The following is a 57,657-nucleotide window of genomic DNA, read 5'->3' as shown; positions in this document are numbered from 1 at the left end:
AAATACTTAAACCTTGAAACCCTTTTGTTTAACACTAGCACTGCCGGGCATTTTAAGAATATTTTCTTTGGACATTTTGTGAGTTTATTTTGTTAACTATCGATCAAAAGCAATCCATCCTGGTACATGTAGAGACAGCTGCCACTGCACTGCAAGCAGCATAACTCGCTTTCTCAGTCAATATAGCACCCACTGGGGAATTTTGTTCTTCAATGGACTACGTCTACCATCAGTACTGATTGGTATTGGAATTTAATGTCTGGAGAAAAACCGAAACAATGCTGGGTGTAACGAGTCAATTTCCTAAAACTTCCCCATTATGGAACAAGTCAGGTGGGAAGCCATTTTTATTTCCATATTGGGCTCGTAAAGGAGTCACTGTCTTCGTCGATTTTTTTGACAATGCAGCACTGCGCTAATTTTTAGACATAAAAAACAACTTTGATCTGCCAGGTACGTCATATTTACTTACGGAGTGCCCTGGGATCAGCAGATTCTGGAGAACCCCATGGAGAATAGGGTCAGACCCATGCAAAACTCCAGAGGGACTGTAACAGTAATTTACAATGTGATACTCCTTCACCATTCGGGACATCTAGCTGTGGAAAGGGTGTGGGAAAGGGAATTGAAAACACTGGGCCCAGTTCCATTATGGGAAAATATATGGGAAAACCTGAGTAGTGCTTCAAAAAATCTTGCGCATCAACTCATACACTTCAAGCTGATAAATCGGGCGTATGCTACCCCATTCAACCCCCATTCAAAATGCTTCAAAATGAAATTAGTCCCAAACCCTATTTGCACTCACTGCCCAGATCAGGCATTTGGCACAACAATGCAATGTTCTGGGAGTGCACCCCAATCAGATGCTTCTGGACTGAGGTATTTTCTATAGTGTCCTCACTACTGGATGTTGTCATACAACCTAGTCCCTCCCTCTGCCAACAATCAGAATCAGAATCAGAAATACTTTAATAATCCCAGGGGGAAATTATTTGTGTTACCACTCCAGGTATACAAACAACATATACAAACAACATATATTATCCAGATATAGGCCAAACGAACAACCATCCAGGCATGGTCGCAGATTACACTGTCCATCCAAGACCACCTTGTGAAACAGAAAATTCTGACCTGAATGTAGATCTGTGGGTGTTTTTTTGTATTTATTTTTTTATTATTGTTATTTATTTATTATCTGGGGAATGCTTTATACTTAATAGCTAATATTGACATTGTAACTGCTATCTTTCATCTCCTTCACCATCTCGCTTTTATCTCTCATGAGCTATGTATTGAGTGTCGTACTGTAGTTTGTGCTGTGTATGTTCAAAGTAAATGTGACTGTAAATGTAACATTTCAATCTTTTCTAATAAAAAATTGTTGACCACAAAAAAAAAGGTGGCGAATTTCATAAAGACGCTGAAGGCCATTACACACATTGCTTTTTTCGTCTGCTATCTCACCACTAAATTCATTTCTGAGACTGTTTTATGCGAGAAATTAACTGTGTACAGTTTGAATATGAGCAGTTTTACAAAAATGTATGGCCAATTGCACATTTGCTCCGATATGTTGTTGGACTTGTAAGCTCCAGTCTTAGTATACTATTACTATTATTAGAATACTATTTTTAATTTGATCTTGCTTCTTTTTCTCTTTGGACTTTCAATTTGAATTATGAATAAATATATCCTCCATAGACTTTTTACATTAAAACTAAAATGACTTTTCTTTTCAAGCAATGTGTTCTTTGATTTCAATATATGATAACCATAAATAAAATCCCCTGTGTGCATCACAAAGATAAGATATGCACTTGCACTCTCCCTTTTAATAGTTGGACATATTTACAGTACAAACCTTGTCAGTGAACTATTAAGGCTAAAAAAAAAAATCTTTCATTCATTCTAGTCAAGGTAAAATGTTCAATTAATCGTGATTTCGATTTTAGGTCATATGTCCAGCCCTGCTGTCTTGTCTTTGCTGATTATTTTGTTTCAAAATAAAATGTTTAACAACCAGCGCAAACAATGAGGACATTACCATTTCCCCAGCAGATTCAGTCTTTACAGGAAGACTGAATACACACACACATCCACAGTACCACTGATCATGGCATCCACAAAAGCTTTACTGCTTTATATAAATAGGGCTACACTCCAATGCTGTAGTCTATGTGACACGCAGGTATACACAGTATACCCACTAAGAAAGCTCCAGGATTTCCACATACCCACTTGCCATAATACCAGCCTCTACCAAAATGCCCAATGACACGCACCAACATGCTTTCCATTATATGGTTGATAGATTTTGAATTGTCATCTGTGTTTTTCTTCTTCATATAGGATAAATAAAGGTATTTTCAACGTAATTTGGTGCATACAAGTGTATCCGATCCGAATACAGGAAATTAAGTTCCCACCCAGAGCCCCCACTATGATATATACCCCCCACCCCTTAAAAAAGGCAGATTCTGGCCAATATACAGTACAGTATACCCACTACAATACATTAGACTACACCACTGCTACACTCTACTATTCCTATAAAGTTACAGCCGTAAAGGTAGTAATAATATCGTTCTGTTATTTAAGTGTGAGATATAGCCATAGCTACATAACTATATGTTTTGCACTCATTTGAACTCCACCATTTAAAAAACAGGGATAAATGAATAAACAAATACAGCCTACGTGAAAATACACAGCAGAATGCATGCTTGCTTAGGCTCGACTAGTTTCATTATTTTCGCTCTTCTTTTTTTTTTGGTTAGGGTTCAACAGGTTTCAAAGCCCTGCTGGAACGCTCCTGTTGAAAAAGTTCAAGCTAACTCAGTCGTTATTTTAGTATCATGAAGCTATCGTTTCCTTACTGGAAAAGCATGGGTCTCGGTGTAATATAGCCCAGTTTAGTCACCATAATGTGGGTAAGAAAAGAAAAACCAAGCGGCTCCTGTAGCATGTGCGTTTTCTTACGACGCAGGTAAATGTAAGATGACTTACCTCTGTGGTTTCCGATGCTCTTGGACTAAAAAAACACTCAATAAATCAGCAAATGTAAGATGTTCCGCCTCGTCCGCGGCTTTCTGATTAGTCTAACGTTACCACTTTACAGGTTTAACAGTAACAGCAATAATATAGTTAAACGTCATAATGTATAGGTAGATTTCATCCAGAAAACACAGAGCCGCACAGACGGTCCACTGCCACAGAGACGAGCTCCACTCGGACTGGCTGCGCGCGAGGAGGGAGACCGGCCACACCATGTTGTCAGTAAGTCTAGGGTTAGTCATTGTAATTGTAGTCTAGTAATTGGATCATTTAGCCTTTGAATTCCTTACAATACAATTCATAATTAAAAAAAACATATGTAACAGATGTTTTTACATATTAATTATAAATAATTCAAGAATTCAGTTTTATTTTATTTGTCAATTTCTTTATTTGTCAAGTTCTACCTTTTCAAGAACTGGGAGGGACTTACAACTTTAGTGGGTTGTATTTAATAGAAAAATAAAAAAAAATAAACTTCAATTAATTCTTTTTTTTCATTTTTTTTTTTCTATTCTGCTTTTCGCTCCCTGCCCTCTATCTGAATCAGCATCATTGGCCTGTGCTTAGCTGTGCAGGATATTGTATGAAGGCATCTTCCTCTAGAGATCTCTCTCACACCTGGAAAAGGCTAGAAGCACTGTGAGAATTATGTTCTATAATTTCTCCAGTGCTTTCAACATCATACAGCCACCGCTTCTGAGGGACAAGTTGGAGCGGACTGGGGTGGACCTCCAGCTCAAAGGATGGACTACCAGCCCAACCAACCTCAGTTTGTAAGGACACAGGGCTGTGTGTCCGACACAGTTGTCTGCAGCACAGGGGCCCCACAGGGAACAGTTCGGGCACCGTTCCTGTTTACCCTCTACACTGCAGACTTCAGTTCAGGGGACAGGAAACTGCCACCTGCAAATGTTCTCGAATGACTCCGCAGTTGTTGGCCTCATCTCAGATGGGGAAGACAGGGAGTACAGAGAACTTAACCAAGACTTTACAGACTGGTGACAATGCAACCACCCCCAGATCAATGCTGGGAAAACCAAGGAGCTGGTAGTGGATTTCCGCAGGGGCAAACACTCTCCTCCTCTACCGGTGAACATCCTGGGTACGGACGTTGATGTGGTAAAATCATATAAGTACCTGGGTGTTCACCTGACAATCAACTGGACTGGACTGCCAACACCACAGCACTGTACAAAAAAGGCCAGAGCAGAGTGTATCTGCTGAGGAGACTCAGGTCCTTTGGGGTGCAGGGGGCACTCCTGAGGACATTTTATGATTCTGTGGTGGCTAGGATTGGGCATCGAGAACCGGTTCGAACTTAGAATCTTTTTTGTTGTTGTTTTTATTGGAAACGTTGGTCTCGAATCTGATCATCAGTTCCAAATTGAACATGCACAATTTTTGGTTTCGGTAGCGGCCACCCTACTTGCAGGCGCTTGTTATGTTGCAGCCATGGAGCACAGTAAGCAGCGCTCTAGTGTGGCTTTACTTTACGTTGGAAAAAGCCCGATAAAACTGTAAATCACCAATCAAAATAAAATGTTCCTCTTTCTCCATCTGAGAAAAAAAGCATGTGGCCTGTTTCAACTCCACCCTCAAAGAATCGGAATCAATAAGAACCGGAATCGAATGGGAGAATAGGAATTTGAATCAAACCGATACCCAACCCTAGTTGTTGCATCAGCCTTTTTTCTATGGAGTGGTCTGCTGGTAGCCTGACATGGTCATACTCAGATTCTAGTCAGAATGTGAGTATGACTTCCCGACCTCGAATGTTGTGGGTGGGGCTAAGTTCGGCTGGCATCCAGGCTAGTCTGCTGGGCCAGTGGAATTGCAATGGCAGACAGGAAAAGCCTGGACCGGCTGATTAAGAAGGCCAGCTTTTTTCTCGTTTCTCCCCTTGACGCTGTGGAGGCAGTGGAATTCAGGAGGGTAGTGGCTAAATTATCCTCCATGATAGACAACTCATCCCACCCCATGGAGGACACTCTGTCAGCACTGAACAGCTCCCTGAGTGACAGGCTGCTGCACCGGGTGCTGTGTCAAGGAGAGATACCGCAGGTCTTTCTTTCCTGCTGCTGTCAGACTATACAATCAGCATTGCTCTCAGTAGACCACAGGGACAAAACACACACACACACACACACACACACACACACACACACCAGGACTGATAAACTGTGCAGTAATAATGCTGTAAATACATTAGGGCTGCACGATATGAGGAAAATGTGCAATATGCGTTAATGTTGTTGAATATCACGATAACGATATTACTTCTTACTTATTCTGCTGCTTTCAGTATTCTGCTAAAATACAACAAATTGCTTGTTGAATGTAATGATAGAAAATCATGTCCAACAGTGATGTGATGAAATGGCCAACAGTCACAACCAACCCATGAGCTGAACCTATGATAAGTACGAGTCTCACAGGGATGCCAACTTAGCCACTTGAATTGCTTTTTTTCAAAGACTGTCACTATTTCTGTAATTACAGTTTGTTGAGAACTGCTTAAGATTTTGATTCCATCCTTTTGTAGTTTTATATCTGGTATTCTTTATAACCATTTCGACCTCATTGCTACATATTGTAGTACTTGTGTCCTGCTCATGCTGACGTACAGTTTATTTATAATACCATGTTTCCATTGAATTGCTGTGGGCTGCATAGGGGCAAGGTCTCTGCTTTAATCCTTTGTGAATTGTTGAATAGGGCATACAATATGTTAACGTTTATGTATGTGCACTTGCAATTCTCCATACAATTGTGTGAGTGGATAACATTAAGATGTGAAAAATCTGAGTTTTTACTTTTCATATTTGCAGGCCATGGAAAATGTTCTTCTTGTTGATCAGTTTCAAAAGTTATCTGTAGGAAAATGTGTATTTGAGTCATGCTCTACATTGGGGTGTTAAATAACACAACAGGACATCACACAAATGAGCAATTTAAGTGATACTCCCACCACAGCACAACCCTGCAGTGAATTCGCCGGATCACTTATGTTGGTCTGACTGGCCCTGATCATTCCTCCCCAACCCCCCCAACCCCACCAAAGCTGCCACCACCCAAGCTTCGAATATTCGCTGTTGATTAGTACCAAAGCTTTGAAGCACAAAAAATGATATTCGGGAGAGCCCTTATGGCCACATACCCCGAAAGGAGTCAGCAGTCAATGATATATATATCATATACACATGTATAAAACAGAGCTGTCATAAGATAGGTTTTTCAGCAACTGTGAAAAACTCACATTGACATTGTAGGATTTACAATCACTCATGAACGTATCATCTGGCGTTTGTCATGTTTTGACAGAAGCAACTAGAGGGGTCAAAGGCTACACGACGCCATTGGCACACTCCATGTCACTGATTAATATGACAGATTTCTCTGGTTTTGAACATTGTTGGAAACATTTGGGATAATGTAAGTACACAACTAAATATATTTCATCTGTAGGAAATAGCAAATTGTAAAAAGGTCTAGGTCAAAAGGCCTTTTTTGGGCAATCTGATCAAGCTGTACCCTGTACAAGTTCTCCCCCCATACTGTATATGACAAGCTGTCAACCTAGCTCTTAACTCAGCTGTAAACTCTGTAAACATCATTCGCTGATAAAGGCCACAAGACATGGCTGAAGGTCCAGAATTTTGTAAAACACAAAATGTATCAGTCATTCAACTCATATACCAAAGTATACAGGAAAAACACAGCAATGTTTTTGGACGGAGCCCCTTAAGGGACATGAGGATTTTTTTTAAATCTTGTGCACACAAGATACTTTCTGGTGTGCACGAGAAACTTTCTCGTGAGCACGCTAAAGTATCTTGTGCCAACAAGAAACCAATTTAATGCTAGAAAAATGATGCTAGCGAAGTACTGCTAAGGTTATGTGGCTAAGGTTAATATTTCACATTCACAGCATGAAATCGGTTAATCTTATCATCTTTAAGTTTATTGATGACACATTCAGGTACATTTCACTGTGTTTTCAGGAAGATGAAAACCTCCTCCATTCTAACTGGTATTCAGATTGGTTTCTCGGGCACACAAGAAAGTTTCTCGTGGGCACCAGAAAGTATCTTGTCCGCACCAAAAAAAAAAATCCCTGTGTCCCTTTAGGGGCTCCTTATTTTGGTGTTTAAGTTCCACACACTTGCACAGAAAGAAAGCAGATAGCACATATCTTTCCCAAGGACTTAAGTACACCCTGCAACTAAAGAAAACCCACACAAATAGACAAAACACAAGCAAATTAAGAAAACACCTTCATTAATTTGACAACACATGCGCAGCATTCAGCAAACGCGCTGAAAATACACACAACACAACCAAATACATAAACGCACTGCAAATATGAAACGATGCAAAAAGAAAAGCACACAAACCCTGAAAACAAATGCAACAAAAAAACGCAGCATCCAGATTACACAACGGAAGTTCTCCAGACCTCTAGAGGGAGCAGCTGGTGGAACAGCTGGATTTTCAACCCCACGGGGAGAGAGGGCTCTGCCTCTTTATTAGAGCCGGGTATGGCTGCAGCCTGGAGAACTCCACAGACTGTATATTAAATTCATATTATTATTATTATTATTATTAATAACATAATATATTAATAATATACAGTCTATGCTCCCGTCTCATGCCCTCCTGGCTGGTGCCGTCCCGAGCTTTGGCTTTTCAAAATAAAAGCTGGCGTCTGGTCCGCTATGTCTTTGTACTTTGGTGTGTTGGATGTTTGTGAACTAAACAGTACGGCAATCATGCTAATGAATACAATAACTTTTTCAGCAGATGTCTTACTTACAACACGATGGAGTTAGCAAAGCAGTTTTGTGTTTATATTAACGGGACTTATTCAGATTGATAAATCCCACGGTAAATGTGAGAATTATGTTCTATAATTTCTCCAGTGCTTTCAACATCATACAGCCACCGCTTCTGAGGGACAAGTTGGAGCGGACTGGGGTGGACCTCCAGCTCAAAGGATGGACTACCAGCCCAACCGACCTCAGTTTGTAAGGACACAGGGCTGTGTGTCCGACACAGTTGTCTGCAGCACAGGGGCCCCACAGGGAACAGTTCGGGCACCGTTCCTGTTTACCCTCTACACTGCAGACTTCAGTTCAGGGGACAGGAAACTGCCACCTGCAAATGTTCTCGAATGACTCCGCAGTTGTTGGCCTCATCTCAGATGGGGAAGACAGGGAGTACAGAGAACTTAACCAAGACTTTACAGACTGGTGACAATGCAACCACCCCCAGATCAATGCTGGGAAAACCAAGGAGCTGGTAGTGGATTTCCGCAGGGGCAAACACTCTCCTCCTCTACCGGTGAACATCCTGGGTACGGATGTTGATGTGGTAAAATCATATAAGTACCTGGGTGTTCACCTGACAATCAACTGGACTGGACTGCCAACACCACAGCACTGTACAAAAAAGGCCAGAGCAGAGTGTATCTGCTGAGGAGACTCAGGTCCTTTGGGGTGCAGGGGGCACTCCTGAGGACATTTTATGATTCTGTGGTGGCTAGGATTGGGCATCGAGAACCGGTTCGAACTTAGAATCTTTTTTGTTGTTGTTTTTATTGGAAACGTTGGTCTCGAATCTGACCATCAGTTCCAAATTGAACATGCACAATTTTTGGTTTCGGTAGCGGCCACCCTACTTGCAGGCGCTTGTTATGTTGCAGCCATGGAGCACAGTAAGCAGCGCTCTAGTGTGGCTTTACTTTACGTTGGAAAAAGCCCGATAAAACTGTAAATCACCAATCAAAATAAAATGTTCCTCTTTCTCCATCTGAGAAAAAAAGCATGTGGCCTGTTTCAACTCCACCCTCAAAGAATCGGAATCAATAAGAACCGGAATCGAATGGGAGAATAGGAATTTGAATCAAACCGATACCCAACCCTAGTTGTTGCATCAGCCTTTTTCTATGGAGTGGTCTGCTGGTAGCCTGACATGGTCATACTCAGATTCTAGTCAGAATGTGAGTATGACTTCCCGACCTCGAATGTTGTGGGTGGGGCTAAGTTCGGCTGGCATCCAGGCTAGTCTGCTGGGCCAGTGGAATTGCAATGGCAGACAGGAAAAGCCTGGACCGGCTGATTAAGAAGGCCAGCTTTTTTCTCGTTTCTCCCCTTGACGCTGTGGAGGCAGTGGAATTCAGGAGGGTAGTGGCTAAATTATCCTCCATGATAGACAACTCATCCCACCCCATGGAGGACACTCTGTCAGCACTGAACAGCTCCCTGAGTGACAGGCTGCTGCACCGGTGCTGCGTCAAGGAGAGATACCGCAGGTCTTTCTTTCCTGCTGCTGTCAGACTATACAATCAGCATTGCTCTCAGTAGACCACAGGGACAAAACACACACACACACACACACACACCAGGACTGATAAACTGTGCAGTAATAATGCTGTAAATACATTAGGGCTGCACGATATGAGGAAAATGTGCAATATGCGTTAATGTTGTTGAATATCACGATAACGATATTACTTCTTACTTATTCTGCTGCTTTCAGTATTCTGCTAAAATACAACAAATTGCTTGTTGAATGTAATGATAGAAAATCATGTCCAACAGTGATGTGATGAAATGGCCAACAGTCACAACCAACCCATGAGCTGAACCTATGATAAGTACGAGTCTCACAGGGATGCCAACTTAGCCACTTGAATTGCTTTTTTTCAAAGACTGTCACTATTTCTGTAATTACAGTTTGTTGAGAACTGCTTAAGATTTTGATTCCATTCTTATGTAGTTTTATATCTGGTATTCTTTATAACCATATCGACCTCATTGCTACATATTGTAGTACTTGTGTCCTGCTCATGCTGACGTACAGTTTATTTATAATACCATGTTTCCATTGAATTGCTGTGGGCTGCATAGGGGCAAGGTCTCTGCTTTAATCCTTTGTGAATTGTTGAATAGGGCATACAATATGTTAACGTTTATGTATGTGCACTTGCAATTCTCCATACAATTGTGTGAGTGGATAACATTAAGATGTGAAAAATCTGAGTTTTTACTTTTCATATTTGCAGGCCATGGAAAATGTTCTTCTTGTTGATCAGTTTCAAAAGTTATCTGTAGGAAAATGTGTATTTGAGTCATGCTCTACATTGGGGTGTTAAATAACACAACAGGACATCACACAAATGAGCAATTTAAGTGATACTCCCACCACAGCACAACCCTGCAGTGAATTCGCCGGATCACTTATGTTGGTCTGACTGGCTCTGATCATTCCTCCCCAACCCCCCCAACCCCCCCACCCAAGCTTCGAATATTCGCTGTTGATTAGTACCAAAGCTTTGAAGCACAAAAAATGATATTCGGGAGAGCCCTTATGGCCACATACCCCGAAAGGAGTCAGCAGTCAATGATATATATATCATATACACATGTATAAAACAGAGCTGTCATAAGATAGGTTTTTCAGCAACTGTGAAAAACTCACATTGACATTGTAGGATTTACAATCACTCATGAACGTATCATCTGGCGTTTGTCATGTTTTGACAGAAGCAACTAGAGGGGTCAAAGGCTACACGACGCCATTGGCACACTCCATGTCACTGATTAATATGACAGATTTCTCTGGTTTTGAACATTGTTGGAAACATTTGGGATAATGTAAGTACACAACTAAATATATTTCATCTGTAGGAAATAGCAAATTGTAAAAAGGTCTAGGTCAAAAGGCCTTTTTTTGGGCAATCTGATCAAGCTGTACCCTGTACAAGTTCTCCCCCCCATACTGTATATGACAAGCTGTCAACCTAGCTCTTAACTCAGCTGTAAACTCTGTAAACATCATTCGCTGATAAAGGCCACAAGACATGGCTGAAGGTCCAGAATTTTGTAAAACACAAAATGTATCAGTCATTCAACTCATATACCAAAGTATACAGGAAAAACACAGCAATGTTTTTGGACGGAGCCCCTTAAGGGACATGAGGATTTTTTTTAAATCTTGTGCACACAAGATACTTTCTGGTGTGCACGAGAAACTTTCTCGTGAGCACGCTAAAGTATCTTGTGCCAACAAGAAACCAATTTAATGCTAGAAAAATGATGCTAGCGAAGTACTGCTAAGGTTATGTGGCTAAGGTTAATATTTCACATTCACAGCATGAAATCGGTTAATCTTATCATCTTTAAGTTTATTGATGACACATTCAGGTACATTTCACTGTGTTTTCAGGAAGATGAAAACCTCCTCCATTCTAACTGGTATTCAGATTGGTTTCTCGGGCACACAAGAAAGTTTCTCGTGGGCACCAGAAAGTATCTTGTCCGCACCAAAAAAAAAAAAAAAAATCCCTGTGTCCCTTAGGGGCTCCTTATTTTGGTGTTTAAGTTCCACACACTTGCACAGAAAGAAAGCAGATAGCACATATCTTTCCCAAGGACTTAAGTACACCCTGCAACTTAAGAAAACACACACAAATAGACAAAACACAAGCAAATTAAGAAAACACCTTCATTAATTTGACAACACATGCGCAGCATTCAGCAAACGCGCTGAAAATACACACAACACAACCAAATACATAAACGCACTGCAAATATGAAACGATGCAAAAAGAAAAGCACACAAACCCTGAAAACAAATGCAACAAAAAAACGCAGCATCCAGATTACACAACGGAAGTTCTCCAGACCTCTAGAGGGAGCAGCTGGTGGAACAGCTGGATTTTCACCCCCACGGGGAGAGAGGGCTCTGCCTCTTTATTAGAGCCGGGTATGGCTGCAGCCTGGAGAACTCCACAGACTGTATATTAAATTCATATTATTATTATTATTATTATTAATAACATAATATATTAATAATATACAGTCTATGCTCCCGTCTCATGCCCTCCTGGCTGGTGCCGTCCCGAGCTTTGGCTTTTCAAAATAAAAGCTGGCGTCTGGTCCGCTATGTCTTTGTACTTTGGTGTGTTGGATGTTTGTGAACTAAACAGTACGGCAATCATGCTAATGAATACAATAACTTTTTCAGCAGATGTCTTACTTACAACACGATGGAGTTAGCAAAGCAGTTTTGTGTTTATATTAACGGGACTTATTCAGATTGATAAATCCCACGGTAAATTGGCTGGTTTACTAAACAGGGACTAGAAATCCAGTCTGTTTTTTGTATTTCAAGAGCAAATTGCTCCACAATATGAATACAGATTGATCACTTGTTTTGTTGGTAACCGTTGTTGTATAATCACAATATTACACTTGAGGAGGCCTACACTTCAGTGATGCCTTTCGGACCTCGAAATGAAACCCTCTCATGTAATATGGCTTAAACAAACGTCAACGTTAAACGCTGATGCAGTTTTAAATGTTTTATCACCACAAGTTTACAGACGTCTCTGCTGATTGAGTATCACCTGTGACCTGAGAGACACACCCACCAAACGAGAGAAAACATATCTCAAACACAGACTTAATATTTACAGTCTATGCAGTCTCTCAAATTAATGAAGTTGTTTTTCTTTTTGCATCGCTTCTTTTTTCGGGGTTTGTGTGCTTTTCTTTTTGCATCATTTTTTATTTGCAGCGCGTTTATGTATTTGGTTGTGTTGTGTGTATTTGCAGTGCGTTTGCTGAATGCTGCACATGTGTTGTCAAATTAATGAAGTTGTTTTCTTAATTTGCTTGTGTTTTGTCTATTTGCGTGTGTTTTCTTAAGTTGCAGGGCGTTTGCTCCTGTCGGCCACCGTACTTAAGTCAGAGCCTACAGCTCCTGGGGTTGTTGTGGGGATGAATCACCCTCAGTATTCTGTTTAACAGTATAATTAGGTAAACTCTAGCCTGGTTGACACCAGACCCTTCTCAGTTGTAACTGAGCTTCATACGAAGCATTTGAGCGGCGTCCGTTGGTGACGCCGCTCAAATGCCTCTGGGCGCAATTGGATAGTCCTTCAACCAATCAGACCAAGGATCCGGGTGACGTAGCAGCGACAGCGGCATCAACGGGTTGCTGCGCTTTCGGTGGCCGTTATGTTGAATGTAAACAAAAAGCTGCTTTCCGTCGCTGCGCTGTCGTCATCGTGTAAAGCCCGCCTCAACGGTTGTGATTGGTGCCTCGATTTGAAAAAATTGGAAATGGGCTTGAATGGGCTCTTGGCCAGACTGACTTGCAGAGCAAATCTCAAATTTGCCGGAAGTTCGTCAGGGTTTTCCCAGGCTAGGCAAACTCAAAACTACTGTTAAAATAAACCAAAAAGTATAGTTGAAACAGGGTTTTCCGCACATCTTCCAGCAGTATGCATCTGAATCAGGTGTTTCTCAGTTAGAGGACAATGAGCTTTCAAGGGACAAAAGGGATTGGAGCACAACGATTCAGTCCAGTAAATATGAAGCCAGTTATCCACTGACAGTTGTACACCTGTTCTAGGTTGACTTCATTAATTTGCTTGTGTCTTCGTCTGTTACAGTCACAGTAGTGTTTAAACATTTGTTTGCACAATTCAAGTCAAACCTAAAAGTCCCTTTTTCCACCTTTAATGAAAAATGTATAATAGAACTCATAAAATAAACATTACATTAAATGTCAAAGTGTTCACTCATATGAACAAATGTCAGCTGTCTTTTTTTAGTCTTTTATCACCGAGCAATGAGAAACGGAAATTACATTAGTTATGAACCATTGTTCATTGTCAAGCTGAGCTTAATGAACTCAGCGCCCGGTCAATGTCAAACATACTACTCGGATGAGAGGATGGTCAGATTTATTGGAATATAGCCTACATTTTTTTGGGTGGAAACTACCCAAATGGTATATAAAGTAGCCCAAATTATCACAACCTGCCTCACAACAAATTTGACCTACCCAATCAAATAAAAAGTCGCCCAAACCGCACAATCTGGTAATAGTGTAAGGAGCCGCAGCAGTGGAAGATGGAGAGCTGATCATTTCTCACAGATTTAAAAAGACAGAGGAAATGTCCCGTGTTAATGTAGCAGTGCAGCTCAACTTGACTGTCTGAACTGGCCCACAGGCTTTCCAACATTTGGCATTTTAGCATGCTACATAATGTGCTATTCAGTTAGTAAATAGCTAAAGGCGTTTTCAATAAAGCTGCAAAATTAGAAAAGCTTTTTTTCATGTCAAGGATGCAGTATGTAAAAAAAAATAATAATATCAATGTAAAGGTAAAGGTAACAACATGTGATTTGTTGTGCTAGTTTGTACTGTCCTATTCGTGATTTTATTCTGTGTTCAGTCACAATTTTTCGTACAAATGTTTGTCTGGGTGCATCTGGTTTGAGTTATTTGTCTACCTTGTCAGCTGCTGTAATTTAGTCTGTAAGGTATGTGAGGAGAGATGAGTAAACAATGCCATTGGGTTTCTGTCTCTTTGTCAGCCTTTGTGCCTCTTTCCTGAAAGATGGAACTCCCACGGTGTAAATGTAAAGGTCAGCTGAAAGAAATGTAATGACATTTCTAACTAGAAAGGCACCGCAGACCGCCAACAAAGTATGTCCTATCTCCCAATGTTGGAGATAGGACATGGAAGTGAAAACATAATTTGTGTATCCGCCCTGTGATTCAGATCCAAGGGTTCTTCCTTGCCCATGCTACACCCTTCCCCCAAGTTTCATGAAAATCATAACCTCCTTGGCAGAGGTAATTATCTGCCTCAGGTTTGTTTTACATGCAATCGAGTATGATCAAATATTTCTTCACAAATATACAAACCAACCTACCCCGAGACCAGCAGTCATATGTTATCTTCAAGGTTGTTTCCATTGTTGGATAGAATCCAAATTGATAAATGAATACTGTATTATTTGGTTCATGTGGCGGAAATTGAAGTTAGAATATGTTTCAATTCAGCCCATTAAGAACATTAGCTCTTTTGTAATCTGCTTGCCTCAGTTATCTATCAGTCAGCACTGTTCAATTCTTTAGTATTAAGCTTTTTATCTAACTATAAAGAAAGAAATCTCTGTGTGTGTGTGAGTGTACTCACTTTATGTCTCACTAACCACATAAAATCAATGGGCCTCCTAGGAAAACACGGTTTCAGGAAAGGGGAGAGCAACAACAGACAACCTTCTCCAACTATCAGAAGAGATCTACAGAAACTTTAAAAAGAATTTCCTTCGACATTGAAAAAGCATTCGACAAAGTATGGCACAATGGACTCAACTATAGACTACTGGACACCAACCTCAAACTCCCAAAACTCACCCATCATTTCAAGCTTTCTGGATAACAAATCAAAGTCAAAGTTGCTTCCAACATCGCAACACCTTTTCCCCCCCAAACAGGAGTTCCACAGGGTGCAGTTCTGAGCCCACTTCTCTTCCTTATATACATCTCTGACATCTACTACACCCCAGCCACCATAGCCAAAGTTTCACAGTTCGCAGACAACCTCTGCTACTGGTCCAGCTCCAAACATCCAAACCTAGCAGCAAAGAAACTTCATACATGCATTCAAGGAAATAGAAACCTGGACAAATATGTGGAGAATTAAACTGAACCTGCCAAGACACAATGGGTCCTCTTCAACAAGAACAAACACCTGCAGCCCAACAACATCAACCTATCACTAAACAATCAGAAAATTAATATTAGCAAAGAAGCAACATGTCTCGGTGTAACATTTCAAAACAACATCACCTGGACAAAAGACAATAATAACCTGGAACAAATAGCAAACAACAGATTGAACCACCTCAAAGCCCTCTGTGGAAAACATGGCGCATCACCCTCTACAGTCATTATACCTGGCATACATCAGACCACTCTTTGAACACTCAATCCCCGCCTGGATTACCATCTCTGACAACCAGCTACAACGTCTACAAATAATTCACAACAATGCACTAAAACTGGCTCACAGACTCCCATCCTACATCAGCAACCATTACATACACACCATAACCGGCATCCAGACTGTCAGACAGAGACACTAAGCCATAGCTCTGAAATACAGTACATGAGTATAGCAATAAACAATCCTGCCCTCCAGGAAACTATACAGGAAGCACACGCCACAGTTGATACCCCCCTGTCATTCATGCTGCATCTGGCCAAAGCCCCCCACTCACATAACTCCCCAAAGCTCCCATAACTTAATAAACATAAACGTGTGGAGCACTTTTCCACGACTGCTGCTTAACATCACATGCACACACACACACACACACACACACACACACACACACACACACACACACACACACACACACACACACACACACACCTAAACTTCTCTTCTGTCTTCAGTCTAAATTTTTCATTGGGAAAATAATTCACGTCATCTGTGGTTATTTGTGAGAATGCAACAACATATTGCTGCTTTTCCACTGCATGGTATGGCTCCACTTAACTCTACTCGCTTTATTTTGGTTTTACATCGACAAAGGTTGTTGATAGTACCTGGTACCTGGTACTTTTTTTCCAGGTTAGCTGAGCCGAAACTGGAGGGTACCATCAATAGTGATGGCAATTTTTTTATTCACTCATTCCAGATTTGACTAAAAATGGCAGCCTGCAAAACTAAGCTGTACACTATGCCGTACAATTGACGAAGTCCAGATGTTCCTCTGTTTGGTTGCCAATGAAAGGACTTTAGCGAATGACGCATTAAAGATGTCACGGCAGTTTCATCCGGCGTGGCTATGGCGTCCAGCTGAGAATCCCGCCTACATTGAGGGGGCGACTATCCGCAGTGGAAAACGAAAAGTGAAAAGCACTGGTACCAAAGAAGTGAGTGGAGTTGAGCAGAGGCATACCATGTAGTGGAAACACAGCATATATGTACCGTGGCCAGAGAGTCCATGGGCTGGGAAGGCTGCCTGATACAGCAGATGCCCTGACAATGCTGAAGGAAGTCCTTTCTGCCGTGGTGCAGCTGCTTCAGGTCATGGCTGAGAGGGATCAACCAAACTTTGCAGAAGATAATGCTCTTACGTAGCATAGATATTGAATGAATTCTCTCCACTCTTCACTGATTAGAATAATGTCGTCGATGACATTTTTTAAATTGTATCAGATTGTGTCTCACACAGAAAGATGGTGTATGGATTAGTGAAATGGTGGACTCCCATAGTTCATCTGGGATTTTCTTACTTATTTCTACAACCCTGGTGTTGCTTATGTTCTGTTATGATATCAGTATAGGTTTTTGAGGTAGTGGGCAGGGTGAGACTGACGTGACATGAGGGGGTGAGTGGTTGTGTTCTGATATAACATCTCTAGTCACAGGTGTGTGCGAGGATTGGGATTTTGGAGACTTGCTTCCAGCTGGAGAGCAGAGGTCGCGAGCTGAAGAACACTACAGAAGACAAAGAACCGAAAGACCTTCTTGTTTCCCACACTACAAACTTTTATATATATTCACCTTTTTAAAAATCTGAACTGCGACAACAAAGGACTGGCCCGGGTAAGGACGCCGACAGAATGGAGCCAATTAAAGGTGAAGTAAGAATGTTGATATTTGAACTCAACTGCTAAACAAATATAACCCACCCTTCAGAAGCTGCGCCCTCCAGATTCACGGACAGACAACTGCCGCTGGCTGTAGTCATCTCACGTCTAGACTACTGTAGACTATATCCTTGATGTTCCACTTCCGGGATGGCTCCGTTGCCGCCAGAAAATCTGCAGGATTTCACTTATTTAGGCCGGATATACAGTCCTTCCAGAAAAATGTGGAGTTTTTTTGTGATTGTTGCGGGCAAAAATTCTTGATTATGCGTCACATTTTCTTAAAAATTACGTCACTTCATAACGTTCCCATGGCAACAGGGGAAAATGGCTGCTCTTGTGTGAAGTAAACGCAACATTTTCCAACTTTCTGCTATGATATACGTGTGACTTTTTTGCAACGAAAATGCGGGGATTATGAAATCATGCAAGCCCCGCGTATTTTGCGCGGAAATCGGCAATTATGCAGCGAAAGTGCGCATAAATATGCGGACTTTGGCTGATTATGCATTGAATTATGCAATCGCATCATCGCGTTTTTATGGAGGGACTGGATATACTGTACGTTGCCTTGGGCTTTCCTTGTGTTGGCATTTTAAGATTTTAAGTCCTATTTGTGAGGACTGTGGTTAACTGCTCCTCAGATCTCTGCAGGCTAAATCCAGACAGCTAGCTAGACTATCTGTCCAATCTGAGTTTTCTGGTTCCACCAAAACAAGTTCCTTCCGAGCCTATTTTGCAGCGGCACCGCGGCTTTTCTCCGGTGCTTAGCACCGCCAAAGACGATTCTGAATGCTATGTGGAGTAGCCAGACTCTCCTCCAGCGCGCTCTGGAGGAGAGTCTGGCAGTCCTGCAGCTTGCTGTCCTGGCTCCTAAATGGTGGAATGAGCTCCCTGTTGACATCAGAAGCCTACACATCTTCAAAAAAAACACTTCTCTTCCGACTGCACCTTGGTTAAAAAAAACAAAAAAAAAACACAAAAAAACATTTAAATATATTTTTACAGCTGCAATTTCATTTGGCTCTTTGTAGTTTTGCTTATTTAAAGCTAATGTACTTGCACTTACTACTTGTTGTCTAGAGTTTGTACCTTCAGGGTAGGGCTTTGACTCCGAACTTAGTTATTCAAATATAATTTGAATATTTAAAAATATAATGATATTTGAACGAATATTAGGCAGCCCTTAATATTCGAACCTGTTATGGGCATTATTTTTTGTAAATGTGTTTGCTTGTAAACGTTGTTTTCAATTCAGACTCCGAGGCTTTTTCACGCCTGGTGAAGTCGCGAGCTCATTAGCAAGGCTATTATTGGTCATCTGGGCCAGGTGACATTAGTGTCCTGGTTAGCGCCTATTTTGTATACCAAAACAATGGCCGCGCCAACGCCTACAACAACCACATCTGACGAGGAGTTTGAAACCTACACTCCTGACAATTTGAAAAGCAACGCGTGGCGCTACTTTGGGTTCCCAAAGAAAAACAGGGAAAAATCACGAGTAAGGACAAAGCAATATGTAAAATATGTAGGACCAAACTCACATACCACGCGACGACCAGCAACTTGAGAGCCCCCCCCTGTCAACACTACATCCCGGCAAGCTGGAAGAGGGGGAGGAGGGGGAGGGGGAGGGATCGGGGGCGAGGCAGGCCAGAATCGACTCCATGCTATCTCCTTCACGAGGCCTCCCCTATGCCCGTCAAAATAGAGCGACAGATTTGCTGACACGGTTGGTTTGCGAAGATGAATTTGAATCCAGGGTCTGACTTTTAATAATTAAACAGTCGTTTCTTCTGAAAACATCATTGCCTGCCTATTGACATTGACTGATACACTGGCCTCTGGTGGCAGAAACAAACCATGGCAACAACTAGCGTGTCCCAGCGGTGTGGATCACTTTTTAGTGTCCCCTGGAAACTGTTTCCGTTGTGTTGGGAGCTTCTCTAACGCTTTTTCTAAATGCTGCGTATGTGTTGTCAAATTGATGTTTTCGTGTGTCGTGAAGTTGGTTAAAATGTTTTCTAAAGGCTGCATGTGTCGTCACGTTGGTGAAGATGTTTCTTCATTTTTTTTGTCTATCTGCATGTTTTCTTCATTTGCAGTGATTTGAGCTCTCAGGGCCACCATATTGGTGCCCTTCCAGTAAAGAAATGGAGATGCTGTGCCACATAGGCCAGTGTTTCTCAAACATTTTCAGACCAAGGACCCAATAAAAGAAAAAAGCGGACCACCTAAGTGAAAAAATATCCCCCAAAACAATAGGGCTCCTACTTTAACAGTATATTACAAATGACAGCCAAATGAAATGATAGCTTCCTCACTCATTGTCTGTGTTGCCGTCTTAATGAGGAAGAATGGTGCTGCTTATGCTGAGACATCAGGGAAGCAATGTCTGTCTGAAGCCATCGATCCATCTTGTCAGTTGACAGTAACCGTAAACTTCATTCCTCCGTATATCCTTCACGTCACGCTGATCATTTGAGACGTAAATTGAAGGCATTGTCACAAAATGGTCGGCTTCATTGCTGAAGTCCGACAACACAGAAAAACAGCCAATTCAAATAATAATGTTTAAATGTACACACAAGTTTATTTAATATTGAAAACAACAAATCTATGTTCCTCACTGTCTTATAGAGTCGCTTGCAGACAGTTTGGGAAACACTTTTTTTTTATTTTTTTTTATTTTACATTAAAAACATATTTTACCAAATGACCACTCTTTGAGAAAAACTGACAGGCTACCATACATGCATGGCGCACTTTTTATTTTTTTACTAGCAGGTGAGTGGTGTAACAAAAGAACAGAGGACGCCAAATAAGATAGAGCCCTAGCTGAAGCTTTCTATTTAAGATTATTTTTTGGGGCATTTTTAGGCCTTTAATTCTACAGGACAGATGAAGACGTGAAAGGGAGAGAGAGAGGGAATGGCATGCAGCAAAGGGACGGAGGTCGGAGTCAAACCCACGGCCACTGCGTCGAGGAGTAAACCTCTATACATGTGCGCCTGCTCTACTAACTGAGCTAGCCAGGCCACCCTAGCCCACGCTTTCTATTCCTTGTTGTGAGACCACTCGGAGGTTACTCATCAAATTGGAGGCACAAATCAGTGAAATTATGCCAATGACTTTCCTAGGTTGACCATCACTGCACCACAACAATAATGACCATAATTGGTTACATCTTGAGCAGAAAATAAAGTCACTTGACCAAACACTTTGTTTTCACTTCAATGTTTTTATTTATCGCGCAACATAAAACAATATTGTGGGGTTTTTACCACATACACTATGTATTCACATGATACACCATACAGCTACAAAGAGAGAGAGACTGAACAAAAACACTTTTTTTTTTTTTACATACTGCATCCTTGACATGAAAATAAAGAACCAAGAGCAATCCTAAAACTCAAATGTAGCTGCCAGTTGTGTAGGTTCATTTTTCTTTTTTTGTATGGGCCAGGGTCCAAGTCTCTATCTCAAATTTGGAGAGTGTTCATTAAAGTAGGTGTTCAATGGACTTCTAAAAGTCGGCCACACACAGTGAGATGCATATCTATATCTGTATGTGTGTGTATATGTATAGAATATACAAGGTGTTAAGAATAAGAGAGGGGTGGAGTAAAAGAAGTGCATGACCAGGGAGAGGAAGGGAGGCAGTACACAATTACTCTTCTTGTATTGTTCAAATATCTTAGCATTCAGTTAACATGAACATGTACAACATACTCCAAAAACCATTTCAATAGCCTTTGGTACTTGCTGTACCAAATGTGAAACCCAAAAAACTGTCCTCATATATGATTCTATATCTCATCCTAGTTTTAATGAGTTCAAGTACAATATGGAATGAATATTAATAGAGAATGTGATCAACTGTTTGAGTGCCACCCCTGCCCTCAAAAAGAGATGTAAATTTGTAGCATCGTAACAAAAGACTTTTCATAAAGTCAGCACCTGGGCAGCTTCCCATCCCGTGAAACTGCTTGAATCAAAAGTATACTTCTCTTGACATTCGAAGAGCTCAGAAAAATATTTGTGGTAATCATTTATCCCTCACACTTTTTTACACAGTGAATTTTAAGGTGCAGCATCATAGCACCAGCTGACTGACCCCCTCATCTCGGTTCGTGTTTGGGAGGAGGCGTCTCATGACAACCATCCACCAAACTTGCGAGACATTTAGAAATGTACAGTCATTAAGATATCATGTACACTGTATCCTCAGCACCCATTGTTAGGCAAATGTGTGTGTGTGTGTGTGTGTGTGTGTGTGTGTGTGTGTGTAATGTTATGGTTAAAGAGTAAAATGGGCTGTCATTCCAGTCCCAGCCCCTGCACCAGTCAAACTACTGTCGGCCATGATGTGTGTATCATATGATGAATTATTACAAACTAGCATGGTATCTAATCTTCCACAGGGGCATCATGATTTTTATGCCAATTTCATACTTAATATAATGAGAACTAGAATAGATAATGATAAATACATCTAAACAAGCAGGGAGGCGGTCTCTTACCTGATAGTCTAACACAACTGACAAAGATTGCTGGGCTATTACTCACTAAAACATCTCTCTCTGATTCCCCCCCCCCCCCACCTTTGGATGCGTCCCTGCACATGATGGGTGGTACATTTATAGGGCAACTCTACTGATATTAAGGGAAGAAGTTCAACATTGTGGGGAATATTAGACTTTGATGAGAAGATCAATACCACTCTCATTTATGTATGCTAAATATAAAGGCTACAGCCAGCAGCCATCAGTTAGCTTAGCATAAAGACTGGAAACAGGGGAAAACACCTAGCTGAGGTAACTAAATCTGCCTAGCAGCACTTCTAAAGCTCATCCATACAAAAACTGTCAATCTTACAGGTGTTTATGTGCCAGACAATGTCTTGGCTGGGAGCAGTGACTTCCTGAAGTCTCTGCTGGTTGCCTAGTTACCTGGAAAAAAGTCTGGCACGTAACCACCATAAACCACAACTTGAACTTGTTTAGACTTGGTTTTTTTTAACGGATTAAACAAACAAGATATCATGTGTGCTGGTAGGTGGATTTTGTTACCTGTTCACCGAACCAGGCTAGCTGTTTCCCCTGTTTTCCATCTTGGTGCTAAGCTAACCAGCTGCTGGCTCCAAATACTTGTAGTATCAATCGTCTTCACCGAACTCTCGGCAAAGGAAGTGAATAAGCATATTTCCCAAAAATGTCAAACTATTTCTTTAAACAACAAACAACACATATCAGGTTTACGGCTACCTTTCTAGATTTGTCCTTAGCTTACTGCCAGTAGATCACTGTCGTTGAGTTTTTTAAGCTTAAATTGAAATTTGATTGGGGATCCTCCAGTTATATTGACTGTCGTCAGTGAGTAAGTAAGTCAAGTGGGGTTTCATGTTACATAATTGGGCTGATGAATTTGTGACAAGTCTCTGTCAGTTACATGCTGACAAGGGGTACAGTACTTACGAAAGCAAAACCACAGTGTTACTAAGCACACATTTACACACAACACATTGGGACCAAGTGTTGTTTACTGTTGTGGAGGGCTGTCAGAGACCTCAAAATACCCCCTTGTCATTCATGGTTCAGGTACTATCCTCACCAGTTAAATAATCTTACCTAAATATTTTAATATTTACATTTTTATCTCTCTCTTGAGAAAAACAAAAAAACAAAACTAAGCTTCAAGTTGTCAATAATCGGCTCTTTCTTTTTGTCATTAAAATCAAGATTAAAAGTGCTTTTATAAATCTTTTCTTCTCTATGTACAATTTGTATTAGCTATATAAAAAAAGATGAAAAAAAAAACAATAGCATCAAAGACAATCATTATCATCATCATCATCACCATGTAGTAATAAATAAGAGTAAAAAAGGAGGTTAAAATGAGTGTGGAGATCTAGAACACACAAAGGGACATATGCATGATTCTCTGCCCTCAGTAGCAAGTTGTGATTGTGACCAGTGTCTCTACAGCGTGAGGTAGAGAGCTGGAGACCCTCGGGAGAGGTAACAGGGTCTTTCACAGATGACCAGGGCCTTGACTCAAACAACCCCCCAACAGCCAGGAGTCAGCCTGTATCCAATTCTATTAGACGCTCATCTTCATTTTCGACACGTTGCAAGTAAACCATGTCACTGCTTGAATTCAATTAATCAAATAGTAACATGGTTGATGCCTGAAAACAAAAAAGGCTATCCAGGCTCTCAAATAGTCTCTCTCTTTGGCTTTTCCCATGCGTTTGAGTCATTTTAAGACACAACGCATGCAAAGTGAGAGATTCATTGATTCAATGCACTTGAATTTGGCGCCAACTCCCAGAAGCTACAGTCATTTTCCAAGGTCTCCCTTTAGCTCTTAGTACTATTGTTTGCTCTGTGAATGGGTTACGAACAATGCACTGAATGACTGTGCTTTCTCTGCCCTGTACAGTGTACTTAGTTTGAGACCAAACCACTTTGCACCAATAAACTGCAAAAAGCACCTCAAAATGAACCAGTTGTCGAGCCCAATGACAGAGCTGAAACTACAGGGTGGTGACAAGGTGCCTGCAGAAGGAAGCGCCTCCCTCTGCTCGAAGATGACAGCACCATGCAGAGGAAGGAGTGGGCCTTTCACAGTAAATCAAGTGTAATAATAGGAGAGCACCAGAGTGTGTGTGTGTGTAGGAGCACCAAAAGCACTGCTGTCCCAACACTGTTTCCTTCTGCTTAAACCCAGGATTGGGCTTCCCAAAAGCTTCTCTAGACTTCATTCACATTTGTGCCACAAGGGGACAAAGATCAACTTTCCCTTGAGCTGCTTTGGTGAGTCCCATCCATGGTCAGCAAACAGACTGTGAGATCCTCCTCTACTGGCCATGGATGGTTAAAGTAGCAAGGCAAGGCTCTACTGGCTTCTGAATGGATCTCAAGTGCTTGCAGGTTTGTTTGTACAAACCAATTTGAAACGGCAGTCACTGCTGCCCTCTAGAGTTTATACTCAGAGGTGCTCACCCCTACTTGAATGTTATAGTAAGATAAAGTATGCCACCTGTGGCAGATCTGGGTCAAATGGCATTTGCAAATAGTATCACTTATTTTAGCCGCTGTGAAGTACCAGATATGGACAGTTACAGGAACACATGACAAGCAAAGGAAAGCGTTCGTAAGCATTTCCTCCACCGATGTCTTGAAGCAATAAATCATCATTCTGCTACTCCATCTCGGGCAAAACAAATTCACTTGCGAATACTAGTTGAGCCAGATTAGAGTTAGAGCACCTAAGTACAGCATCAAGTGCCATGAAGATTAGTGGAATGAAAATCTATCAGAGCTGGAAATTGAGCACCAGTCGAAAGCTGGAGGGATGCAGAAGAGGAGGAGCACGCCATCTAACGACAAGAGAAGCAGCAATGTTTTCTCCAAATGTGATTTAAATGGCAATTGCAACTATTTTTAATCTGGGCATTATTTTCCTACGTTTTGCATCATAATGCTCGGTTTTGTCTATAACTTTAAAATTCAGTGTTAGCCTTATAGGGGCTCTTATAAAACAAACTGTTAAACCAAGCACTGCTCTTCAGCTGTTTTCATGTAATATCAAAGAAACAGCCTCCAATTGAAAGAGTCCTTTTATGTGTTCTGCTTCTTACAGTGGTCACATCAAAAAGGTACAGTATAATTGTTTGTATCAGTGCAAATACAACTGATGAGATTCTGATATACGCTGCTCAGTGCTTTGACAGCTGACTTTAGTGGAGCCCTGTCTTTCCTTCCTTCTTTCTTCTGTTCTCACCAGTTGTGTAGATAATAATAGAATATATTGTATTTGTACATAATGCTGGGAGACTGAATTGCACAGATTTTCCCAACTAAAACCGAAATGATGAAAATACTAAGATCCAGGCAACAGAAAATTAAAAAAAAGGATTTTGGCAGGTTCCAGTACAGTGTTACTGTCCTTTGTGTTTTGTGCCACATTTCCACTGCATGGTACGGCACGGCTCTACTCTTTTATGGGTTCTCCATTAACAAAAGTTGTGGATAGTATCTGGTACCACCTTGGCTAAGGTTCAAAGCGAGTTTAAACACTGCAGACCACTGATTGGTCAGAGAGAATCGTCACTAGTGTGACAGGGGACATCCTGCACAAACCTGCCATTTTAAAATAGCCAAGTTACCGTGACTGCAATTTTGTTATTCACTCGCCCCAGATTTTAAAAGATGGCAGCCCGCGAAAACTACGACGTACACTACGCTGTACACTACGCCGTACAGTTGACAAAGTGCAGGAATGTTGCAGATGAAAAGATCCAGCGAGTATCGCATGAATGATGTCACAGCAGTTTCACGCAATGTCAGCATCCAGCTGAGAATCCGGCCTACACTAACGGGGTACTATCTGCAGTAAAAAGCGAAATAGCAACTGGTACCAAAAAAAAATGTAGTTGACTCAAGTCGAGCCGAACCATGCAGTGGAAATGAGGCATTAAACAGCAGTGCTGCTGCCTAAGCAAAGTACATTTGAACACAAAACTAGGAAATAGAGCCCAGGTTAATAATAGTTGTAATTATCTTTTATGGAGGGCTAAACTGCCTTAAAATCAAAGATACATATCTGTATATGTCAAAATAGAGATAGATATCTAAGGCAAGCCTAACGGAAAGGCTTTTTGTTTTATATATATACGTACATATGAGTACTGTAACATTGATTTGCTGTCTTGCCAGGCAGATAATGGCTCCTCCTCCAAGTACAGCTGGAAGATTGACAAGAACAAAGAAAATCAAAAACAGAAAGAGGGGTACACATTTTCCAAACATGGAAAAAGCAATTGTCTGAGTCTGACTGACTGAGACTGATTGATTTAAAAAAAAATATATAACCAAAAACAATCACATCATTAATAATAACATTAATGAAAACAGCAATAATAAAAAACAAACAAGTCTTCATTATCATAATACCTGTAATAACAACATTGACAGTAACAATAGCAATCATAATAATATTGATAATAATAGCAATAATTAGAATCATTAAAATTCTATGAACAAGAAAAAGCAATGGAGTTCCTCTCCAGGGAAGAGAGAGGAAGAGCACCACAGGCAGTGTGTCTGAAGCCCAAACCACTGCCTGACATGAGGTAAAAAACAATAAAAATGTCCCCTCCTCCTCCAAGTGGACTGCGGAGGGGGCAGGATGGAGAGATGCCAGACTGCGGGACGGCTGAGAGACATTCATCCTGCTCATCGCTCTCTCCAGCCCTCCACTGCACCACTCTGTAGCTATCAGTCTGTTTGTGTCTGTCTGACCTCAGACAAAGTGGCTGTAGGGCCCAGTGAGGCGGGTGAAGGCATAGGGAGACACAGTAACCATAGAGGAAGTGTGGAACGTGGGGGCTAACCGTGTCACTGGCCCCTCCCTCTTGTCTATACATTGTCCAGGTCCAGGACTGGCACCTGCCACCGTAGCCCCCCACTTGCGTTTCTTCCCAAGGGCCTTGATGTCATCCTGGGAGAGGCCAAGGAGAGCTGCTTCCTGCTGCCTCTGCAGCGCTCGCTCTGCCAGCAGCTTCATTTTGGCCTCCCATATAGCCAGGCCGTGCATGGGCTGGTTGAGGTTCTTGTGCTGGTAGAAGACCAGGGAGATGCGGGTAGGGTGAGAGCGATCAGGCTTTTTGAGAGGAGTGGTAGCATGTAGTTCCCGACGGGCACATTCAATCAGGATCGAGCCATGAGCGGGTGCTACCGCTACGCCACCAATGTTGGGATCCAAGAAGTTGTGCTCACTGTCAGACCACACCTCATCGTCATCCTCCTCACGACCCTGGGTGCTCTCAACATCACTCTCAGCCCGGCCAGGATTCCAGCAGGCCTGATCTGACTGCTGCAGGGAATCAGGGAAGAGGCGACCCTCAGGGGCAAGGGACGGGGTACTGCCTGCCAATGAACCTCCACAAGACTTCCAGGCCTTCTCTTGGAGCCCAAGGGGAGTGGAACACCGACTTTCCCCAGTCTTGGACCAGATCTTGTCAGGGTAGGCTCCTGCAGGATTGCTGTGCTTCAAACCAGGGCTATGTGCCATAGGCCCCATGGCCCAAGCATTCGGCTGAGGACTAGGACCAGGGCTGGCCCAGTGCCTGGGGGTTCCTGGGCCTGGGGTGCCTGGCTGTGGTGTAACTAAGCCTGAGTGAGAGCTGCCAGGCTGTGGTGTACCTGGGCCAGGGGTGCTTGGGTGTGGGGTGGCAGGGCGTGTGGACACTTGGTGTATGTTACCTGGGAACGCTGTGACTAGGTGAGGGGACGGAGATGGAGAGGGAGGTACCTTGAGTGACGGCGATGGGGCAGGGGAAACCATCAGGGCATTTGAGCCAGGGTATGTCCACTGCTGGGGGTAAGGAGAGGGCTGTCGCTGCTGGGGATGCTGGTGAAACTGCTGCTTGTCCGGGTTCAACAATGAGGCTTCAGGACTTAGTTTAGTTACGATACTTCCATTAAGCTTGTGCCCAGGCCAGGCTGCAGGCTTGGGGGTGGTGCTAGGTGTGTTGACACCAGCCTGGCTCTGCATTGTGCCTTCATAGACTGGCACATCCATAGGCTCCTGTTTGATGACTGGAGTGCCTCTGTTGGAGGATTCAGAGCAGACAGAGGAAGGACGGGACTGGTTGTAGTCTGCAGGCTGGGTGTAAGTGCTGTGGTGGGCTTGGTTGGCTTGCTCTGGGTGGCTGGGGTAGGACTGGGCCAGTCTGGCCTGAAGGCTCTGAATATCAGGCTTGGTGTCAACCTGGACAGCCTTGCTGCCTGCTTTGGGCAAAGAGCCATTTCGACCCTCGTAGGTCCTCAGCTTAGGGGGGAAAAGTGCATTGGGTGGATAGTTGTAGTAGCCATAGTGCATTGCGGGCAGATTGTGGTGGTAACCGTTTACTGCGTCTGGTGCAGAGGGCTGGCCAGTTGGGGGGAGGCCTCCCCTTGCATAGTAGGCAGGGTGTGGATAGATGTTGTTGAACGGGTCTGTTGCCTGCACAGGGTATCTATCTATTGATCCGTTGAAGGGCTCCTTCTTGATGTTAGGCTTCACTTCCTGTTTTATAATTGCTGAATGTTTAAAACAAAGGAAAGGTAAATTACATACTGAAATTTAAATGCATTTTAGTTTTTAATTGTTTATGTCTTCTGTTTTATTTGAGTTCTGTTACACTCTGCTTGCAGATTAGGGTTAGAGTAAATGTAAATTTACGTTACCTAACAAGGCCCCAAGTCAAGTAATTTAAAATAATGATACAGTCTGGACCTCTGTTGACCTCAATCAAAGTACATTATGAGTGACACAACAACAAACAACTAACCTTTATTGCCTTGGAGTTGAGGAGAACCGGTGATGCAGACCTCAGCCTTGACCACTGTTTTCTCTGGTGTCTCCCCTGCCTGCTGCATGAGTTTGTTTTTCTTCTTCTCCGAGTTGGCCTTTTTGGCCTCCAGTCGGCGCTGTCGGCAGGACTTGGCAGGTTCGGGCAACTTGCGTACCTCACGGCGGAAAGCCTGAAGCACATGGATGGCTCCCGTCTGCATCTTGAGACGCTGGCCCTCTTCACTGCCAAACTCATCAGTCTGGGAGATCCTGTAAAGAGGCAACACATGGAGCTGCTCATCCTCAGGGATCTCCTTCAACGAACGGTTGTCCTCCTTAGTTAAAGTACACACCTAACAGAGAAAGAGTGGGAAAGCAAGATTAAATGTAAACTGTGTTAAGCTACAAAACATCAACACGTTTTATTTTACTTATTCACAAAAAGAACAGTATATAATTTATTCACCCCTACAAAACACCCAAAACACAAATGTAAGAGTATGGTGAGTGATCTTACCACTGTGCAACCATTGTAGAGGTTGTGCTGGTCCTTGTGAGCGTGGGCACAGAAGTCCATGCAAGCAGTGACTCCAGAGAACGGGCGGCCTTCCTTCAAGCCCAGCCTGCAGTCTGGAGCCTTCGACTCTGTCTGGCACTGAGGAAGAGGACATTCAACATTCAAGATAGACACACATACGTCTGTACGTAGGCAGCACTTCACAGGTGTTATTTGTCATTTTGAAAAAAAATTACTTTTATAAGTTAAGTCAATCCCTATCAGGAGATTTTTTTCTGTTTCTCAGTCTTTGTGCAAAGAAGCAAGGAGTGTTATTATTTGACAGCCAATGTCTGAATGGTCTGGTGTACAGTACTACTCATTGTGTGTGAGGAAGATGACAAATATAGTTGCTGGCAGCATGAGGTTGTTATTGTGTAAAGACTGTGATGGGTATTTGCCTTTACAACAAACCTGGTTACTGAAGGCCTGCGGGGCCAGCTGCTTGTACAAAGGAGCCACCTCAGTTGCCAGATGCTGGAAGTTATCCCTGAGTTTGTCCTCCTGATGAGCACACACATAGATCACAGGTCAAAACAAAACAACACACAAAGCCACAGAGCTATAAAACAGTAGCTTAAAATTACAAGATTTTTTTATTTTATTTTTAAAACCTCACTAATTCAATATTAGCATATTTTTATATTCTTATTATTCTCTTCGTATAGTTCTAAACAACAAGTGGTTTTTAGGTGATGAGTACCTCTTCAGGGCGATCTCCTTGTAGCCTGAACTTGCGCGGTATTTTGCTTCGGGCGTACTTACAGCCATTAAAGTACATACTCCAGGAGCAGCCAAATGAGAAGGAAGCACCACAAGTTTCACTGTCCTTGCCTTGACATGCACAGGTACGACTGCAGGGGGAGACATTGAGCACATTCTCAGCTTCATGTGTAAATGATGTGTAAATGATGTGCATCGTGTTGTACACTATATTTTAACTGGGTTGAGTGGGATATAACAATGTGAAACAGAGAAATCTCATTTGCGCAATATTTCATTTGAAGCTTGGTCTTCTTAGAAGTGTCATAAACAAATATCTTTTTACTTTATCTTACATTTATATATGTGTAGCACAGACAGATAAAATTTGACCTACTCACATGCAATTAGTTAATAGGCTAATATAGGTTAAAGTATCTAACTAGTGTAATAACTCAGAGGCTGCTAGGAGGGGAAGACTTGTTTTCTAAACCTAGATAGTGAATGCTGGCTATGTCTAAACCAGGTTAAACAAGGGTGTGTCAACATCCATTCATAGCTAATTGTGGGAGTGGGATGTATGACATGGACAATGTGTACACAATGTTTGTTTTTCTGCATACAACAATATTTGCCTTTGCTCTATGTCTCTGGAGTACTTTTCCATGTCACAGATGCCCACATGAGCATAGATTATTGGTGTCATGGGTCTGCCTGAAAATTCTGATAAAGATTACTTGAGATACTGTAAAACAGTTTAGCACGTGCCTAAAAAGATAACTCATACAGGTGCAGTGAAGGCATAGGAATGCAATATAATGCTGAAATCATACAAACTGTCTGCTCTCTGCACATCCACAAACTTGTATGTTAGAAAACCAGTGTGAAAGATCCCATCAGCTACTCACTCATCATTGAGGCCACAGCGTCGGCTGGTGGGGTTGCCATATTTGGTGAGGGTGACACTGAGATCGCTGTACAGCTTGTCAGCCAGGGCCCTTGGGACACCTTCCCAGGCCATAATGAGGATGATGATGACAGCGTTGGCACAGTGGTGGCCTGCACGCTGACGCACCAGACACAGCAGCTTCTCTGTCTCGCCGCTACGACGGATCACCTGACAGGAAACAGAGCTGATCATTATTTTATCCAGTGGAGGTGAACACCCTGGCTCTTTACCAGCAACGCCTTAATTTATGCTCACTAGTTCCACTACTCTAATTTTTATTCACAATACTTACAACTAAAATGACATGCTGCCAAATCTTCTATTGTCTAATTCTGGAGTTACTGAATTTGTTAGAAATAAACATTTGTGCCTTCAAGCAGGCCCCTTTAGATGTCCAATGCTTTTTACTGAACAAGACACAATGAGAAACAGTTGATGATTCTGCATTTTGGAAGGATATTTGATACCTGTACTGAAATCTGACCTGCTGTGGTGACTGGATACCAATCCTAAATCTGCTTATGATGCTAAAGGTTAAATACCTATAGCTGGAGAGTCTCATACTATAAAATATACTAGTGGACAAAGATTTTAAATATTCAACATTTTGCTTCTCGTAACCTTAATAATTCGTTCCTTGCAACAGTTTTTTCTGTCAGTAAAGATAAATGGCTATTGATATGAACAAGCCTGCTCGCTTTCACTTTTATTATCTCTAAACTCCCCCTCTCTCTGTCTCCAACACACCCACACTCACCCTCCCTCAGTAGAATGGCTGTTTTGAATCCATAAAGTCATTAGCAGGATGTGTCAGGGGTGACACTGGAAGGGAGGCTGGGCAGTTGTCACAGAGTGAGACCTAATATTTATTTACTCACTGTGGGTGACAAACTTGGCTAGGTGTCTCTCCAGGACCTCTCATTATACACACACACACACAGGCATACATCTGTTGTTGATTGGCTGTCGTTGTCAGGTGGGACGCAAGTCTAAAAACATGTTTTTTTTCTGCCTCTCACTTAAACACAATCAGGCTTTGACTGAGTTATTAAAAGCCTGTCAAAATGTTATTGTTTAAGAGTCATGGGCTGTTATTTTAAAATGTAAACTCAATCAAAGAGTTGTGACTGTGACAATACCAAGTCTCAAAAGACAAATGCTTCTTATCCCACAGCAGTCACCTACGCTAAAAGTTGTGTAATGTAAGGCTCTTTCAAAACTTCAAACACATGGCAGACGTGATGCGATGCTACTTACCCACTTAGCAATAGGACATCCTTGTGAGCTTTTTCCCTCTCTGCCTGTGTACACCACCTTCTCAACCCGGATGGCATCTCCCTTCTCTCCATACCTACACAGGAGGAAAAACAATTTAGTTCTTTTAAAGTTCTTCCACTTGAACACTTGGTGTTTGGAGCCAGAATGGCTTCTCTTCAGATCAGATAGCACTGATGCCTATCTGTAGGGCCCTGACACACCAAGCTGACACTCGAGTGGCCTAAACCTAAAAACACACTGTAATCTTTCCTGCGTAGGGCCCCAAGGGCCACCAAGCCGACCTCCAAGGATTTGCTGACTGACTGATCAAACGCTCTGCATCCTCCCTTGTGTTGAAAGTTGCACTCTAACACACAACAAACACTACACCTGACAGCCTGTTGACCAGCAATATGGATGTGTGCTTTGTGCCTGTATTCACAATCCAAAAAACATTCAAATACAGCCTACATGTCTGTGTAACAAATCTGTCTAATGCTTAACATGAAAAAACACTGTAAGGTGTGGAACTGAGTTGAACAATCTGACAGCTCAGATAAGATTTGCTCAGTTTGCCAAATGGTTGCTGATAAAGGTCAACAATGCCACTCAACAACAAGTAATAGGAGACATTATGCAGTTTTTTTAGAGGTTAATCAATAAGTTAAACATTGATCTCATCGAGTGTGTTTGTTACGTTTTATGCCACTTATTGCTTTTGCAAATGTAGCTCTAAATCTGTTATTTTGTAGACTGTGGGAGTAGTAGTTTATGTCAAAACTGACATAGACGGGCCAACCTCAGCAGCACTAGCTGGTGAGGAGTGCTCACAAGGCTCTGCTGAGATTCACACAAGCATGGCAGAGCAAACCAGAACCCACTAGCCTCCACACAATGCCAGTCAGAGGGTCTTCTCTTGGAGATTTTCTGTGCAGGTGTTTGTGACCACATGCGCATGAATGAGCTTATTTTGTGTACTCAAAAAAATCACAAATTTCTATTTGTTTTGTTTTGTGTGTTTGTTTGTGAACACCTGCTTGGGCAAATAATAGAGATTACTTAATAGTAGTCCTAATCGTGCATTTGTGTGTTGTGTGTGTGTTGGGGGGGGGGGAGAGAATAGGAGAGATGTCAGAGGTTGGGTTGGGGTGGGAATGGGTCATCTGAACTTGTCAGAGGTCTGCTCACAGCTCAGATCAGGTCTCCTGCCTGCTTGATACCTGCCATTGTGAAAACTTCAGGCCAGAGCAGATTTGGTGTGGCAGTGAATGAAGGGGCTCCTCCTGAATAGGAACCAGCCCGAGGTGGCTCAGAGAGTGGGAGGGGAGTGGGCTCTGTCACCACAGGGGTGGCCTGCTGGAGTCAGGGGTGGGTCAAAGGTCAGCTATAGGGACATCGGGGCCTTAACTACTTATGTCATCTCTCAAAAAAAAGAAGAAGTGGTCTCTGGTCAAACAACCCCCCCACCATCACCATGTGCTCTCCAGGGACTAATGACTCATAGGTCCTATTAAAATCCAGCCTCTGTGAATAACAACCAAATGTGTGCCCCAGTACAATGTTCTGAACTGTTACCTTAAAGCATAACACAATGTGTCATCCGGTTATAGAAGGTTACACCGAGTACACGTTTTTTTCTGCATTCTGAGGTTACAAATAAGAGACACCACAAGACATTGTCAGAATGTGTTAACCAAGCTATGAAAAAAATAGCAACTCTTCATTCCTTGAAAACAGTTGATTGATTAGGATGATTTAAAGAGGCTGTAGCTGCACTTTGGTTATTAAAATTACCATCTGAGGAGCTGTTCCTTGCTAAATTGAATAAATATTAATCCTATGAAGATCAAAAGACCAAACTCAATCTGTATTTTTATTATCAAGTTTGCTGAAGCATAACAGACAAAGAAACAACAGCTTATTGGAATGGTTTGGTGAGGCTGTCTAGATAGTACTATGTATGTGACATGGGTTACATTAGAGTGCCGATGGTTAATGCTAAATGGCATCTGTTGCCTCATTTATAAAAACATAGCACATAGATTTTTAACTTCAATTTGACTGTGAGATTATTTGTTTACTGTAATTTCACTTTAATTAATACGGAGGACTGTTACTAGTAACAATATCTGACCTTGATATTAGTGTACAAAAAGGGCACTATTTCTATCATACTTTCCACTAAACCTAATATCTCTCCTCTTTCCCCCCTTCCGTCTGTCTTCCTCTCTCTTACAGTAATTTTTATCTGTCTCTCTCTCTGTGATTTGATTTATATCCTCCCTTATTCCTCTCATTCTAAGTTATCATCTGCTGCTACCCTTGTGCTTTTGCCTCTGATATGCTGATGGTGCTGATATGTCCTGTTTCTCCTACTGGATTCTGGGTCACGGATTCCCTAAGGACAAAATGTGAGGAGGAGGGAAGGGGGAGAGAGAGAGGAGGAGGAGGGAGAGGCAGATAGGGCAAGAGAGGAGAGGAGAGGAGAGGAGAGGAGAGGAGAGGAGAAAAAGACTCACCTCGTCTCCATCAGGGTTCGTATAGAGGCTACAGTAGGTCCAGATCCCAGGTGATTGTAGTAGGGCCCTTCATCTTTCTCCACGATTTGCTCTAGAAAAGGAGACAGCAGGTGAGGAAACAACACATAACTGGACCTGAAAAAGCACTATGGCAAGTTTCACACTCCACAAATGTTCACAATTATTCACAATATACAATGGATCGCAATTGGTGATGAAAATGCATCATTCTCTTACTTGAGTTGTATTGTGTATTAGCACCCCCTGTTATGCACAATATGCTAAATATAGAAATTAGTCTGGTTGTTCTATAATGAGATCATATAAGCATTAGTACTACATTTATACTACTTTATGATTAATTTTCAATTTCCTTATCGTACACTCAGAGAGAAAGTAAAGCAAAATCTGACAAACTTTCAGTACAAATACTTTGTTACTGCACTTAAGTAGAATTTTCCGGTATCTGTACTTTACTTTGTTATTTATATTTCTAGAAACTTTACATTTTACTCCACTGCATTTCCTAAAAAAAAAGTATACTCCCCCTAAGCATCTTCCTTACTCGTTACTACAAAATAAAATCAGAAGAAATTTGTTAGACTTCAAAGAGCAGGTTTGGCAAATCATTGCTCCTAGACTGCAAGGTCCCATGGCATGAAAAGTTCACTTTATGAGTTTTTTTAACATTAATATGAGTTCCCCCAGCCTGCCTATGGTCCCCCAGTGGCTAGAAATGGTGATAGGTGTAAACCGAGCCCTGGGTATCCTGCTCTGCCTTTGAGAAAATGAAAGCTCAGATGGGCCGATCTGGAATCTTCTCTTTATGATGTCATAAGGGGAAAGGTTACCTCCCCTTTCTCTGCTTTGGCCGCCCAGAGAATTTGGCCCCCCCATGAGAAAGAGAGAGAGACATCATGGCTTTACTCAAGCAAAGTGTCAGTTGGTCAAGGACACACCCCCACCCTCCACCTTGCCCCCCCCTCTCTCCTCCTCAATAGCATTTAAAGCTACAGACACAGAAATGGCACATCCTAAGGAAAGCTCATTGTGGGTCTGGCTCTAGTGGCTGTAATTCTGCACCAAGGCTGAATTTCGGGAAAGAGACTTCAGATACAGTATTAGGGGACCACTAAGGTCTATATAAAAGAGACTTCAGATACAGTATTAGGGGACCACTAAGGTCTATATAAAAGAGACTTCAGATACAGTATTAGGGGACCACTAAGGTCTATATAAAAGAGACTTCAGATACAGTATTAGGGGACCACTAAGGCCTATATAAAAGAGACTTCATATACAGTATTAGGGGACCACTATGGCCTATATAAAAGAGACTTCAGATACAGTATTAGGGGACCACTAAGGCCTATATAAAAGAGACTTCAGATACAGTATTAGGGGACCACTAAGGCCTATATAAAAGCATCCAAAAAGCAGCATGTCATAGGACCTTACCGGACAAAGCACTTTACAATTCGCCTCTCGTTCATCCATTCACACACACATTCATACACCGATAGTTTTGGTGCACGCTCCATTCCAATTGGTGACATAATGTCTGTTTGTTGCCAAGCGCCAAGCACCAAAATCATTGACCAAAACAAAAGAAGAGGAGGAAGCATAATAACTGATGGCGTCATGGAAGCACCTGCTGCAGGCTCTGCCGCCAACGTAACAGTAGATGACCACCCGGCGACAGTGGTGAATGGGGTGGTGATAAAGATAACGTTACACAACTGTGGCCGTATTGGCAATCATTTTTTTCATACGTTGGAGTGGATTCACAAAAGAAATGAAAATTCTGTTGCTGTTTTTCTCTTTGTTGTCAGACTTTGAATTTGATGTTTAAGAAGGTGTGGAAGCCCTGAATATTATGCTTTACTATAAGATTAGTATATACTCAACCTTCCACTTACGGGATTGCCCCGTTCACGCCTGAAATTCCACTGTATGTCCTTATTTTTGGCTGGATTTCCGTTACCTAAAGCTTCCTTGGTGTTGGAATTCTAAACTCCGGAGGATTTCTGAAGACTATGGTTAACTGCTCCTCAGATCTCTGCAGGGTAAATCCAGACAGCTAGCTAGACTATCTGTCCAATCTGAGTTTTCTGTTGCACGACTAAAACAACTTTTGAACGTACACGTTCCACCAAAACAAGTGCCTTCCAGAGGCTTTTTTGCAGCCGCACTGGGACTCCGTGCAGCACTTATGACGATTGTGATTGGTCTAAAAAATGCCAATAAACCAGAGCACGTTTTTCTCTCATCCTGGAATTCTGTGTGGATTAGCCAGACCCTCCTCCGCAGCGCTGTGGAGGAAGGTCTGGCAATGCGAGACTACTATAAGATAGCCACAATAAAGCATTTACAATATCTTTTACTTCTAATAATTAAGTATATTTAATATCAGAAAATGACTTATCAGATACTTTAAGACTTTTACTCAAGTAATATTCTTAAAGGTGACTTTAACTTCTACCAAATTGTTTTTCTGGTAATATACTGTACTTGTACTTTTACTCAAGTATTGCATTCAATTACTTTATACAGGACTGCTCACTACTAGCATGTGTTTTGTTGCTTGATTTAAACAAAATATGAGGGCAGCAGGGGCTATGGTCACAGCCATTATCATGTACTGTTTTCGTGGATATTTCTCCTAAAATCTCGTATTAATTTGTAGTATGACACCAAAGAGATGATTTGAAACTAGGCTTCTGCATTACATATTGTACTATATACTAACATGGACATCCTTCTTACACCAATATTATCAGTAGCTTAACCTGATTCTTCTGCGGTGATACTACTCAGGCTTTTTGAATGTTTTTGCACATCACATTGATCAAAAAATAACACCTCTGCCTCAAATCCTAATTTACTATTTTCGCCTCATCAACCAAATAAATGTTTATGTTTAAAAATATTTCACAGTAAAAGTCCTTTAACTACAGTAAAGAAAATAGTACATAAACACATCTCAGTTGTTAAAAATTAAAATTATAAAACATAAATTGTGATGTATTTTTGGACAAACTCAAAGACATCCTCTTTTTAGCTGAGGTTAAATCATCTATGAGAAGCGTGAGAATGGGCAACTGATTGCAACATCCACTTCACACAAACACACATGAACACACAGACAGTGGACTGTGACTCCAGGGTGTGGTGTGTGTGTGGAGACACTTTGGAAAGCAGAAGCTTTTTGAGGTAGTGATGAATGACTCAGTTTGTGTGAGTGTTATGAGGGAGTAAGGGTATGTCTATGTGAGCACTGTGCACATCTGTGTTTATGTTGCGTATGAGTGAGGGTGTGTGTGTGTGTGTGTGTGTGTGTGTGTGTGTGTGTGTGTGTGTGTGTGTGTGTGTGTTTGTGTGTGTGTGTGTGTGTGTGTGTGTGTGTGTGTATGTGTGTGTGTGTGTGTGTGTGACTGCATTTGACTATTGTCCTGTAGTTATAAAGCACATCCTATGACTTCCATGCTAATCTGTGTGATACTGTGCAGCTGAATGTATCCTACGTTAAATGCATCTAATGGACTTTGCATTACAGAGCTCTGTAACAGCTCACTTGTATGGCAACTAATACAGTGTTGCTCTTGCTTCTGTACACAACACTTCTTTATCATAGTGTAGCACACACTCTGCATAACAACATTAGCTAAATGCTCTAAATGCAAATGCTTTACAATATCAGCTGAATATGGAAAGTGTGGACATACAGTCAGTGTTGTGTGTGTCTCTGGTTCAGAGGCATATGAGGTCACATTCCCTGTTGGTGCAGGGAGGCACCAGGGCGTGGCTCAGGGCAGGAAGTGGAGGAGTCGCACTAAATTCTTGCATGGAAATTGGTTGTGTGTTTACTGTGCACATCATGGCTGTATACTGTATCTGTGTGCACTGGAGGCAGTCTCATTCCAGTGCAGTGTTATGCTACAGGGAGTTGACAGGGCAGTGTGTAACCAGGCTTTACTATAAAGACTTATTGTCTGCTTAGTAACAACACAGCTAGCAAGTGTTTCACTGCAGCTGCTCTCCCCATGCTGTGCACCCTCTTCAATGTTTAGGGACAGCAATGGTCTATTTACCAGGCCTTAACCCTTCATAGCCCTACAGTTACAACTCAGTAACTGAAAGAAAATGGTGGTGATTTGATTGGAAGATTTCTAATGTAGGACCACCTACTCTGTTGTAACCAAATAACCTGAGCAGGGTAATACCCAAACTATGGGACTAAACCTCTTTCTGTCTAACAAAGGCTCTGTTCTGCTTGCCTACCAGACCCAAACCCACACAGAAGGCTCCTTCTGCCACCACTGCTATTGTTCCTGCCCGCTGCCTTTAGTGCCCCACAATGTCGCAGTCTGGATGGTTGCAGCCGCACACCCTGGCAACACACACATTCTTAGATACACTCAACAAGCATCCAGACAGAGTAGCTGAAGCAGAGGGGGACTGAAAAGCATAGTAGTGAGCCTGGGCAGTTAAATAAGTAGAGTAAAGCATTAACAAAATTATAGGTTAATTAATGTTTAGCTCAATTGGTAAAACAAAACTTGATAATTTTTAGATTTAGAAAATTTCCCAAAAGAGTACTCCTTGCAGAATACACATACTCCCTTGTTGCTTTAAGGCACTTCAGAGAAAAGCCTTTACTATCTAACATTGGTCAGATTGACTTTACTTACAGACTTCCTTTAATTTATCTCCACTAAGAGATGAATGTAAAATGTTTGGAGTGGTGTGATATTTGTTTGATTATTAATACTATTATTTATACTTGTGTAAAGTGCTATACAGTATGCAAATAGAGTATGTTGATGGGCAGCAACCTCACCCCCTGGATACACACAACCATAGACAGACACCAACACACTGACTTACCCACACAGGTGCAGGTGGGGAACTCTGACTGTAGATCCTTGGAAGGAGTACTCAGTATGGTCTTGGTAGGGGTGTCCAGGTAGCGCAGAGGAGACTCTAGGAAGCCTCTGAGAGATGGCGAAGAAGGCAGACTGTCCTTAGTGGGCGTGTCCTCTTCAGAATAGCATGTAGTGGAAAGTACTGCTATATCACCCGAGGCTTCGATCTTCATGCGTTTGGGCAGCGGAGAACACGGCACGCTGAAAGTATCCTCTAACACACTGGGCTGCTGCTGCTTGTCCAGAATGGCCTGATGATGCAGAGCGACATCCTCCATAGGGATTTCTGTGGATGCCAGGTTCAAGGATGCTTCACTTTGGGGCCCTAACTTATCCTTGCTGACTACCATCTCCTGATCATCTGGATGAGGTATGGAGCTGGCTTGAGTGGAAACAATTAAGGGAGCCGACTGGGAGGTGGAAGATGATGTAGGACTGAGGTCCTGAGGACCGGTCTGGGACTGATTCCTCGGCTGAGGGGCTGTAGCAGTCTCCTCCATGGGCTGACTGGCAGGTGCATCTGGGGCTGAGTCCCCAAATTCAGCCTCAAACTGACGGATAAGTTCTTCGTACTTCGGGTCTATGTTGATGACACTCTGTAATTGTGAGGTGCTGGATGAAGATGTGGAGGTCATAGGTGTGGTGGTGCTGGTGTTACTGGAGGCAAGGCTGCCAACTCCCTCTGACTTAGCATTGGCTACAGGGGCCACTGGTGGGGGCAGAGGGCCCATGAGGGCTGGAGTGTTTTCTGACAAAGCAGAAACAGTGGAAGAGGGAGTAATTGAGTAGTTGGAAATGGATACCTGAGATTGGACTGGGGCAGGGAGGCCTGCAGCAGCAGCCTGAGTGGAGTTACTGTGGAGGGGCAGAGAGGGGAGAGAACCTGGTTGCAGGCTGGTCAGGGCCAGGGCTCTGTCCATCATGAGGACTGATGGTTTTTGTACGGTGATCTGATTCTGAGGCAGGAAGGTTGGCATGGAGGCTTTCTGCTTGGTCTTCTTGATGATTATCTGTTTGGGTTTGGGCAGGGGAGGGACTCCAAGCATCCCACTCATAGCTTTTATGACAGGAGATCCTTGGCTGCTTTTTTCTCTTTTTGGGTTCCTTGGATTCCTGTTTGATGGCCAGATGTGGAAAACCTTCTGCCTCCATCTGTGGCCACCATTTTTTTAGAGGTGCATGAGGGCCTGGTGCTCCAAAGCCAGGGGAGTGGTTAGAGAAAAGGTTCCTCTTGTAGTGAAGGTGCTGTTGCAGAGCTGCCTGAGTGGAGTGGCTAATAGCGGCTTGGCCAGGAGACAGGGGAGTGCCCGGGTAGTGCTGACCATGCTGCTGACCATTAGCCATGCCGTAATGTCCCATGGAGGCAGTGTGATGGAGGTGCTCACTAGCGTCTGGTTCTTGCTTTATTCTGACCAATGCAGGGTTGTCCTGGCCCTGGATACCTCCGTTCTGGTTCAAGCTTATCTGCTGTGTGACCGGAAGCTTGAAATGGGCATTGCTGAACTTACCACTGGTGTCACCAAGCAGCTGTTTGAGCTCTGACATGGGGTCTGAGCTACTGTGAGGTGCAGCAGCGTAGTGAGACTGGGGCTCAGACTTTATACACATCCATGGATTCCTCTGTTCGGAGCCTCTGCCTGAGCCCTGCTGCCACTGCTGGGGATTAGGGCTGAAGCCTGGATGTTTTCCCTGACCTGGGAAGGGAGAGGTAGAGGATTGGAGAGGGGAAGCATGGGGTGGCTGGCCCTGGGATTGGGGCCTATGGTGCTCACAGGACACTTGGGCCTGCTGAATGGTGTGCAGTCCCGGAGGGACGGATTGAGAGCGTGAGGAAGATGAGTGATTGCTGGGAGAGGAAGGGATCAAGCTAGTGCCATTGGGGGGCTGAGATGGGAAATTCTGGGTATGTTGGTGGTAATGGAGGTTACTGTTGTAGGGGGTTTGACCTGGAGCACCGGCAGCTAGTGGACCAGTACCAGATAACTGTGTAAGGGCTTCTATGGCAATGGCTGTCTGAAGACTGACGTTCTTTTCCTTGGCTATGAAGAGCACCTGGGGAGAGCAGGGAATTGGGGGTTTGGAGCAGGGCACTTGGTCTAGGCGAGGGCCCTGAGTTCCCTGTTGCTGCTGAGGGTATGAAGCAGACAGATGTTGGCCACCATTCATCTGGGGGTAGGGCTGAGGGTGATGCTGCAAATGGGGTTGCTGTAGGTGAGGCTGTAAGTGTGGGGGAACATCAGTCATCTTGCAGGCACCTTGATCCTCATTGGTTGCCAACTTAATCTTCTTCTCCAGCCATTCAAGATAGTCTGGACAGTCAGGCCCATCACAGTTGCAGTTAGGGGGCTTGTGTCCATGTTTGGCTTGGCTCAGTGCTGTCTGTAGAGTGTTCAGGTCTTCTGGAGTTTGGCAGCTTCCCTCAGGAGGTCCTGCAGAGAGTTTGGCCTGAGCCCCCTCAGCGCCCATCTCCTTGGTGAACTTCTCATACAGCTGGGCTGTGTTAGGCTGCACGAGGCAGGAAGAGGAGGAAGAACGAGGCAAGGAGCCAGCAATAGCAGAAAAAGCCACCAGATTGTGGGCATCCTCCATATCTGCGTGGTGGACAGGTTCACCAGGGGTACCGCTGCTGCTGTTCCAACATGGTTGCTGTTGTTGGGTGTCACTGATCTTGCCATGTCCTGACACCCAGCACTGCCTTGGCGGCACGCTTCCTGCCCTCTGCTGCTCTTTTTCCATAGATGTTGTATCATCATTAGGGTAGCGATTCACCCCATTGGCCAGTTCCAGGCTCAGCGCGCCTTCCTGGAGGCGGTCATGTGACCCAATTTCCATCTGGCCTCCACTTCTGGGGCCATCCACTAAAGTGACTTCGTGGACAGTCTGAAAGACATAGAGATGGACATGGAGCGAGGTCAATAACATTATAAGAATACAATAAATCCAGGACCAATATGTAAAAAAACATTATACACTGTACATTAGGCATGATTTTGAATAATCACCTTATGTATGTTGAATAATCGCTTAAATTAATAAAATAAATTGATATTTTCCATCTGTATTCCAAGAATAACTTGACGGAATGATGAATAACAATCATCAAAGTAATATCAGTCTCCACTCCCTTCTCCCCAGCTCTTATCAAGGGTTTACCTCCCACCTTTCACACATACACGACATACAGTGCTGCAGGGTCAGGTCAGTAGGGATATGGAAAACTGCATTACCTATTGCTTCAGTGGAGTGTTTCATAACAGGCAAGAGTTTTGTCAGGGAAGTCACAGGTCATGTGTGACATAGTTTTCACTGTTGTTTATAAATGGACACTGTGCTCCAGATCAGTTGGGCTATGCAAAGCAGGCAGTTAGAGTTTAAACATATCACCCTTTTGTGGATGGTAGAGGTGGGGCATAAAATTCAAACTGTGGAGTGACGAAAACTAAATACAACACACTACTGTGAGGTAATCAAAAATACAATTCCAAAAACTGTTTATTTTCATAATTTATTAAAAACAACAAAGTAGAGAAGAAGAATCAAGAGAGTAAAATGCACAATTGTACAGTTAATATTTTCTTTCAAGAACACGATTAGTAAGTGAAACAAATCAAGAACTGTTAATCTGTTAATCTGATACAATTAGGTTATTTTGGTCTTTGTGGAGAATTGTTTCAATTGCTACTATTTTAACTTTGAAAGACAACTTCTATGTAGCAGTGTATCCAGACAGAATGGGCTGTCTAGTGTTAGACAAGTCATGGACCTATATGTTCGAATGGTTAAAGCAGGAGTGAGGAACTTCTGTCTCCCCCTCTGACAGTGAGAGTAATTACACAAACACTGCCAACGTGCTTATGAAAAGCAGTGGGATTCCTAAAAATAGAATTGAATTTCCCCTTGCGATATTAATAAAGTATACCTACTTTAATAACGCTGTATCGCTGTGGTCTTTACCCCTTTCCTGCCTGTCAAGGTATTGGGTAATACAGGTAGACTGACATACCATGTAACCAATCAGAGAGCCAGAATAAGAATAAGAACTATAAGTGAGTGTGCAAGGTTGGTTGACAGCACTTTCTGTACTGCTCATGAAACAACGTTGTTATGGAGTTAAACTGCTTGTTCTGAGTACAAATAAGATGTATTGGCATCCATCCGATACTCCAGCGCAGGGAATGTCACCACAGACACCAAACACCACAACGCTATACTGAGAAATACAGAGAGTCACCCCTGGTGGTGATAGGACGATAGTAACGGACGTTTATTTATATGTAAAAGTTTCACACTCTAGCTTTAGTGGAACATGTGACTATAAACTTCCTCCCCTGGCTTAACTACTGTAACGTTTCTGTTGAGAGATCGCCACATGAAAAATTGATGCAGTGAGGAAAGTGGAGAAAATATTCAGTGACTTGACTTGCACGACTTTCCTCACTAGTCAAAAGACCCAAATATTTTTGGGAATATTTGAGAAAGGAAACTCCCAAGACATCCTTTGGAATGTTCCTGGGAATAATGTAGACTCAACTTCTGCACTATTTTGTACAACTGATTCCAGAAACCGTGCAAGCTAGGCAGAAGTACAGATAAACTACTAACAAGAATTTTAGCCCCACTAATGACAGCACAGGGCGCCATTAATGGCAATGTGTCAGTCTATTTATGTCTATTAGGTAATCATTTGGTTCAAACCACCTTGCACAGGTGGGATGTAAAGAGTGTAAGGAGCTGCTTTGTAGGCTTGACTATTCCTTATTTTAATTTACTATAAAAAAGAAAGAAAGATGTGTAATCTGAATTGTATGTACATACATGTATTTTTGATAGTCAAACAGGAGTTCTTTGGAGTTTAGCTGATGTAATTTACTGCAGTGGTTTCACGTCAAGACCCCTAAACTGACAAACATTAGACCACGGTTTTGGATGGAATTATAGTGAAAACAAACTATTCCCCTTTTGCTGGGGACCCCCTGGAAACCCCTCAAGACCCCCTGTGGGTCCCCGGTCCCCACTTTGTGCTTTACTGCACTGTATAAAGGCTTCTTTCAATACAAGTGTTTTGGCCTGACAAACACTTACAAATCTGTTTTTCCTATAAGTGATTTACTGTATAAAGCATAACATAAGCAACAACTGACTGCTCCTGATATTACCACCTGTCCTATAACTGAATCAACCTTTAGCTGGAAAAGCAACAAGGTATCTGTATTTTAGATGGCACAAATGCTAATATTCTTTTGAACTGCTATTATTGCTACTCCTTGCAGTCACTGCATCCCAGTATACAGCGTAAGAAACTGTGAAATGTAGAAGTATTTAATAAACATGCTGGCTAAGAGTTACAAATAGGAAGTTTAAAGACCTTCTCAGACAGTTGGTAACACTTATCAGGAGCTGATCAGTGCAGCCACATATCTCACTTCCTGTCAGAGTCAGAATTGGGACAGTTACCACTACACTGAAAACTGTAAACCCATCGCCTGGACTTGTGTCAAATTACATTTTTAAAACATTCAGTTCATTTTAGTCAGCTTGAAGCACCAGGGGGTGAGTTTCACTACAGTAGTGGAAAAAAAAGAAAAGGTGTAGACAATTAAAAAGTAATTGCCACAGTCTAATATAATTCTAGTCTAAATGACTACTAATCTGAATTAGTTATTTTATTACAGTATATGTTGAAGCCAACTTTGGTGCTCAAATTCACTTGAATCCTAAAATAGTACGTGCAAACAGTATTCAGCCCAGGTTAGCCCCTCATAGATTAGTATCAAATGAGTCTAGAGAGGAACAGCAAACAAAGATAATCCAAGGGCAGGCTCAGAAATCATTGACAGAGTTCATGTTGTGGCTGAACAGTGTATTCCAACATATCTAATAGCACAAAAAAGAAGATAAAAATGGCTTCTGTTTGTAGATCCATCATTGTATGACAGGAGAAGTGAGCCTGACGTCCAGCTTCCCCATCATTTGAATATTATTAAAATGAGCCTTTGAAGTGGCTAATTACTGGACAGGCAGTATGCTCTGGTCTTTTGAATCCACCTTCTGCGCCGCGTGTCTGTTGGGGGTCCCAGAGGGTGGCGGTGGTATTGGTGAGAGATGATGTGGGGTTGAAGGGGGAGGTGGGGGTAGCAGTGAACAGCCGGCATTTAATACGTGAGAGGCCCCATGTCTGCACTATCAGTGAATCAGACGGGAAAGAGGAAGGGGGGGGAGGCTGTGCACGGCAGTTATGAGAACTGCAGTGTGTTGAAACACAACAGTGACTGCAACACTGCACAACATAACATATTACAATCACGCACATCACTCACATTGGCACTCTCTTTTCCTCTTTTTCTCACAGTTACATACACAAAACACTGCCACATGCACGTCACTTGGGCACCTCAAGTTGCACACTTAGAACACACGGACTTTACTCTTTGCTTTGCCAGTTCTGATAACAAATACTGCACTGCACACAAATAACAGCTCTTCGAATCCTTGTACGAACGGAGGTTTGATTAACCTTGATTGACTTTTTTTGGGAGTCCACATGCCGGTCCAGGATGGAAATGCTACGCTGACACCTACAGCGCTTTACACCTATGCGGGTGCCTTGGACTGTACAGACCACGTGCTTTGACAAATATTTACACCGTGACAGAACCTACTTGCTTGCCAGGAGTTTATCTCTGTCTTATAACTGTGTCACTCTATTTCACACACGAACACACACACACACACACACACACACACACACACACACACATTTGTACACACCAAGAAGTGCATACGAAAACACACCTAACCGGCTCAGATCTTGCAAAACCTGGTAGACCGGACCACTTGGGTCTAAGAGCCCTTTAAACAAGATAAGCGTTTACATCTCCGTGCAAGAGCAAAGCAACGGCTGTTTAACACTGACACTGCAGTAACTAGAGGGAGGAAACAAAGCCTGTAAAGATACTAGTGGTGGTGAGGGGGTTAAGATCAGCTTGTGAGTAGACAGCTGAACCTAAGTCTCAGATACACAACATTCCCCCCCCCCCATGTCCTCGCTCTTGTTCTCCTCCTTCTTCCCCCACCCCTTCCTTTGCTGCCGTGCAGAGCAGGAACATGAAGCAGAGACCCTGACAATATGAAGCCGGCTGAGAGCCCGAGGACCAGCGACGCATACTTACGTGATCCTAGACGTCCAGACAGAGCTGCGGGTCGGAGAGCAGAAAGCCGAAGAGAAGACAGAGAGGAGCATGAGACTTGCTTGCCGGTAGAGCTTCCCACAAGCAATTCGTTCTTGTTGGGTTGTATTCCTTTTTATTCCTTCAAGTCTGTGCAGCGCACAGACAGAGCGAGCGACGAAATACACATGCATGTATTCACACACACAGCCAACCACACACACACAACACACCTCCCCCCAGCACAGCACACACGTTTCTCATTTTTCTCTTGCTTCTTCTTATGGTCGACGCTTTCTGTTCTCTTCTTTTTCCTTTCTCATTATCTCTGTCTACTCCTCCCTTCCCTTTTTCAATATCCTCTTTCTTTCTCTCGGCTACACATGCAGTCGGCTTCTCTTCGCAGCCCCCACCTTCCCCTCTCTCTCTCCCTCCCTCCCTCCATTCCCCTCCCTCTCACGCAGCCTCTCCCTCCATCTCCACTCCTCTCTCTCTTCAGTGTGTGCAGAGCGAGAGGCCATTATCTGAGCCACAGCGGGCACGTACGATGGAATGGAGGAGTGTGCAGTGAGCAGAAACGGAGAGAGCTGTGGGGAGAGTCGCTAGTAGCGGCAGCCTAGGAAACAGCACAGTGCAGCAGAGCTCTTACCAATGAGAAAACCTCTCTGTCTCTATCCACGCCCTTTAGCACTACTTGCTCTACTGCATTAGATGATGCTACATATAAGGCTATGTTGTGTTTTGTTTATCCACAAAAGCCCAGTGTTGGCAATTTCGGCTATGCTTTCGAGTGCAGAGGTGAACCAGCGGCTGCCAAGCGAATACACAATCTCAACTCACAACGGCATCATCAGGAAAAGGGAAGCAAAGGAAAGCAACGTTATGTTTATGCTTGTTTATGCCTTCTGCAAACGGTGTCTGGTTTTCCTTACGGAGATTTCGTTCCATGTTTGAGCGTCTAGATTCGGCTCAGCCCTGGGCCAAAGGAGAAGCTACCAATAATGGTTCTTCAATCTCCATTTTCTTCCCCATCCACATCCACATTGGTGAAAAACAAACAAAAAGCTTCAATCTTACACCTGTGGCTGATAATAGATCCTCTAGCATGGACGCATGCACAGGAAAGAGAAAGGTTGGTAGATGAAGAGGGAGATGGCTTGCTGGCGGTGTTGCTGGAACTTCCTCCAAGATCCAAAGGATACAGACGAGGTGGAAGGTTTCTGACTGAAGGAAGCTCAAGTTCACCTGATATACAATTATTCATCATTCACTCACCTACAAGGTGGAAAAAAATGGAAGAACGACGGCGATATGATTACAAAAGAGGTAAAAGAGCGAGATAACTGCGCTGGGCGATGGAGAGGGAACAGCGGATGACACTTCGACATCAGCAAGAAAGAGTAGCAGGATGAAGAGAACGAAACGGATGAAGATACTGAGGAGAGGAGACAGAGAGGACGAAAAGAGAAGGAAACTCGAGTCGCTCAGTTATTATGCGACTGATTCTGTAAAGAGAGCGAAGATGATGATGATGAGGAAGAAAAGGGCACAAACAGGATCAGCAGGATGTTGCCAAAACGAAGACAGCAACCACAAGTAAGCAACCCATTACAGTTTGCTGAGGATGCAATACTTCTGTCCTCTCCTGTCCACCAGATAATGTCCTCTTGTTATTTTCTCCTCACCATTGTTCTGCCTTGGCGTCATTGCCATTATCATTATCAACGTGGTCATGATCGCTGGATGTTTCCTCTCGCCCTGTTGCTGGCTGACCGGCCTTGTGGCGTCTCCTCTCTTCTCTCGAACATTGCTGGAGTTTTGGAGCAGATTTAACCAGGAGGACGAGAGGGGGGAGGGTAGAGAACCTGGCCGTCTTTCCCATGCAGATCGCTGTCAGCTCCTGCGTAGTCATTTTCTCTGATATTGCTGAGTATGTGCCGGCTACCCTGTGCTATGGCTGGATCAACTTCAGTAGCCTTTTCCCTGTTTCTCTTACTTTGCCTTTCCCCGCTTCTCCTGATCCCTCATTTTCTCTGGCTTTCTCAAAGTGCCTCTGCCTCCCTCTCTCGATTTGCCTCTCTGTTTTGTTTCCTGAGCCTTTTCTCTATCTAGCATAGCTTATTGCATTACCGCTCCAACACTTTCTGACGCACCCGCTCTCTGGCCCTGTAAATGTGTCTGTCTCTCTGTTGCCACACATATTCGCATATACCATATATATATATATATATATATATATATATATATATATATATATATATATATATATATATATATATATATACACACACACACACACACACACACAGACACACACACACACACACACACACACACACACATACACATACACACACAGATGAGCGTCAATCCCAAGGAGAAACGCAGCGCTGCCTAAGCTGTCTAAGGGAAGGAGAGGAGAAGTAGAGCATTAGGTCACGTGACCAGGGAGTGCCAATGAGGGAGAGGGAGAGCAATGAGCAAGAGAGGTAGAAAACACATGTGGCGATGACGTAGCTGCATCGTCATCTTCCTCATCAGTGTCTCCCACCACGACGCTTGCCTCCACCACTGGGTGGGCACATGTGTCATCTGACACATGTGCCCACCCTCTTCTATCACCAACAACACACACCAACGGGCGGACACTTGAAAACATGCTCTTTCATTCACCCGACTCACTTGTGCTCTACACTCACTCCCCCCTGGCTGCAATGACACAGCATTTCGAGCTCAAGATTAGACTCAACCCCCAAATCACATGATCTCCGCGCACAGTTCCTCATTTTAAAGAACCACTAAACACCACAGACTTTTTCTGTCCTTTAACGCTGCACTTTTATCAAAAAATGATACCGGCTATTCGACTACAATAAATCTAATATAAACTGTTCTATAAATGAATGATACCAATGAACATAAAAAAAACAGAACAGAAACGCAAGCTGAACTTGTGAAGGAGAGAAGAAGGCCGTCTTCAAACACAATACCTCACATTGTAAAAACGTGAGCTCTGAGTGAGTTTGTCACTGTGCACAAACACAGATGAGTAAAACAAAGAAGTACGATTTGACCTAACAATCCACATAAAAGGAACCTCCTCGAACGCAAATTTGGCTGTTCCAAAAATGTGATGCAGATGCTAGGTAAAACTAAACTAAAGGAAGACTACTCTTGATTTAAACACGTGCTTGTTTATGGCTCAACACCAGCTGCACAAAGCAGGTGTTATTTCAGGTAAAACACTGCTCAACAATTCTGGTGTTTACCTCAACCATGTTTGGCTGTGCTAGATAATTAAGATATGTAACAATGATAGAGAAGGCCATCCAATATGCTATTGGCTTTAAGATGTTATTGTGGGATTAAAGCCATATACAGAAACAACACCAACATGCTGCCATTCAGGTTTGCCCAAGAGAGCTGTCCTGAAATCACCTCCAGAGCCCAATGGATTACTTCTGAACAGAACGTGACAGATTACATTATAACTAGAAGGCATACAGTCTGTAGCCATGTCCTAGTTAACTTTTAATGTAACTGTGTTCACTTCACATATATATATATATATATATATATATATATATATATATATATACAAGAGCTCAAGAGAAATTGGAACAACAGTTGAAGTATCTCAACTTGTTTTTGGTGAAAATGAAATGGAAAACAAGTATGTTACTCACGGTAAACCTGCTGTAACCTGGCATTGAGAGAAGATAAAACAGACACTCCAGTTCTCACATCGATTACTTCTTCTCACAATCTAGTCAAATTATCGTCCAAAGGAGTTGTTTCATGCCTTCGTCTCTCTCTCTCTCTCTCTCTCTCTCTCTCTCTCTCTCTCTCTCTCCCACTTCTCTGCCTTACGCTCACTGTTTCTCAGCAGCACAGAGGAAAGGTCTTGGCTGTAGGAGGGATGACTGACAACAAAAGTCCATCCGCAGCAGTGTGTGTTGGGTTGGCTTGCATATGACTAAGCCTGAGTCATCTTTTTCTTTTCTTCTCAACAAAGTCCTGACATAAAACCCTCACACACCGAAACAATTCAATATTTAAATATTACCAGTGCATCGGTAGTGGGAGGTCTGTGTGTATGAAACACACAGAAGCCAATAGAGAACTGTTTGAAGGGTACCATGGGTGAATAATCTTTACGAGAACTGATTCCACTATTTCTGCACCTTCATCACCTCTCTACAGTGGGAGGACGGGTAAAAGAAAGAAGCTTTATCTAAGAGCCGTTAAGCAACTCACATGAGCATCAATGTCTTAACATGAGGGTCCTTTCCCCTCCTCCTATCTCTTCCTGTCAGCTGACTCCACCTCCTGCTCACATCCACCTCCACACACCCCAACCCCAACCCATGCTGCCCTGCAGTCCAATGGCATCACGGTCATCTGATCTGACACACTCTGTTACTCTCAATCTTTCTCCTTCCCCCTTTTTTTACTCTCTGCCGCTTTATTTTTCACTTTCTTTTTTTCCTCTTCCTGTCCCCCCCCCCCCAACACACACTTCCCTGTTTCTCATCACGTATACACAGAGGCAAAGACACAAAACAAATGCATACACTGGCAAAGAAATGCAGAGGCACACTTTCATTGATTTTCTCTCTGCACACATACATGCTAGTATGCATACAGTATTGGATTGTTCACTGAGGGTCACTGGGTTTATTGGTGGGCAGGACAAGAGGCTGCAAAGCTGCACTGAGCAACTCCCATTAAACAGAGCAGAAGCAACACAAAGTGTTTCAGCCTGGTTAAACAAAAACGACTCATGTATTATTGGAATCTCCTATTATGGTTAGTTTATTATTATTTTTTGCCTAGTTTTGTGGGGGGGGTTATCAACAAACCAGGCACACAATTGTTTTGGATATCACTAATTTCATGAAAAGAATATATATATATTTATATATATATATATATAAATATATATATATATATATTTATATATATATAAATATATATATATATATATTTTTATATATATATAGTAAAATAATTGACAGTGCCTTTTTTTTGTATTCGATATGATAAAAGAAAATGGTTTGCACATCCTCTATAAGAGTGTAACTATATGTAGGGTGTATATGTATCTATTAATGTACTTAATCTTTCCATCTGTCTGTCTATAATGATTAACAGACTGTTAACACATTGCTTATATTTTAGGCATCACCTTGTTCTTTAAACCTTGCATCTGTCTGTTTGGCTGTTTCTTTCTCTTTGTCTTTGCTTCCACACTCCATCCTCCATCCTCCACCCCCAACACGCTCCCAGGCAGGATGGTGTTAGGTTCAGGGTGTGTTTGGGTGTAGATCGTAGTGCTGAGCGTAGGGTATCCAGTCTGAGTCATACCTCCTGACTTTCGGCACGTGCAAGTTGGCACGAATAGCCCAGCTGGGGAAGGCCTACCCCCCCCCCCCCCCCACCCACACACACACACACACACACACTCCTCTTCAGCACTCCGCACAAAGAGAAAGGGAGGAGTGGTTTTTAGAGGGAGGAGAGAAAAAATGGAAAGGTGGTGATGAGTGGGGGGCTGTTGGGCAGGGTGGAGTCACTAAAAAATAACGAGGCGGAGGAGGAAGAGGAGGGGGCGCTGTTTTTAAGAGGCAGCTCTTTGTGCCTGAGGTTTGGGCCATGGAAAGAAGGAGAAGAATGTAATCAATATATAGAATATGGTCTGAGTCTGAGACAAAGACAACAGACATAAGGGAAATGAATGGAAAACAAGTGAGTAAAAAAGGGTTCAAAAACAATATAAGAACACTGTGTTCTACTACCTGCCAGGCTAATGTGTGCCAAGTCATGAAAAAACGCTGAGCAGTCAAATCTAAATGGACAATGATGTAATCATTAACAGAACACAGTTGTGTCAAATACTAGAGCAGTTTTCTTCAGGTGAAACACATCGCAGCCCGAGAGATTATGTGATGACTTTTGGAGACAATATTAGGGGTTTAAATCAGAAATTGCTCAGACTTCAGAGAGAAAAACAGAGAGAAACCTTCCTCAGCTCTGCACAGTGGCTGGTTGCCAGCCTTGTCTCTCTCAGGACTTGGGCTAAGATTAGCTTCCCATATGTTCAAGTCAGGCGTAGCTGGGCTTAAAGGGCCAGTACTCAACTGTGCACTATGAAGCCATGTCGTGCTTTACATACAAATCATCCTGATTTACAACTAAGGTCAAAATGGGGTTTTGACCACTCTAATGAAGGGCTAGATGATCTTTTGCCCTTCAATGTGACCTTTTTGAGAATTTATTACATGCCATGCATTTCTGAGCTACTACCAGTTGTATGCCCTGTCTTTCATTATAATCAGTCTAATCCACCTCTTTTGGATACCTCCACGGAATTTACATTCACGTTGTTTCAGAAATCAATATTTTTATGTGCGTGTTCTAATAGTGAGTGAAGAAAACTCCAACAGCTGTGGCGCTGCGTTACATAAAACCTGGCAGCGTCAGGCAGCAGTGGGATTCAGGATTGTATAGTGTGTGCCCAGTGGGAACAGCAGAGCAGCCACCAGAGAGGTGAGAGTTAAAGAGCTCGAGCAACAGCTGAGGACTCCTCCCCCTTCTCTTTCCATTCATTTTTTATTAACTGCGGCACCAGGCGGCCGACAACCTCCCTCCGATATTAAACACCGATACTACCAACGATGCCAACAAGCCACCAACCACAACTCGTCGTGCCATGCAGGGTGATTGATCCAGCCCAGGACTCAGCCATGTTCACTGCATTTAAGCAGGTATAAGAAGTGTAGCAGGACAGACAGTGCTGAGACAAACATCTGCTAATTATCATTAATTAAAGATGAAACCTGACAACAGTGCAGAGCTTAGCGAGCCTCTATAAATCAATGATTCCATGCAAGTGAGGCAATTGTTGGTGACTACATACATTAAAATGAAATCCCATGAGGGTTTACAGGATGTGATGTTTTCAAATCCTTGGAGGGTCTTTGATAAAATAGTTATTTTATAAGTATTAAGTGACAACCACTTGCACTTCTACACATTTCACTGTAGATACAAGAGTTGTTCAGTGCTTGGTAGCAGCCTACTCTTCCTGGGTTTGCATGCAAGGTTGTAATCGACAACATGACTTTTAGATGGAAAGGAAGATCTGTGCATCTTGAGAACCGAAACCGTGACTACTGGTATAATTGTTGACTTTCACATTTTGATCAGCCATTAGATCACTAGTTGGGCATCAAGGCACACTGGAAAAAGAGCTGCAGTTCTTTACTGACTGAGTGGAAACCTTGTAGAGCAGTAAATACATCGAAAGCCAGCGCTGAATGGAAGCGGTGATGTCACTTCCTGAGTCTGTACTATATACCAAACCACTTTCTACACAAATACACACATGTGGTGCTGGCTAGTTGGTCATGTGACCAACCTTGGATGCCGGACTTGAGCTAAAATTAAAGCAATGATGTCATCAGACATTCAGTGTTGCCACGGAAACTAGGTCAGTGTTAACCCTTTGCGAACGAGGCTGGGGATTCCACATATGATTAACAAACGTTCCATCTGCTGTCACGCACTTGGTGGTTTGAGTGTTTCTACTTTGCTTTTGACTCTTTCCCACCAGGCGACTGTGTGAAGTTCATCTCATGCAGAAAGAGGAAATCCTGTGTATGGGCGTGGAAGAAAAAAAAAAAAATCAAGCGAGTGCAGTCTGTCTGTCTTGTAACCTGTTGTGGTAAACTCTTCCGGAACAGCAAAACTGAAAATAAATCATTGAAAGTGCTGTCTGACTTGCTTTAACCATGTCTACTGTCACACTGTTTTTATGTTCCAACACGTTGGAGCAGTTGTGTGGGTCCTGAAAATACTGAGAAGTTATACTGTATAACTACATGATTACCCTCAGCTTGTTGGGTGTAGACCGGGTTTGTTTTTGTGGAACCAGGGAAATGTGTGACACGGATACAGATCCTCACGAGACACTCCACCAAGGACACAATCCCTCTACAAACAGGAGCTCAGGAAAGCCATACAGAGGCAGAGAACACAAACTTCTTCCCTTCCTTTCCCCCCCCTTAAAACCAGATGGCCGTATATACCTTGTAGATGAAGAGACTATCTACACATAGACAGTGATTAGAGCAGCCTTAGAGGTATTAGATTATGTCACTGAGCTAAACCCATTCATGATATTTGAAACGGATTGACTAACCTATATACCATCACTGTAGTGAAGCTGAATGTATCTGCCTGCATAAATGTCCCTGAGTCATATGTTGTCACGTGCACGTGTCTAGGTTTACAACATTGAAATGTTTCACTATGCATGTGATGGCAAGTCAAATCAAAGCTTTCTTTCTTCTTATGGCGCGGACAGCACAAAATTCAAACAGCTTGTTTGGTGCTTAATAAATCCTTTCTCTATGAAGCCTCGCCACTCAAACTTCCTTTCCACATAAACACACAAGCGTGCCTCGACTCGGCGAGCTGCAGAATAGCAGCTCTCAGCGGCCACACGCCACAGGTTACTACGCCCGACAATCAAACACGTACGCATGCGTGACCCACTAACTTTTACTCCCTTTACCTCATTTGACTCCAGAACCTAGGAGAAGAAGGACGGCCCCCCTGGCTCCTGAGCCAGCGCGTAGGGTTCCTCCTCCTCCTCCCTCCTCCTCTCCTTGGTCTCTTGTATCTACACATGCCTGGCTCTGGCACCAATCAGCGGGCAGCGTGGGATGCTTTAAACTGAGAACGCCGCCACTTCATCACTGAGGCGCTCAGCTCACCGCGGCTTGGAGATAAAGCTAAAGTTTAATATAGCCAGCTTCCGAGCAGGGCAATTTGGATGGGAAGGCAACTGCCTAAAGATGTACGCTGCACATTTATTCCACCCCGTGATGTATCAGGGCTAAAATAATGAGCACATGTGTTCGCTGGAGAGAGCAGCAAATAGACAAATGACAACCCAGCAACACAATCGCTGCTTTTTCTGCGTAATAGGCACTGCTGCTTAAACCCATTCACACAAATACATACGCATATACATACATAACAAAACTAACAGAGCGTAGTCATATTTGTGGAAATGCACGTGCAAATACACACAGAAAGAGTAGAGGAACTGGTCGCTACATTGACTAACCACCATATTTACACCTCACAAGCGCTTCACAGCGCTGATGAACCAACAGCTGAGAATCAAAGCAACATGGACAGAGATTACCCACAGATGACAGAGATGACACACAGAACCGCACAGAGACACAAAACCAATGCCCTCTCCTACCTCAGCTGCCAGGTCAGGGTTTCCCAAGCAGCCTCGTCGGTTGTCTTCAAAATATTCCACCTGCACAGCCATTCAACAGAACAAGAGAGGGGGGAGTGAGAAGGAGACAGAGAGAGATGGGAGGGGGTGAGAATAACAATCAATAGAATAATGCGACAAGGGCCTGTTCAAAAAGACTCGTCATTATGGACAGTAGGACCACCAGGTACAGCATGTATGCCTTTTTACACACACTCTCCTTATCATTCCTGTCATCCTCAACAACCATCAAAAAGAAGCCATGCACACAAATGTCTTTTCTTTGATTTGTGTTCAAACAGTGAGCCGGCACTTCCCTCTACTGCTGGGATATACTATAAGAGACAGCAAAGCAAGACTCAATTTCAATTATAGAATTATGTAATGTCTGTATCCTGACCTGGCGCAGCCTTCCTAATTTATGCATTAAGACGAGTCTGCATAACCCAGTTTTTTAAAGGGTAAATTGGCAAAACGTGCACAAGTGTCAGTAAATAGGTTAGCAGATAGTCAGATGCAATAGATGGAAATGGTTCATCAAAGCAGGGCTAATTATTGTAAAACAATAGCATCTTCTTATTTGGCACAGCATGTCCCCCTTGTCTACATGGCCCTGACTGTCTCAATGTTAAATGATGTGTTTTGTCTTGAGCTGTCCCGCCAACCTCATCTCCCCCCTTCCACTCAATCCTAAAATAGTCTGGAGCAATGAATATTTACCCTCCAAGCCTCTGAGCTGCCTTGGTTTGTACTCCTCCGTCCGCTGGACGAATCCCCATCAGAAGACTCGGGCTCCCTCTTGTCTTCACCTCTATCCCTTTCTTCTTGCTCTCTCTTTCTCTCTCTCTACCTCTCCACTCTTCTTTCTCTGTCTCTCTCTCTCGTCTGTGTTCCAGCAGCCCATTCAGGAAGCCATCTTGTGTTTTTAATCTGGCTTTACATGAGCCCTCGTACGCACGTTCTCTCTCTCTCTCTCTCTCTCTCTCTCTCTGTGTGTCGCTTGCTCTCTTGCTCTACCCCCTCCCTCTCCCTCTCCCTCTCTCTCCTGCTAGTATGCCAATAGGTCTACCGCACACAAGCTCATACACACACACACACACACACACACACACACACACACACGAGGGATTTTTTTTTCTGTGATCACTATCACTCCTTCCTCCCACTTGTTCAGTTCTTTTTCTCTTTTCCTTCTACATACATGATGTAAATGCCCCTTCTACCACCCCCTCCCCCTCTATCTCTCTTTAAACATATACACTCATGAACAAATGTACACACACACACACACAGCGCTCGCCGGAGAGACGTCACGCTAGAGATAGCACACAAAGGCAGTCCGTCCACCAATCAGAGGCCAGGCTGGGCTCTGCTGCTAGGGTGAAATAGAAGGAGAGCAAGTGAGGGCGG

The 57,657-nt window shown here is 43.0% G+C and overlaps 1 protein-coding gene across 1 annotated transcript; it reads right to left on the bottom strand.

Moving 5' to 3' along the window:
* Positions 1 to 20,750: 20,750 nt before the first annotated feature.
* Positions 20,751 to 57,087, bottom strand: tet3 (tet methylcytosine dioxygenase 3). Its single transcript, XM_078250077.1, is given in 12 exon segments — positions 20,751 to 28,622; positions 28,874 to 29,228; positions 29,393 to 29,530; positions 29,846 to 29,935; positions 30,135 to 30,285; positions 31,042 to 31,250; positions 32,340 to 32,433; positions 34,859 to 34,949; positions 39,746 to 40,871; positions 40,873 to 42,663; positions 56,230 to 56,289; positions 56,968 to 57,087. Coding segments are annotated over 10 exon segments (5,778 nt in total). The 5' UTR covers positions 42,616 to 42,663; positions 56,230 to 56,289; positions 56,968 to 57,087; the 3' UTR covers positions 20,751 to 26,841.
* Positions 57,088 to 57,657: the final 570 nt, after the last annotated feature.

This window comes from Sander vitreus, chromosome 5 (assembly GCF_031162955.1).
Source record: "Sander vitreus isolate 19-12246 chromosome 5, sanVit1, whole genome shotgun sequence".
NCBI classification, from domain to species: Eukaryota; Metazoa; Chordata; class Actinopteri; order Perciformes; family Percidae; genus Sander; species Sander vitreus.
The sequence above is the reverse complement of the archived record's forward strand: the minus strand, read 5'-3'. Positions and strand labels throughout refer to the sequence as shown.